This window comes from Magnolia sinica, chromosome 9 (genome assembly GCF_029962835.1).
Source record: "Magnolia sinica isolate HGM2019 chromosome 9, MsV1, whole genome shotgun sequence".
NCBI lineage: Eukaryota > Viridiplantae > Streptophyta > Magnoliopsida > Magnoliales > Magnoliaceae > Magnolia > Magnolia sinica.
The window spans coordinates 20,053,643-20,125,731 of NC_080581.1; the positions used below are offsets into that span (position 1 = coordinate 20,053,643).

At 39.6% G+C, this 72,089-nt stretch overlaps 1 protein-coding gene across 3 annotated transcripts; it reads left to right on the top strand.

Annotated features, from left to right (window-relative positions):
• The first annotated feature begins 12,372 nt into the window (after window positions 1–12,372).
• LOC131254703 (homeobox protein knotted-1-like 13) lies at window positions 12,373–34,689 on the top strand. 3 transcript variants are annotated; one of them, XM_058255397.1, is made up of 6 exons: window positions 12,373–13,417; window positions 26,285–26,405; window positions 30,873–31,066; window positions 31,478–31,609; window positions 33,379–33,515; window positions 34,162–34,689. In XM_058255397.1, exons 1-6 carry the CDS (start codon window positions 12,557–12,559, stop codon window positions 34,199–34,201), a joined length of 1,485 nt encoding a protein of 494 aa, XP_058111380.1. In that variant the 5' UTR covers window positions 12,373–12,556; the 3' UTR covers window positions 34,202–34,689. The 3 variants fall into 3 exon arrangements, with proteins under 3 accessions (XP_058111380.1, XP_058111382.1, XP_058111381.1); XM_058255399.1 differs by having other exon boundaries at window positions 34,173–34,689; XM_058255398.1 differs by having other exon boundaries at window positions 12,375–13,417; window positions 34,165–34,689.
• The last annotated feature ends 37,400 nt before the right edge of the window (window positions 34,690–72,089 follow it).

The window sequence follows — 72,089 nt, forward strand, 5'->3', positions numbered from 1 at the left end:
TGGTTTGTAAACGGATGGCTATGATGAATCTGGAAATTACGGACAGCTGCCATGCAGTGCTCTACAGGACTATCTTTTCTGAATGGGACTAACAGCAAATATACTCCACAATTCTCATAATCTGATTTTTCTCAAGGCAAGACTTTCTTGCCTGCTTGGAAGTCAAAATTGATATTTTCGGGCACTGATATGACTGAGCCGGGTGTCTGGTGGAATCTTGCCTAAGGTGGTGTTTTTATGGCAAGTGGAAATCCATGTGGGTGGTTCTTGGCCATGGGCCCACCTTAATATCTGCATTTATATCTATGCTGTCCATCAGCTTTGCCAACTCATTTTCTGATGTTAACTCAAAAATGAAAAAGATATAAATCTCAGGTGGACCACGCCACAAGAAATAATGGTCATTAAATGCCTATCGTTATAACTTCATACAACTTGGTGTAATTAATGTTTATTTTCCATCCAACCTATTGATAAGGTAACACCAACATGAGTGAAGTGAAAACGCTAATATCACGTTGATCCAAAACTTTTGTAGCCTTTAAAATGCTTTTTATGGCCATTCATCGGTATTTCAGGTTATGTGGACCACCTGAAATTTATATCTGCTTCATTTTTGGGCTCATGCTAACATTGAAGTGGGCCCCACTATCATGGTACCACTCATATCATCTAATCCGTCCAATCAGTAGACGACCTGAAAGTTAAGAGACCCACACCGTAGAAAACAGTCTGCACCATCCAAAAAACCTCCTAAACAGTGACCCAATAAAAAGGAGGGTGTAAATATCAGTTATCCTGACAAAACGTAGGTTTTCTTTACTTTTTTGTCCATCTTTGGAAACTGAGGGGTACTCCGTATCAATTGTATAAAGCTGGTTGATAAGAGAGGAAATGGAAATTGGACCCGTTGAAATAAATAAAGCGACAGCGTTATTTTTGGAAATGGCAGAATTACATGAGGTCTATTTTGTTGCACTGAAAAGAGAAATGGCGTATCAACATTAGCGAGTGCACTTTTTTTTTTGTACTCGCTTTTGACTTGAGAATACGTGGGAGAAGTGTGCGAGATCCTAACCGTTCATCGAGAAGAAATCATTTTTTAGATCTGTCATTTCATGAAGATCATGATTTTATTATTAGATGATTTGTGTACGTAGATTGGATTTGGACCGTTGGTTCGTTTCTCTTACTGTTATGAGCATGTGTGGGCCATTAATTATCGTATTGTCCTTATTTTCAATGTGTAAAATATAGAAGTGAGTTCTATTTGATGGGTGGATTAGATCTCGAACATGTTTTCTACTTTGGCACGTGTGAGTGGCAAGTGACCCGCATGTGTACTTATTTGAGTGCACCGATCATTTTTCTCTTCCGCCAGCGTTTGTCTTACTCGTGAATCATGCCTTGGTTAGGGCACTATGGTGTCTGTTTGCCACAATTAATGATGCTGTTGCACCTGTGCACTGAGCAGAGAAGTCATCGCTGTTGAAGACTGAGAATGAACCGATTGCTTGAATAACACTGATGAGATGATCATAACCGTCAGTTTTTGGTCAATGAATTTGTTTTCTAATCATTTCTTTTTAACAGCCGTTGGATAGTAGTAAATTGGACAGAGAAGATCATCTGATTTATATAATATGTGGGCCGTGCTCCATCAACATATAATTGCAATTTTGACGAACTGAACTGAAATGTACGAAATGCAATGTGCACTGCTATGGATGCATAATTTTCTTAAATGATGGCTTAACACACACCATAGTTTACACCATGACCTGCGTACGTGTGCTACCGTAAAGTATCATACACGTGTGAAAATCGAAACTATCCTTGGGAATGAAAGGAGGCCGATTGCCGGGTAAAAGCTTTTGCCATGCGAAGCTTACCTTGATATCTGTGATAAATCTATCTTTTGCACCGTTAAAAGACGTGATTAAGAGTAAATGCTTATCTAAAACTCGAGCCACGCTAAGGGAAAAGTAGGGAAAGAAATTCTCACCGTTGAAATCTTCCTAAAGTTTACTTGAACGGTGTTTCTCATTAGGATGAATTACAAATAAAAATAACTCAGGGGTTGTTTGGCAACATGGATTTGAGGGGATTTTAAATCCCCTCATTGTTTGGCAACATAAAGTAACCCGAGGTTTCAAATTCCTAAAAAAGGGAGTTTGAAATCCACTTTGAGAGCTTGGATTACACCCAAAACCCTTTCAATAGTTGCATGTGTAACATGTGTGTCACCATGCTATTATTCTATTGGGCACACGGCCCACAAATGATATAAAAAATAATTAGATTATCAATTGCATCACTATTAATTAATATAATATGATGATCAACATCATCCAAACATTGTCCATGTAAATCAACGATTAAAAATCATTGGTTGGTCACTCGGACATGATCTTGTGCTCGTGGCCTGTCACGCCCCAAACTTGGAAACTGGGCTTACAAAATTTTCGATCGCCGAATCCGACGCCGACAGCCTCCGTAGAATCCCATTCTCGGCTCCCAGCGCCCATTCGCCAAGTTCCGATCCTGGGATACTACGATGAGGATTTTCAACACTAGTTTGATTCGTAATAAGCATAACCAAAGGCATAACGCATAAACAACAACCAAAAACTCCATTACATTTCCACTATGATCAAAAACTTTAAAAGTACAATGAGCATAAAGGAAAATACAATGATAATAAACAAAAACTCCAAGCTGATCTGATATGCGCTTCTGCCTCAGCGCTGCTGCGATCTAACGTCACCTGCACACAACGGTCGTGTATAAGCTTATGGAAAGCTTAGAGAGTGGTGTAAGTGTGTGCGTAAGGTAGTATTACAATTATGCAGTATCAGAGTAATGCGGAATATGCTGATGAATCCATGAATGTCGTTAGCCGTACTAAGGCTATACGATGCAAGGCATGAATGATGTCGACCATAACAAGGTCATGTGGTACGAAATGTAACTCAAGCATGCGAATCCTCATCTAAGTCCACATATCAATACAGCTCAACTCTGCAATATCACCGCGCAATAAGGTGAGTGGAAGAGACTTCATTATCCGCCTGCCAATATCGGGTTCGGCTCGTCAATAGCGGACTCATTCCTCGAGCTGGTCAGACTCAACCTAGCTTTGCCCCCTCCTCTCGAGCGGGTAAGGCCGCACCCCCTTCCAACTGACCACGACACAGTGGAAAGCGCGACCGTCTGGTAATCGGCACTCGGCGCTCATGCACCCACTCGATCTAGACATTGGAGTAACCTCTTGGTACCATAAGAGTTTAGGGACTTTTACCCAGGGATATCTAAGCACCCCGTGTAGAATAAAATTTTCAGTATTCAATCCTGCCAACCACGATATGCCTGTGGAGGCTACGGCCCTGATGTCGCTAGGGCGTACAGTACCATATTACACAATGCGAATGCATAAATTACCCTATCCAGTCGTGCAACAATCCTGCGCGTATCGTGCGCTCATGTAGGGCAACACCGCCTATCCGGGAGTCCCTAAACAATCTACCCGAAGGCATGTGCTATGATCAGTCACTTCTCATATCAAGCATACATATGATGCATATGATCATGAATCATGGAACTATAATAAACCTGTTAGACGACCTACAAATATGGGCCTAACAATGGGCCCTAGCGAGAATTTTAATGCAAACATTTAACCAACATTATTCTTACAATGTGGACGTCAAACCAACATTGCTCCCAAGGCACGACCGTCATCAACACAAACCACGGTGGAATCACATTATAATGGGCCTTACGTACATCCCATTGGGCCTTGACCCATGGGCCTCCGGTACATCAAATGGGCCTCATAACATGGGCCTCATAACAATGGGTCTTATATATCAAAGTAGGCCTCAACAATTGGCCACAAATGCATCAAGATGGGCCTCCTCAAATGGGCCTTATAAAATCAAGGTGGGCCTCAACAATGGGTCTTGTATATGTCAAAGTGGGCCTCAACAATGGGCCGTAAATGCATCAAAATATATAATTTTTATATAAATGAATCATCTCAAAAGATTTACCGGATTGCACTCCCAGTGGTAACGATGATCCCCACCGTTAAAATCCTATAGGACCCACCATTATATATATATATATATATAGGGATCCGACCTATTTAGAGGTTAACATGGAGATATATGGAGTGAGAGCAAAAACATTAGCTCGATCGGAATTACCGTGGCCCTTAAGAAGTTTTGAACAGTAAATGTCACTGTCTCCACTATTTTTCAGCGGTGGGGATCCACTTGAACCATGGATCCAGCTCATTCTTTAGCTCATACCATGAAATGAGCTTTCAAAATAGTTGAACGGGTTGGATGCCACACATGCACCATGGTGGGTCCCATATAAATGGACGGCATGGAGAGAACACATACATCATTGTGTCCCCTCGTCCAGCACTGGATGGTGCCGTGAAAACACAAAAGAAACCATAGTGGTTTCCACCGTCCACGGCTGTGGACGGTGTGAGTGAAACACATGCATCAATGGTGGGTTCCACATGAGGCCCACCATAATGTTTGTTTGCAATCCAACCTGTTGATCAGGTCACACGGTCCCTGAATGCAGAGGGAAAATAAATTTTATAATGATCCAAAACTTCTGTGGCCCAGAAAAGGGCTTCAATGGCAAACGTTCATCATCACTGTTTCCTACGGTGTGGGCTACCTGAGCGCTGGATGTCGCTGAACTTTGGAGGGGGCCCATTTCAGGAAGTGGGCCACCTAATGAACGGCATGGATGGAAAACACGCATCATGGTGGGGCCCACGACTGGGACTGTGGGTCCCTGGCCCGTCCGCTCGCAGCACAGGGCGCCTGCGCGTCCTTCTTTGTCAGTAGCAGCAGCAACGCTGCTGTGGTTTTGTTATTATTATTATTTTTGAAAAACAAAAATATTCGAGGTTTTTCATATGTGGGGCCCACTCCAAGTGAATCCATTTCAGCCATTGGATTCCATATCTCAAGATAGGCTATATGAGTCCAATATTGAGTATTTTTCGGTGTATAAAAATATCAGGGAAGATTTCAACAGTGAAAACCACCATTTGCTATGGTATGGCCCGCTAGAACCTCGGATTGACTCCGTTTTTCGGTTCAACGCTTAAAATGAGGTTGGAAAAGGAATGGACGGCGTGGATTGAATACATACATCAAGGTGGGGCCTATATATGTGGGCCACCCCATAAGCTTGGAAACAGGCTAATATTTATGTCTTCCCTTTTTGTCCAACGTCTAGGGACGCTGGACGGTTTGGCATTGCACATGCATTGGGGTGGGCCCTGCTTAGGTGGGCCACCAAATAATAGATGGTGTGGGTACAATACATATAAGGTGGGCCCCACTTCTAAGTGTTTTGGATAAAATACATATCTCGTGGTGGGGACCATCCAGGTGGGCCACACAACCACATCATCGTCATATAAAAAAATAGAAAAAAAAAGAGGGAGAGAGAGAGAGAGAGGAAAAGAGAGTGGGACACGCGTGTGATGGAGGGACCCCGACACTATGGGCCCTCCGTTGCAATCAATCATACATCAAGTGGGTCCCATTATATGTGGACCTATTAATCCAAAAAAAGAATCCAACGGTGGAGATTCCTTCTCCACAAAAATAGACGGTCCAGATGACCCATTTTCAAACTAGAAAGCAACGTCATGATGGGGTCCATGGAGAATGGCCCCATCATGGAATGATATTGATAATCAAGGTGGGCCATCGGTCACATCTTAGGGTCCAAAGTGAGATCCATACCATCGATTGGTATGCCTCACTTGGCCCATCATGAAAACAAGAAAAACTAGCCTACAGAAGCACCCACCGTTCGATCTTTTTGCTCCCTTGGCTTCCTTTGCTCCTTAGCTTCAATCTTAACGAAGGAGATGATGTTTGGATGGTTGAGATGGGAGATGAAAGGGTAGGAAAGGTGGGCCACACTTGTGGCTCTCTTGGAGTGGCTTGGGAGGCTTGTACGTATGGTATTTTGGTTGCTTGAAAATAAGTTTGAAAAAGTGAGAGAAAGAGTGTTGTAAAGAGAGAGAGAGAGAGAGAGAGAGAGAGAGAGTGATGGATGGGAGAGAGAGGGATGAGTGTGTAAGAGACTTTTTGACTTTTGTTGTAAATAGTGTAGGAAAGGCATGAGTGGTGTAAGAGCTTTTTGACTTTGGGGTTGCTTGGGGAAGGGTGAGAGGTGATGGTGTACTTGACATTTACTTGACATAATGGGATGGATGGATTGATTGATTAAGGTGACATCTCGTAGAGATTCTCTTGAAATTCGCACGCGCGGTGTTTTTCTCTCACCGAACGCTGGCCCACATCTCCTGCCCAGAGTATCGCCTTGGCGCCCAAGACGCGGCATCGGAACCACGGCGACGGCACGGTGGCTAGGGTACAAGTCTCGGGTTGAGTCGACTCGGGTTGACGGCGTGTGAATCAGTGTCGTGCGCAAATACCGGTTAAGGGTCGAAGGTTACCGGAATTTGACCGAGAAGACTGCGGAAGTCCATGGAACGGTATAGTCTAGGATACAGGGCTTACATGGCCCATCCAAGACTTGGAATTTCATCATTTTCGAGCAAAACAGATATTTCAACGAGCTTGTTGTAACCATTGTGTCAAACATTACATATGTCACTAATTAGAAATATTAAAGTTGATTTAGTAATAAAATTGAAACCCCCGTGAACATACCATGCATACCTACTTTTTGAACTAAAGTTGATTCCCAATCCAAGGTGCCAAACACAACAGAAGGATTTCAAATCCAGGGGTTTCCAAATCCACGCCCCCAATAGGCCTTTACTCTAATAGAAAAGTTTTGTGGTAGCCTAAAAGTTTCAACGGTAATTGTTCAATCCCTATTATTTCCTCTCACGTGGATCATATGAGGTTTTGATCTTATACCATATTATAAAATTAAAATAGATGGATATAGTAAATTTCTCAGGAACAACATGAAAGGCCTGCTTAGCTTCCAAATACCTAGACCTCTTGCTGGAGCTTTTGATAGAAAATTCGCATGGGAAGAAAATATTGAGAAAATAGAATAAAGGAAAAAAATAAAATAAATCAACACCATGCAAAAGGTGGTGCGGTCATAATATGCCAAGCATGTTTGGTGCCTGGACTATGGAATCGAATTGTGCTATGTTGCACACAATACCAAACGTTCATGATGTGTGCTACTCAATAATCTTGGCGGGTTCCACAATGATGTATTTATGCATGTTGTCCATTTATTTTTCTCAACCTATTTTAGGGTATGACTTAAAAAAGTAGATCTAAATTTGAGGTAGACTGCACTATAAAAAATGTGGTGATTGAATGCCCATCATTAAAAGACTATGGTAAATAAACATTACATTCTGCTTTAGGAAGCTTTCAATGGTGGGCGTTTGATCACCACTTCATCTAGTGATGTGGTCTGTTTAAGAGTTAGATTTATTTTTAGGCACGTGCCGTAAAATGACCGTTTTTTTTTTTTTTTTGTTAGCTTGTTAGTACACACCCACGGTCAGTACATACTCCACTTGTTTTTAGGCTCATGCCGTAAAATGAACCTATGAAATGAATAGACTAAGGGCCTGTTTGGGAGCGTGGATTTGGAACCCCCTGGATTCGCAAACCCCAGGATTGGAAACACCCTGGATTGGCAATCCCCTCGGTGTGTTTGGCACCCTGGAGTGTGAATAAACTTTAATTCAAAAATACCTATACATGGTATATTTACGGGGGTTTGAATTTAATTACTAAATCAACTTTAATATCTCCAATTAGTGAGATATATAATTTTTGACACTATGGTTGTGATAAGCCCGCCAAAATATATACTTTGCCTAAAAATGATGAAATTCCAAGTCTCAGATGGACCGCATGCTTAAGATCATGTCCGAGTGACTAACCAACGATTTTTAATCGTTGATTAATATGGACAATGTTTGGATGGTGCTGGACTATATTTGGACGGTGCTGATCTACATGAACAATGTTTGGACGGTGCTGATCATCGTTAGTGGGCCATGTGCCCAGTAGAATGATAGTGTACAGTGACATACATTTATACCTGCAACTATTAAAATGATTTTAGGTGTAATCCAAGCTCTCACCTTGGATTACAAACCCCCTCAAAGAGGGGATTGGGAACCCCCTGGATTGGCAATTCCCAGTTGCTTTATGCAGCCAAACAACTAAGGGGATTTGAAACCCCCTCTAATCCCCTCCAATCCAAGGTGCCAAACGACCCCTAAGGATAAAACAGGGACATTATGGTGGGCCCACATAGAGCTTTTCCGGTAGCGCACACTCCCAAGCGGTGCTGTTTGATACACTGCGCCCTTACACGCCACCAAGTACTCACGCTTGAATAAGGGTGGCACTTCACACACCACATGCACAATATAGCACACGTATGAAAAATCAGTACCATCCATCAGTTTGATTGAAGCATGTAAATTCTCCGGTAAAAAAAAATCAGGTCTCTCTAATATTTGTGAGCCAAAAATGTGATAAATAAATGGACGCTTAAGAAAAACTTGGCCAAGTGTTTTTAAGCAAATACTCTTTTTGTATATTGATTCCCACCTTATAAGTGGAGTCGCCTGATTTTTTATTTTTATTTTTTATTTGTTAACAATGGAATCCTCCTGATCGATGGCCTGGATCTCACAAAAGCCTGCCAGATTTGTGCACGTGTTGCCAAGTGCACCTACACGTGGAAACTATGCACACGTGTGTTCCATTGTAGCCTGTCATGAAGAAATCCCCACTCCATCCTATTCATGTCTAGAAAACAGGTCCATCTAGTCAATCAGTTGGACTGCAAACATCAAATTTGGACTGTTGGTCAATTTTGGTCCGTTGATTTATCTTAGACCGCTGGATAATCCGATGATCAAGCACATGTGACAATGTGGTCTATGTGTTGCAGATCGCATAAGTTCAACAGGGACTTTGGGTCAACTATTCTAGATCGTCCATCTCTTTCTGACATGTGTGGCCCACCTGATCATCAATGCAACTTAGTCAGCCAGACCTCTCATGTGTAGTACACTGGGTTAAGTGTCCCGCGGGCTGTGTCTTGTAATCGCGGTTCTTTAACACCTTCGCTTTGGAGACCTGTACCTGTACGATCCCTGCGACCGTACTCGTATCGCTTGCACGCAGCACCGACGTCCTTACCCTGTCCTGCGGTGCTGAAAAAGCTGTGGGCCACCATGATTTATTTGTTTTATCACTGCCATTCATCCATTCAGCAGCATTCTAGGCCATGAGCCAGAAACGAGTCAGATCCAAATCTCAGGTAATCACAGCTTTGGTGGACCCCCGATCCACTCGGCGGGAGCCCTAGCTGTGAGGCTCATAGTAATATATTTTCCTTAAATCCACACCGTCCAACCATTTTGAAAGCCCATGTCAAGGCATAATCACAAAATCTTAAGTGGACAAGACTATTGGAAATAGTTGTGAGTGAATCCCCGCCATTAAAAACTTTATGGAGTTCACCTAATTTTTATTTTTCATCCAACCCGTGGATAAGGTCACAAATACCTAGATGAAGGGATCATATGCATATAATTTTGATCCAAAGCTTTTATGGCCCACAAGAAATTTTTAACTGTAAATTACTACCATTTTCTGTACTACGGTCCATCTGAGATTTTGGATCTGCTTCATTTTTTAACAATGCCTAAAATGGGCTTTCAATAAAAATGGATGGTCTGGATGTAGTCACATACATCACGGTAGGCTCCACAGTCTGGGTCCCACCCACTTCGTAGCATTGAGAAATTGCAAATCCTCCTCACCAAAAGAGGAAAGTTACGGGGTGTAAACTAAAAATATCGGGTGTGAAATGTCTCTGTTTCTCCTCTCAAATAAAAGCATCTTTTAAATGGGTGTAAGTCGCTGAATAATTGCCGTCCGCCCAAAGGTAGAGCCGGGGACCACTCTAGAGAGGGCCGAGGACGTCACGCCACGTACACTGTCGACCCTGAGCTGCTACAGCGCGTTTGGGGCCACACCATCAGTCGGCAGACCGGAATCATCAATAACACTTTTTACGCAGCGCCTAAAACACCCAAGCTCTGTGGACCCCACCATCTGTATATGTCAGATCCACTCCGTTAATAAAGTAAAAACCACCGTACAACAATGGATTAACCGAATGAAAACTCAGTACTATTTATTAATCTACGGTTGACATTTGTTCCTGATGGTGTGGTCCACCTGAGCTGTGGATCTGGTTATTATTTTAACCTAGCCTGGCATCAAGGAAAACACCTTACGGACGGTATGGATTTAAATATAAAACATGGGGTTGGAGCGGATTCTGATTGGGTAGGTGGGGCCCACTTGTTTTCGGCTTTACGTGCGGGGGACCACGAAGGCATAATTAAGCCGGCGGCGCACCAGACACGCGAGTGTGGGGAGACCCCTCGCCTGGCCGATGCCAACTTGCCAATCAGGACGGGCCCACAAGGCGATGCTCTTATCCACGTGGAGTGCTCTCATTGGCTCCTGAAGAGCGCGTGCTTTCCCTCCGGGCCCCACTTGTGGTCCTTGCTCTCACGGCATGCCGCGTGTCGAGCGGGACAGATTGGGGTCGTTGTCCGCGACGGGCGGAGTGGAAGGCAAGGAACTTAACCCTTCTCTCCGTCTTTCCTCATACCCTTTGTTTGTCGTTTTCACTGAGTTTCAGTTGAGCAACTCGCACGCGTAAGAACGAGGGATGAGGTACATACACGTGTGCCATATTCCACCTCGATATGTACCCGGTAATTACGTGTTCGCCATTAGAAAACAGATACATCCAGTCTCAGGTAGCTCAGATGAACATACCGAATTTGGAATGTAAAAAATTCTAAGGAAAAATCAATGGCTTATGTAACAGTAATTCTCTTGAATGTTTAATAATATAGTTAAAAATCTTAATTTACAACTTATCAATGGAACAGATCTTCCACACGTTTTCTATTTCGACACGTATGAAGAGATGAATATCTTCAAATATCATGCGAGAGAATGGTTTCCTTTTCTCACGTTGTGCCGATGGAGCCGGTCACAGCAACACGTGTCACGACCGGCAGTTTAACCCTCCAGCGACGATAATCCGCTGGCATTAACTCGTGTCTCTTAGCTGCGTCGGGTTTTTGTCGATATCTCGCGCCATTTCCTTATAAAACTCCGAACCTGAAAATCCACCACGTGTCATCATCGACGACGTCCGATCTATTTCTCGATCCTCGCATCGACGATGATCCGCTAAAAAAAGCTTTTGTAAGAACCTTTTATCGCTGAAATTAAATTCGGCGGCTTCAACTGCGGAAGCGGCACCGTCCCCGACATCTAGCAGGAGAAATGATCAGATGTAGTACCGTACAATAAGGTAGGATAAAGCCATTAATTTCCGCCCATATGTCTTACATACAGACTATCCTATCCGTAGAAAAGGTGGGCCACATCACGATCATTAGTCCATAGTAAGTAATCTGATAAAAACTTACGGTGGGACACATTTTTACTGCAAATCATTGATATCATTTCATGTGCTGATGTGGTGTACCCAATACATATATAATTCTGAGTTTCACAGAGGTAAATCATCATATTGTTTCTCATTTTTTGTACGGATTTGATATTTATATCAGTAATCAGATGAAGAAAGAAAGATGGATGTATCTTAAGTTAAGATACAGCCACTGTATCTTGATCGTTTCTCAATCTAGCATGTTTACAGTAATACCACCAGCATACGCGGTTTTCCCTTCAAAAGTGGTTTTTAGCCCAGGCCTTATATGCTTCTGGGGAGCACCGAAACCTACTATACGGATAGATAAAAAAGTACACGTGCAGATAGCCTACATACTTAGGCATGTGCACCAGCTCACATCCGCCGTAAAAAATTCATCGATTGGGTGGCTGTGATTATCCCAACAGATCAATATTCGTCCGATGCCCTGCACGCCGTATGGGCCACACGCGAAACCCGAGAGATATCAAGGAGTACAATTTCGATTGCTCCGCACGTCTATCTACTTTTCACGTTTTCATATAATACGAATACAAATAATCGGAGAGACTACAGTGTGCGTTCTTCACCATTTTTCAGTCGGCTTTGATCACCTGCCATGTACTGATCATGCACGTATTTGAATCCAAACCGTTAAATCCAAATATCATCTGTTGTACTGAAATTCTTCCGCTGTGCGTTAATCAGACGATCAGGACCGTCCAATTACCGTAATTTTTAGAAAGCAATGGATCTGCGATACACCGCCACGATTTGGACGGTCTATAACGAGGCAAAAAAGATCTACAAGGACATAAAACAAGACAACACCGTTCACAAGACCTGAAAAAAGCACACTGTAGTCTTTGCTATGTATTGCATATAACAACTCTCTCTCTCTCTCTCTCTCTCTACCATCGTTATGGTTTTGAAGAAGGCGATGAGAAGAACATCATCATCATCGTCACGACGGCCATCATCATCATCATAGCCGTTTAACTGCTTTCTCACGGAAATGGCGTACCACCATAACCATCTCTCCCACGAAATGGCGCTCCCGCATTTTACAGAGCACCAGCAGCTCTCAGAAAATGCTTCGGTGCTCCGCAGCATCATTCCAGACCAGTTCTCCCAACCTACATCTGATGCAGCGGCAGCAGCTGCTGCAGCTGCAGCTGCCGCTGGGAAAGAAGGGAAAGATCTCCACCGTCTGTTGATAGAAACGTCCGTAAAACCTCAACAGCAGCAGCTCAGCGGCAGTGGTCCGACGTGGCTGAACAGCGCAATTCTCCGCCAGCAGAGCCACCACTACGCCGACGGGAGCTTCCTTCATCTACAGACCACGTCGGATTCGGCCCCATCGGCAGCTTCCGTCGGTGGCGGCAGCAGCGGCGCGAGTCAATGGCTCCCCCGTCCAATCCTCCAGCGGAACGTGAGCGATGTCGTCAGCGGCGGGCCGGCTGATGATGTACCCGTCTCGAGCGACTCGATGATGGCCGCCGCGATGTCGCACGGGTCGGCCGACCTGAATAACGCTGGCGGCGGCGGGGGGGCCGGGACGGGTCCGGGCCAGGGTCAGGCGGCGAGCAGCGCCGAGCTGGTGGAGAGCGATGCTGCTGGTAGTGGGGAGCAGGCCGGGGACGGGGTCGCACCATGGCAGAGCGCGCGGTACAAGGCGGACATACTCTCGCACCCACTGTACGAGCAGCTGCTGTCGGCACACGTGGCGTGCCTGAGGATCGCGACACCGGTGGACCAACTTCCGCGGATCGATGCCCAGCTCGCTCAGTCGCAGCATATCGTCGCCAAGTACTCGGTGCTCGGCCATGGGAACCAGCTGATTGTTGGTGACGATAAGGAGCTCGATCAGTTCATGGTCAGATTTCTCTCTCTTTCTCCCTCTCTCTCTCTCTCTCTCTCTCTCTCTCTTTGCTTTTCTGTTATCAGTTTGCGCTTGTCGGTAGTTTTTATTTATCATTAAATCGATAATTCTGTTGCTAATTATTGTTAAATATGTATAAAATCATATGAATTAAGATCTTATTTACGCAAAATCAAAATAATTAGTGTATTCTTGGATTCTATTCTTTGTTCTCAATCTTTTATATTGAGAGAGAGAGAGAGAGAGAGAGAGAGTTTTCTCCCTTCTTTTTGGGTTTTGAGTATGCATTACTTGATTTCTGATAAATATGAAGACAAGGCCGAATTCATCAATCTGGATTTGTACTGTTAGTTGGTGAGCATCCAAATGTGCTACTTGTGTTGCTTATGCTACCATTTTTATTTTTTATTTTGGCAAGCAATGCCAAAACATCATAGATTTGGTCTATATTTCCAGTGTGCCCGAGATTGTGCGGGTTTGACAGGAGTTGAGTGAGTTACAGATAGGGTAAATGGTTCCAATGAAAATTATGAAAATCGGTAGCTTTTAAGAGATTCTGAAGTTGTTGTGAAAGTGGATGGATTGTTGGCAGTAGAATGCTTTCAGAAACTTATCTGTGTTTCATAGAAGGGTTTTTGTTGGTTTTTTTTTTTTTTTTTTGAAGAACGAATTTTGGAGCTCATTCTGTCTGGGTTTTGAAAACTTCACTCTCATAAGGATAATCTTCTCTTTGTTTGATTGTTGTGGGTGGATATCTTGTTTATTTCTTTCATGGGGCTGACGTGGTTCAGGACCGCCAAACCATCCAAATCTGGTTGCTTTTGCATCACCGTGAGAAGCCAAAATTTGGATTCCTTGCTTGGAATTGATATATTGGCAACTCAAAAAATAAACGTTCTAGCCAATCATCATGTGCCTAAATTCAAAACCATTTAAAAGCCCCACCTTGATAAGAGGACCCCTTTGAATACTTCAAATACTGGACACAAGTGCTGCCGTAGAACTGATATTCTTCTTCGTCTGGTGGGTCTGCTCAAGCACAAGACATAACTACAGACGGTGTAAAACAATTTTATTGATTTAGTTGGAGTTATGGAATGATATTCTGATGAATGCGTTGCAAACTCTGTCTGCTTTAATGATTGTAGGCCAGCTATGTATTTGAAATTTAAATTCTAAAGTTCCTTCCATAATGCAGGGAAGGAAAGCCATGCAGACACAAATTCATGGCACACAATTCAAGTAGACACCTTTCAAAGGGAAAAAAAGAACAATGCAAGAGAGGAGCACGACCTCCCACGTACATGCGAACAAATAAAGACAATCAAATAAAATTTACCCATTTCTATGACAAGTAACTTAATATGAAACCATGTAAATTAGAAAATACCTAAACCACCCATACATTCTTTACCCACTTTACAATATCCAAATTATCCTATCCAAAATGGGAAGATGCTGAGGGGAATCCTTGACAAATACAACATAAATTACCTTGCACTCTCAATACGTTCTCATTCAAATTAAAAGATAAAATAACAATAGTTGTTTCTTGCCTCAAGGCATTGGATTGATTGAGGTCTACTATTCTACGCTCCATTGGTCTTGTGATCAGTGACACTACTATTAAGCACTCCATTAGTCTTGTGATCGGTGACACCACTAGTATCTGGCATCCACAACTTTACGGCCATTACTATTTATTATTATTATTTTGAGAAAACCTATCTCAGCCCCTTAAGGATTGTTACGGGGCCATTACGACCATTATAGGATTGTTACGAGCCATTACAGGTCAAATTTTTTGTAATGGTCTGTTATGCGGCCTGTTGTGGCCTGTTACAGGCCGTTATGGGTCAATTTTTTTTTTTTTTACTTCATAATGCTCAACTGTTATACGACTATTACAACCCATAACACATAATAACTGCCACCATTACTATTTTGTAACCATTTTGTAACTATTTTGGAATACCTAGTTTCCACGTGCTTCTCTCAATCGGTGAAGAATTAGGCTCAAATTGATTTGTGGCATGCCCAACTTGTTCGTACTCCTTTGTCTCAAATTCATTGTCTTTATCAAAATTTGCTTAAGTGTAATGGTAGAATAGTGTAGTGTGATACCCTCATTTTTCTAAACACAATCATTCTTCGTTTCCAGAGAGAAATCAAATATGTTTATCCCCATTTAAAATTGTGCACTCTAATGTTTGGGGACCATCTCTCGTTACTTCTTTTGTTGGATTTGCTATTTTGTTTCATTTATTGATGATTGCTCATGTAATACGTGGATCTCTTGATATCCAAATATGATGTTTTCCCCAGATTTTGAATATTTCATACCATCATCCAAACTAAATTTGGTTGCCAAAAAAAAAAAAAGGTTTCTCACTCAGATAATGGGTGAATACATGAGTAATGAAATACAACATTTCCTTCAAGAACATGGGATTGAGGCTCGATATAGCTATGCACAACGCAACAGAAGAGTGTCTTTCAAAGGAAAAATCATCATCTTCTGGAAGTTTCCAAATGTTTACTTGAAGGAATGAATGTTTTGAGGATTTAGTTGTTTTAACGACTTCATACCCATTGTTATTAAATAGTATAAGCAATCGTATGCGACCCAAGGGGGTTGTGCGCATATGTGATCTCCTATTTGCATATGCCATCACACAACCCCCAATTTTTATTTTTTTATTTTTAATGGCACAAGTGATGGCATAATTGCATAAGCCATTGCATATGCCATGACATAATCCCATAAGCCATCACATATGCCATGACATAATGCCTAATGGTCATAAAACTGCATATGCAACTATGCATGTGTTATATGCCTACAAAATGGCATATGTGATCACAAATGACAATGCTATTCATATCTAATAAATACTCCTGACCTCTATTCTTAATAGAAAAAGGTCGAAGTTCTACTCTTAAACTGGCAAAGATTTGTTCTCAATTCTCCCATGTGTTTTTGGGTGCGCACTTCTTACATCTCCTTGGCTTGTCACATGATAAGTTGAGTCCTTGGTCTATCAAATGTGTTTTCTTGGGATACACCAACACCAACAAAAGATATAAGTGTTATAGTCCTCATCTAAGAAAGTTGTATTTGTGGATATGTTTTCATGAGTCAATTTTTTCTTCTTCTTAATCATCTCACATTGGTTCAACTCAATGGCTTCCCACTTCATCCTTTACAATTGTTCCTCTTCCTGCTATTACTCCTAATGCTAGTTGGGATGCTTTAAAGGACACTAAGGAGTTAAAAGTGTATACTCAAAGGAAGAAGAGAATAGATGTAATGCTTGACTTTATAGACCAATCATCAGTCCCTTCCACTATTCCAGGTAATTATAATCCCCCTCGAGCTTATCTTGATCTTGATTTTCTCATTCTTCTTCTTGAATGGACTAATTTTTTGTCTTACTCGATATCCTTCATGTTTCAACCTCAAGTCCCATTATTAATTTTGTTTCTTATAAATCTCTATCTTCTTCTTTTTAGTCCTTTCCTAATTCGTTGTCTTCTGTACCACACCTTTCTAGTGTTGCAGATGCCCTTGCCCGTCCAAAGTGGAATGAGGCAATGCAAGATGTTATTACTCGAAAAAAAAATCAAACTTGGGTATTAACATATGTTACATATCTTCCCAAAGGAAATGGGTGGTTGGCTACAAGTGGGTATTCACTATTAAGTATCACTCAAATGGTTTAGTTGATCGGTATAAAGTTTGTCTTGTAATTAAGGGCTTCGCTTGAACATTGGGTCTTGACTATCTGGGGAGCTCTGCTCTCATTGCAAAGCATAAATCTATATGCATTCTTCTTTCTCTAGTTGCTCACAAATCTTGATTGTTATATTAGCTTGATGAAAAAAATGCATTCCCATATGATAAACTTCAGGAGGAAGTCTATGTTGCTTATCCTGATTTTAGCCTAAGTAGGATTGTGTGAGGGTTTTAGGCTAAAAAGGGCTCCCTCAATCTCCTAGGGCATGATTTGAGAGATTTGGTAGTGTTATCCTCAAGATAAGTAGCTATAAGAGAAGATCAACAGATCTTACTGTACGGACAAAAGGAATAGGAAACTACTATTCTGATTGTGTATGTTGATGATATAGTAGTTAAAAAGTGATGAAACCTATGAGATTGAGCGGTTGAAAACATATTTGCATCAAGAAATTGATATTAAGGATTTCGAGATACGAAAATACTCATTGAGAGTTGAAGTTGCTCATTTAAAACGAGGGATATTTGTACCCTAGGGAAAGTATACGATAAGTTTATTAAAGGATATAGGTATGTTGGGGGCCAGTTGATACACCAATAGAACAAAATCATGGGCTTCATTGCAATTAGGAAGATATCATTGTGGATCCAGGTTGCTACAAGTGGCTAATAGGGAGGCCTATTCATCTAACAAAAACCAATTGGATATTCCATATGCAATTAGCATTGTCAGTTAATTCATGCATGCTTCTAAATCATCTCATATATTTGTGGTTTATGGAATTCTAAAACACCTGAAATTAGCTCTGGGAAAAGGTATCTTATCATCAAGTCATGGGCAAATGAACATATAGAACGATGCATTGATGCAAATTGGGAAAAAATCAACTGCCCTGTTTCACTCCCGTATCGCGTAACAGTCATAGTTGTTACCTAATACGTATTGGCTTTTACGGGCATATCGTAATGGATATAGAAAACCTTGGCTTCAACACTTGATCTTGCCTTCATAGATGGGTACTGTACTTTTTTGGGCAGGGTTGAAAATCGACAAACAATCTACTATAGGGTATTGTACTTTTGTTGGTGGGAATCTTGTTACTTGGAAGAACAAGAAAAATATAGTACCCTATAATAGATTGTTTGTCATTCTTCAACCCTGCCTAAAAAAGTACAGTACCCATCTATGGTGGCAAGATCAAGTGTTGAAGCCAAGGTTTTCTGTATCCATTACGATACGTTCGTAAAGGCCGATACGTATTAGGTAACAACGATGACTGTTACGTGATACGGGAGTGAAACGGGGCGGTTGATTTTTTGGGACCGTATCGGCCATTATAGTGGCCGTAAAGGCCGTTATGAGACATAATGACCGTTACCCCCGTAATGGTAAAAAAAAAAAACCACCACTTTTTTTCCTATTTAAATTCATTTTTCTCCTTAATTTTTTTTTCACTTTTCTCATTTCAAGAACTCTTCTAGATCATTTTACAACAAATTTCAACTACTTACTATAGTATTTAAGTTAAAACTGTAGATTAGAGTAATTTGAGCGAATAGAAGCTTCAAGGGTTTTTTATTTTTCAAAAAAATGAAAAAGTAGTATTTATGCCTTTTTAATGATTTCTAGTTCTAATGCCTTGATTGTGATATGTAAACATTATAGGCATGTAATCATGTTCACAAATTCACTAAACAACCCGATACAACACTCTCACCAAAGAGTGGATTGTTACACTACCATAAACATGTTATAAACAAAAAATGAGTATATATTTGGAATATTTACATTATTCTGAATGTTCTACATATTTTTTCATCTTTTTTTTTTTTCGAGCAAAGGAAAATTTTCAACCGTTATGGGGGTCGTAAAGGTCTGCCCTTGTATCGGCTGTTACAACCAATTTCGTATCGGTAACAGTGGTGATCGTTATGGCCACCGTAACCGATATTGTATACCTTGGTTAAAGCAGAGTGTTGGGCTATGGCACGTAGCACTTGTGGATTGATGTGGCAAATGACGTTTATAATTAAATTGGGAATCGAAGTGAACCCTTCTACTGCTCTTTAATGTGATCAAGGTGTTCTGTATCCGTTACGATACACCCATAAAGGCTGATATGTATAGGTAACGGCCATGACCGTTACGCGATACAGGGGCGCAATGGGGCAGTTAGTTTTTTAGGACTGTATCAACCGTTACGGTAGCCATAAAGGCCGTTACGGGGCATAATGACCACTTTTTTTCTTTTTCTTCTATTTAAATCAAAATTTCTCCTCATTTTTTCACCTTTCTCATTCCAAGAACTCTCCTAGATCATTTCACAATAGATTTCGACCACTTTTACTATAGTTTTTAAGATTAAAACCGTAGATTGAAGTGATTTGAGTGAATAGAAGCTTTGAGTGCCAGTTTTTCAAAATCGAAGAAGTATAATTTATGCCTTTTTTTTTCCCCCTGATTTCTAGTTCAAGTGCTTGATCGTGATGTGTAAACATTAAAGACATATAATCACGTTCGCAAATTCACTAGACAACCTGATACAACACTCTCACCAAAGAGTGGACAGTTATACTACCATAAACATGTTCAAAACAAAAAAATGAATACATAGTTGGAATATTTACATTTTTCTGGTTTTTCTATATATTTTTTCAGATTTTTTTGGGCAAAAGAAAATTTTCAACGGTTACGGGGGTCGTAATGGTCGTTACTCCCCTGTGTCGGTAATGGTGGGGACCATTACGGCCACCATTACCAATACAGAATACCTTGAATGTGATAGCTAGGCTACTAGCGTTGTTAGTTAATTCATATCCAATTAGTGTTGTTAGTTAATTCATGCATGCTCCTAAACCATCTCACATAACTGTGGTTTGTAGAATTCTAAAATACCTTAAATTAGCTCTGGGAAAAGGTATCTTGTCTTGAAGCCATGGGCATATGAATATAGAAGGATCATTGATGCAAATTTGGCAAGGTTGAAAAACGACAAACAATTTACTATGGGATATTGCATCATTGTTGGTGGGAAATCTTGTTACTTGGAAGAGCAAGAAGCAATCTATGGTGGCAAAATTAAGTGTTGAAGTTGAGTGTTGGGATATGGCACGTTGCACTAATTGATGTGGCTAAGGACGTTTATAGTTGAATTGGGAATCGAAGTGAACTCTTCTATTGCTCTGTAATGTGATAACGAGGTTGCTATACACATCACCAATAATCCAGTCTATCATGAGAGAACGAAACAAATAAAAGTAGATTGTCACATCATCAAGGAAAAGGTTGTTGCAAAGCTCATTTCTATACCCTTTTTACTCTACCATGATTTGATCAATTTTTATGTATTAGAGTGGATATCTAGGGTTTTAAATTGAACTTTCAAATTGAGTTTGAATTAGGGTTCAAGGTTTAGTGTAATTTTTTTTTTAAAAATAAAATTTCTTTGAGCTTATAAACTGGATCTTGCTGTTTTATTTTGAAGACTTTAGAGGATCTTGCTTGTTTATTTTTCTTGTTATTCTATTTGACATTGTTGTTCTATGACGAATTATTATGTAATTTCTATTATTTAACACATTGTATTGATTATGCGGCTTTTGTAATATATTTGCCCCGTGGATGGTTGGCTTGATTGAGTATTATTTATTATTATTTTTCTATAAAGGCTTCATTCAGTTTTAAATTGAAGATTGTAAGTTATAGGGATGGTCAGATCCTCACTGAAACTAATCTACTTGGGAAATTTTTTAGTTCAAGCTTAACTTTTAAAGCATTTCACTCAACCATTGCCTTGTTTATCATTCTACATTGTAGTTTCTATCAACCTTCTATTGTTTGCATGTGTTGCAATATCATAACCTTCTTTAATTCAACAATGGGCATTAAAAACATGTTTTTGTTTTAAATCTGAGCTTGTTATTTCATGTTTTATAGTCCCCAATTTGGGAAATTCTGCACTGAGAAACTTATATTATAACCAATCTCGCCTCCCATCTTGCGCTAGATCTCATAATCCATTATATGACCCTGCTCTGCGAGACAATCTGGTAAATGCTCAAATCATTTTCCTTCATGGGTAGCAATTTCAACAAGAAGGCTACATATAAGAGCATGATTATCACAAAAAATTTCTCTGGTTCCAAGTCCCTCCTCTTCCATATCAAGTAACTCAACTCGTAACCAATCTTGTACGCCATCTTAGATCTTATCTCCTAATCCATTATGTGACCTACTCCATTAGACGATCTTGTTACTTGCTTTATAATGAATTTCTCATTATCATAATGGATTCCCAATCCTTTCTGCTTTAATGATAACTATTTGACTCACTCAGATAACATGCTTTCAGACCCATCTCTTGTTGTAACAGATCCCATCGCTTTTCACTTTAAGGCTATCTTGTGATGCCTCTCTCTCTAGATTTTTTCCCCTTATTTTGACTCGATTACTCTTCTACCTTTAGTGTAGGTTTAAGTTGTTAGTGAGTGCCTTTCCATTTAATTTCTCTTGTTTGCATTAATCATTGACGGAACCCTTCTATGAGCTTCAAATCTAAGAAACTGATGGGCAATTATCGTATCTATTACTAAGTTATGGACATTGTACTCATAGAAAGCAAACTTTATGCTAGTAGACATTTGGAGGGAATGGGGTTCTAGGATTTTCAACAAGAAAGCATGCATAACAGTCTAATTCTTTTGAGAATTAACAAACGAAGAGTTTTTGCTTAGAATCATAGAATGGGAAGCCCTGAGTTTGTAAACTACTCAATCTTGTAGAATTGGTAATGTGATCGTGAACAAACATCTAGTCTCTAGATGGTGCTGATGGGTTAAACTTGAGGGAGATTGGTGAAAACATAAAATATAGCTTGGATATTTTGATCAAGTTGAATTGCGAAAGTTTGTTGGTCTTGTTAGCGACTCAAATGGGGAAGGTATGGTTGCTTATTCTCAAAAGGCAAGAGACTAAGAATAAGCATGATTTTTCTGGTTGAGCTACTTGGATAATATGCCATTTAAAAGAAGATTCAGAATTTATGGATCAAATTTCACTTAAAGTTGGCCCTTGAGTGTGTCAGCAATCAAATTCCCCAACCATTAGATCATTTTTAATTTTCTATTATTGGCATTGCTCATTTTTCACTCTATTTTGAGGTAAATGTCCATTTGTGATCTACCAATTGGATCGATGCCATAATCCAATTACCCTGCCTTTTTTCATTCAATTTTCTCGCGGAAGAGACATACAAAGCTACACTAACGATCATGGGATTAAACTTATGAGTTATAGTATGAAACTTTGGGAGAGAGTGATTGAGCAAAGACTAAGGCATGAAACGACTGTATCAATAAAATCCGTTTGGTTTCATTCGCTGAAGCTATTTCCTACTTAGACGATTGATGAAGAGATATAGGGAGAGGAGGATCTACACTTGGTCTTTATTGACCTAGAGAAAGCATACAATATGATCCTTAGAGAGTTAATTGGTGAGTGTTGGGAAAGAAATGAGTTTCAAGAGGATATATTGGCATGATTTGTAAACAAAGAGAAGACAATCCTCCTTTGATTTCATTGTATTAGAGACAACCCTAAAGGGTTGAATATATAGATCTACAGTCATCTATGACCAGCATTAGTTTGAGGGGGGATCCAGATCTACAGTCATACTAATGTAAATAAGACTTCCTATGAGCTGTCTATACTGTATAGGATCATCCAGAGGGCTTCCCTCATCCTTCCAGAACAATTTCAAAGTCGGGGCTTTTGTTTGGATAGCCTCACAGCCTCACTTGATAAGAGCCTTACGATTAATCTGTTAGGGTTAGCTCTTAAAGTGGGTTACATGCAGCCCACAGATCTGGATGATGATGTTGATGGTTTGGATAGACAAAATGAGCATCCGGTGAGGCCCGTGATATTGGTGTCACACTCATTTGATATGCCTTAGGAATAAAAACTCTATCATATGAGGAGTTTTAAAGTAACAAGGACCTCTTTATCTTTATGAGAAGTGTGGAGACGTAAACGCGAGTGTTTGTAAATGGGTAGAAAATCTCACCTTCTTTTGTATAAAATTAAGCTTTTAGTCCCCAACTTCACATGCAGTTATGCATGAAAGCTTTCCAAATTGAGTGATGCATACGGAGGTGCAAGGAGGAAGAACCAGAAATTAGAAGAGTCTAATTGATATCTTCTTCCTTATGGAAACTAATGCTTATTAGTGTTGGATCACACAGTTTTTTTTTTTTTCACACGCACACACACCCCACACACTCACGCTGGTGGAATTTCACCACCTATGGGTACTCGAACCCTTGACCGGGAGTTGAAATTCCTGAGAGTCTACCACCCGGGCAAGAGTAAGATCATTTGAGTAAGATCATTTGGTAACTAATGGTTTTACACTAACATGAACATCTTAAAAATAGGGGAATGGTGATATTTAGCATGCGTGGGTTATGGTTCTGCATTGAGAAAGCTAATCATGTGCTTCTTCATACTCTTTCTCATTGCTCATTTTGGAATGTGAGTGTTTTTGCTGTCTACTCAGGAGGTGATAGAAAGCTGGATTGTTTTGTTCATAATGATGTTGTTGCTCTAGATCGAAAGAAGTGGGCGAATATTTAAAGGGACATTGATGTTTGTGAGCATGTTGGTTAAGAAACTCCACTTCAAGCCTGTTTCTTGGTCTAGGGTCCACTCTAATTTAAAAGAACACCCTCTGTGATGCTTTAAGCTCTAACCAGTGAATGACTGCTTTTGCAAGATCTTCATGCACCGATCACAGGGAAAGAGAGAACAAATGTACCTCTGTGTTTCGTAATTAATGGCCATCCAATTGCATGAAGAAGAAGATGACGAAGCTCTTGGTCTCAGATCTTCCTTCTCTTTCTCCTTCATATGCTGCTTAATGGGATAGCCTTCTGCATGAATCACAAGTGGAGTTGGGATCAATATCGTTTTATAATCGAGAGAAAGTTGAGTTTTTCCCACCAATTGACTCTATTTTCCACCATCTCCACACCTCTCACAGTAGGAAGAGGGAGTCCATGCAACTTCTACACACTCCACATGATGAGATTGTTGGGTACGTCAGCCCCCTACCTTCACTTGTATGACCACATTCTTATGGGGCCAACCAGAAGCTCATCACATCGTTCCAAACCTTCCAAACCCATCGTCTGGACACATGTTCTGCATGCGACTCTCCCTTAGGACCATTGCTAACACAAGCTTCCTGGTCTTGTTTTTCTTCACAGCTGCCTTTATTCTCCCACCTTTCATGCTAATTGGGATACCCCTCCCCCTAGACACGTCAAGATAAATTTTGATGCTTGCTCTTGGGGCAATCTCGGTCTAGCAGTTATTGGCAGGGTCCTTAGGGACACACACGATGGAACTCTATTGGAGTTTTTTCAACCCTGTGGAGATCAGAAATTCAAACTATGCTGAAGTTGTGGCCCTGCTTTAGTGTGCATGGTTTTGCTGTGTTTCTCTTCTAATTATATCATTATCGAAGGTGATTCAAGTAACAAAATTTTGTGGGCTAAAGCTAATATCTATGATAGGAGAATTGCGGACTTGATTGAAGACTATAAGGATCTGTTCTATGTTCTGTCCTTCTCCTCCTTGCTTGTCCCGGAAGAAGTGAATTCGCCAGTTGATTGTCATGCAAAGGCTGGGGCAAGCAGGGAGCTTTTGCAGCTACTCATTGTCTGTTGGTTGTCTTTCTTGTTTTCCCTGTAATGTTTGGGGTCCCTTTGCTGGGTTCTTTGATTTTTCTCTCCTTTTTCTCTAATAATTTTTTTTTTCATTATTTACAGAAAAGACTGTTGTCGGTCAGGTAAGCAATGGTTATGAGATCTTTATCTATTTTGCCTGATCAACAAGGATTCTTTTTGGTGAGATGGATACTTGATGCCCTAAGAAATAGGTCAGATGGCCGATATCCTTTTTCTTGAAAGAACTCATGAGATGGTTCTTTAATCAGTCATATGCTGAATCTAATCTCTTGTGATATGATGCCGTCAACATAGATGAGGAGAATAGCACGTCCTCTAGGGGTAAGTCAATGAAAAACTGAGGGATCATTAAACATTGCTTCCAAGATAACACATCAAAAAATTTCAAACCATGCACGTTGGAGCTTAAGGCAATATTAGGATTTGTTTGAGTGACCAAATTTTAATCAGTAGAGTATCTTGGTGGCTGGGAAATATAAACTAACGTGTAGTTCTTATGGAGAAAGACATCTTTTACGTCCATTTGTAATAAAGGTCAATGATGTAGTGTAACAATAACAAGAGTTTGAACCATAGTCAATCACATACTGCTACAATATATATCAATCCCCAAAACTGGAATTTGGTGAATGTGTTGTGAGAGTTGATATATCATAGTAAACAACATTGTGAAAGTTTCCTGCACTTGGATCAGCAATCTGTGATCACACTTGATTTTGTTCGAGCAATCCACATCAAACTTGATTGTAAGAACTACGCTTCTACTAGAAAGTCTGATGAAAACATGTCCGGTTGATCATGTTCCAAGTTTGCAGATGGTTTGGTTATTAAATGGTCATTAATGATGAAAAATAGTAAAGGGTAATGATAATTTTATCATAGGATTAGTGCAAGTTCTTTTATTATTTAATTTAGGTGCTTGGGCTAATTTGATCATTTTATTTGTATTTGAGTTGTATGTATTTGTAAAATATTTGTTGCTTGAAGGAAGATATAAATTGCAATTTTTAGGCTCTTGGAGCTCACACATTTAAGTTTTATCTTTAGTTCTCAGGTTCATGGTTGTCTCCATGTTTATATTCCTTTTAATTATTTATAATTTTATAGGATTTCAATTATAAACCTGTTTAATCTTCCATCAAATTATACTGTTTCAGGCTATCTAGTCGGAGATCAAACATATACAAAATTCTTTATTGGATTTACTATTACATGCATTGCGCACATTCACTACATTGATGAATTCATGCATCATCCCTTCTGAACTTCATTTTAAGAATATGAAAGTGTTCATGGAGATCTATTGAACCTTACATTCTTGTACAATTCAACCAAATTGTTCTCATTTGTCTGATCCTCAGTTTTCTTTTGTTTAGACGCATTATGTTCTATTGCTCTGTTCCTTTAAAGAACAACTACAACAGCATGTTCGGGTCCATGCAATGGAAGCAGTCATGGCTTGCTGGGAGCTTGAGCAATCTTTACAAAGCCTAACAGGTGACATCCGATTTTTGTTAATCCAATTGGGATCTGGTGTTTTCAACACCGGTTGCAAAATAGACTGAGAATAATGCAACAATCTCTAAAACCTATTCATTTAGAAAGCTTATCATTTGCATTAGTTATTTTAGGTCTAGTTGATTTTTGTTACCTCTTAGTTAATGCATATGATTCTAATCCGCTGTCAGCTTAGTCGTTAGACTTTCATGGTAGAATTTTGCAATGATGAGTATTAAGTCTTCTTGACCCGCATGACTGTTTTGAGATACTCAACCACAGCTCTGTACTATCTGCCCCGAAAACAAAAAAAAAAAAAAAAAAAAAGCTTCTCATATTGCAAGAGTACTCAACTGCAGCTTCAATACTTGACAAGAATTTTAGGTTTCACGTATTGTTTTGGATTCAAGAGTCATTAACAAATGAACTGAGGGTTTTACACAAGGGTAAGTTAATTGATTGTCTGTAGATTTAGTGTGACAAAAAAAGTACACGTTCATCCCATTCAAAAGTAGAACCAGTTTTGATGACCTGTTATGCGGCGCATGCAGATGCAATAATCTCTGAATCAGTAGTTTCTGGGAGTACTGCTAGCAATAAATGGTGGCTAGGTTAAAAGCAAGAGTAAATTTAGGTTATAACTGATATCGCATTATGATCTTTGGAGGGTGCATATATTGTGAAGCTTCAGTACACTCTTAGGCTCTTAATAACCATCCATCCAGATGATCTTTCACTCTATAGATTAATGATACCTGAACTTCATAGATTTAGGAAATCTTGGCAATGTTGACCATTTGGAGATTGTAGTTATTCTTCTACTTATTGTGTTAATTAACAAACACGGGTTTTGTGGAATCAACATTTCTAGTATTTATCATAGAGTTTCTTTGCGAGTTTCCATTCTTTGGTAAACAGAACCCCCTGCTCATATCTTTTTGCACTTTGGACCTCCATATTATACATGAATTAAGGCATTGTGGTCTTCATACTGATATCTGGATGACTTTTTCATTCCCCCTTTTCTTAAAGAGTTTCTAGTTGGTTCTAGAAACCAGCTAGTGCCAATGGCAATGCTGAATATATGCTACACCGTGTTGGTTAAAGAAAACAAATATATATATATATATATATATATATATATATATATATATATATATATATTTATATATTCTGAATTATGGAATTCCTGGGAATGGCTTTTTTCGTTCTGCTTTTTATTCTACGCAGTCACTTCTAATGTCTCTGGGTTAGCCATTGTTTATTGGCTAAAGTAATGGGGTTTCATTTCTAGCCATTACTGCTTTTGGAGTGAACCGTTTAACCACACTTTCTTGGTTCAGAGAATTACTGGAATTTAGGTAAAATGCAGCAAACTTAAAAGCAAATTTGCCTAACTACACAATGCCAATTTGCAAAATAATGGAAATTTGCAATTGAAAATATAAATGTAAAGTACTCAACTTATATTTATATAGGGAATCTTATCCTGGTAGACGTCACTCTGAGGATTCTACAGATTTATATTTCAAAGGGCTGTGCACCTTGAGATATCTATTAGTTTCCTTGTTATATTATGGTTTTATACCGAAATATGTCAATACTTCTGTGAATTCTAAGAGGTGCGTCTTTGGAAGAAACCCAATTTTGCTGGTTTGTCACTTTTGTCAATGTGGATATATGGTTCTGACAAAAAGTGATTATTCTATTATCTGGTGTTAACCCATGATTGTAAGTATACAAGAAAAGGAAAAAGACTATCCTATCCCCAGACAACCCAAGTACAATACACCCACTGCATGCTCTCACACCCCCCTCAAGCTCAACATGGTTAAACAGAGATCATTGAGAGTTTTCTTAAAAGATATTTAAAACGATGAACAACGTGAGACTTTGTAAAGAAATGAGCAAGTTGAAGATCAGAAGAGGGTGGGGCAAAGCTAATGTCCTAGCTTGATGGAAATACTGAACAAATTGACAATCAATCTCAATATGCTTTTTCCATTCATGAAAGACAGCATTGCAGGCTATTTAGATTGCATTCTTATTATCACAATTAGAGTGTTGTCGGAGACCATAGTTTTTTTTTTGAGAGGTAACAATTACTTTGTTAAAAACAGAAAGAGAGTCGGAGACCATAGTCGGCAGACCATATCAGCTAAAAGCCACCGTAGCCAAATCATTTCTTCTGCAGGGGTGGTTTAATTACCCAGTATACGATCATTTACAGTTGAGAGCCATATCCTGTATGTCCTGTGTTGCCAAGCACACCCTTTATTTGACCTTGAGCGAATGAATCTTTCTCATTCTCTGGATCAAAGGAGGTGTGGATCTACTGTAGCAGATCCACCAGAAAAGAAAAGAAGAAGATTTGAAGTAATTATGATTCTAACAGGAGTTGCCATGGAAATTGCTGGAAAAAAACAGAAGAGATCAGGTTCGGGTTCAGATCTGGTTTTGGCCTTTGGATTGATATTGTGGCCTGCGTCAGACTGTCGATTGGAAAATTCAGGTTCATAGGATGAGTGAGATGGATGAGTGGAAAGACAGATAAAATTAGAAATTAATGCATTCAAGGGAATTTAGGAGTAGCACCAATTTGTAATAAGATGAGGGAAAGTAGATTTGGATGGTTTGGTCATGTGCAATGTATTGGGGGATCGCCTAAGCACACAGAGATGAATCAAGCAAAGTATTCCAATCGCACAATCAAGCCCAATCACAAACACTCTGATTTTAAACTGGGGAAAAAAAAAACCACGGCACAAAGTGACGGATGTGCATTATGGAAGTAGAAAATTACAAGAGATAGAAATTACCCGATTCAAACAAGCCTCAAATAACCCAAGCTACACCCTTGAAACCTTAGAAATGAATTAGAAAGCTCTCGATACCCCCTATTCTGGATTACACCTATATATATAGTCTCTACGTAAATCACAATCAAATATAGGAAACAAATTCCACACTTATGCAATTCTGCATAACTATGCGTGATCATTTGATGACACCTTCAATGACACTTCAAACATCCTTTGATGGCATCGAACTTCTTCGATGTCATCAAACAAAACACCAAAACGTTCCAACGACTAAAAATCAAGTTTCTGTATTTTCTCGATGGCACTTTGATGGGACTTCGATGTCATTAACAGCTTGTCGATGGCATCAAACCCATTTCGATGGCATCAAGCAGGACACCAAAAATGTCCAACAACCAATTGTGAAATTCCCGGATTTTCTGATGGCATCAAGCAGCCTTCAAATGTATCGAGCTGTCATCGACAGACTTGTTGATTTACAGATTTAAGACATCAGTCAACACATGAAAACCAAGAACTGCATTGGTTAGAAGTGAGTTGGTACAAGTTGAAGTCTCCAAAAGGGCAAGTGGAAGGTGATGCATGACATTTAATCACATGCTCTAAAAGCTCGAACTGATAGAGTACGAATACCCTTTATCTCATAGCCTAGGCCTCACATCTCATGGGTTAGGTTCGCTGCCGAACCCCCCTTGTGGGCCCCACTTCACATGGGTTCCGCTTCACACGAGCCACCCGCTTTACATGGGTGGGGCTCGCCTCACGTGGGCCACCCCACTTGAGCCCATTGTGAAAATGCCCCTGCATTAGAAGGCCCAAAAGGATGTGTGTGGAGGTAGTAAGAAAATACTTGATGAGCTATGGTCTAACTGAAGTTACGGCCCTTGATTGAGGGAATGTCGGAAAGGATTCATGTAGCCAACCCTAATTAACTGGGATAAGGCATAGATGATGATGATGATGATTAAAACTATGATCAAATCTTGTTATTCAAAACTCGGCTGAGTATTCGACTTCTCTGACTTTAAAGTCAAGTCTTGTTTTTGAGTTTTTTGAAATGTTCTGCGGAGAGTTGAGCGTAGAGAACACCGATAAGATTCATGGATTTGGCAGCATATTTTAATAATATTTTGTATTTTAATATTTTCATATTATTACAAGGTTATAGTGGATTCTGTAGGGGGAGCTATAATGGGTTATGATTTTATGAATAAAAAATCTGTCTATTAAGAAGGGCAGAAATTGTTAAATTTTATTTAAGCAATGTTCTATCTAATTAAAAGCAAACAAAAATAACAAATTGAGAGCTGATGCATCTAAACTGGACTATTGAAATCCAGTACATATCCTTCATGAGTACTTCACAATTAGAAGAGTCCATTCAGTACAACTATGCACCCATTACCATGACACTTGCATTAGTTATTTTGCCATTTTCAATCCTTGAACTCGGTATTGAAAGTTTTGCTGTTTTAATAGCCCTAGAATGCACTTAAATGGTTTAATGTTTGTAACTAATTATGCTGCAAATTTCTGTGCATGATTTAAGATGATACATATACATTCATAATTAATGTGTGTTTGGCATGGGGAAGTTACAACCAAGGCTCATGATTACTTGTCTATGTTGTTCGTAATGGAACAGGTGTCTCTCCGGGCGAAGGCACAGGTGCAACTATGTCAGATGATGATGATGATCAGGTTGACAGTGACACCAATTTGTATGAGGGAAGCTTGGAAGGAGCTGACACCATGGGTTTTGGTCCTCTTGTGCCAACTGAGAGCGAGCGATCGTTGATGGAGCGCGTGCGGCAAGAGCTGAAGCATGAGCTCAAACAGGTAGGATAACAGTTCCTATCATTTGTCAATAGAGATGCTATGGCTACTTGTCAGAGTAGGATTTTGGATCCTACTGTTCACACACATGCCAATGCAGAATGCGTGTGGCCTGACACCAGTTTGGTTGGTCATCGAGTGGGTAACACATGTATGAAAGAATTGGACTTTGAAAGGATTGACCCAACATTCCACATTCAACATACATGTGTCCCATGTAGTGCCGGGCCATCTGATTTTCAGGCCATGGCACATTCATAGTGGACACACCTGATGAACTGACTGGATCTATTACTCAACACTCCTGGTTATTTGAGATTCTATGCTCCGGAGTAGCCATAGCAGGTCTCATTTGTAAGTTGATTTATCTACACATGGAAAGGATGTCAGCCACTTTTTTGTTGGTAATTGTAGGGTTACAAGGAGAAGATTGTGGACATACGGGAGGAGATTTTACGAAAGCGAAGAGCTGGTAAACTCCCTGGTGACACTACCTCCCTCCTTAAGGCTTGGTGGCAGTCACATTCCAAGTGGCCATACCCAACTGTAAGTGTTTACACCTCTCCCTCACGATTACCATTAAAACTACTGTACAAAGTTCTTGCAATTTTTGTTCAAATGACTGCATGCAGGGGCATCTTTTGTTGTTTTTCTGCAGAGGAATTGCATGCTACTTGATCGTTCAACCTGCGTATCACTTATGGTCCCATGGTTTATACATTCAGATTATTTATCTGATGGACTGCACCCTAGAGAGACCATGCCCAAAGCCTCTCTTATGGCTGAAGATTCTAGCCATGCATGCAATCTTTGGCCTTTTATCAGTTGAATCTGAATTCTTGCTGTATTTCTTTTCTTAAATGTTTACTTTCAGCTCACCAATTCATTGTTTAGGATTTGTCCAGTCCTTAGTTGCAAGATCCTTTTAACTAGGTGCCGTTCCTGCTTTGGGTCCTGCTTAGGAATCTTGCTCCCGCTCCTGCTTCCTATTTCCTTGTTAACATTTTGAAAGAGACGTTTCCCCGCTACCACCCAAAGTTGTTGCTGCTTCGCTTCAGTGTCATGCAACTCTAGTCCAATCAAGGACATTTTTCGGTGCACGGTCATCCACGGTGGGGACTATCATGTCATGTCTAGATCTCTGGACCATGGGCCCCACTTATACATACTGAAAACTGAGGCTATTATGCATGTCCTTGGTTCCCTTGTGTTGTGGCTTAAATATTCCTCTATTTTGCATCTCTTTAGAGTACTTCTCTTTTCCATGGGAATTATGGGATCCTTGACCAACGCTTATCATGCCATGCTCAAAAGTTTTCAGTTTTGACAAGTGTGGCTTATAGCGTTATCAAGTTGTCTGGTGCGTCCCACCAAGTTTAGACCATGCTCTAAAATTTCCTAAATAGGGTAATTCGAACCTTTCAGGTTGTAGCCAAAAAATAGATGGCTGAGAGAACAGTGGTTGTCCATGTTCAACTGAAAAATTACCAAAGGTTGGTGGCTAAGTTCTTCCTATCTGGGAGTTTGTCTTGTTGTCCTTTCACAGTAGGATGCAACTGGTCAATGGTCTGTATTACCAAATCATAGGTCTTATTTTTCATAACTGAAAAACCTGTGTATGCATGCAAAGTCTTGGGTCGAGAATCTCTCAGTGCAGGGGATGGGTACCTTGATCCGCATGTCACCCAACCTGATTTGAATGGGTCCGGAACTCCGGATCCCATTTCCTGGACCTGCTAAGAATCATGTTGGGCTTGGGTCTAGCCTTTTCAATGCTGTTAAAAATTAGGTCGAAGTGGGTTTGGGTCCAGTCCAACTTGGAACTAATCAAAATCAGGTTGGATCAGGTATGGGTCTGCTCTAGTTAGTTTTCATAGTTCTGTGATATATATATTAAATGCATACTAAAGACATATTTTTATTGTTTAACAACAATTATATTAGGTTTGCCTAAATCAGATGCAAGGCAGCCTGTTTACACACCATCCATGTATTAAAGTGACAATTGCATGCGATCTAATCCATCCATTGGGTGTTCCTTATTCCAAACCTTACCCAAAACCTAAATTCAAATTCGTGCCAGGTACTCAAACCCGATTGGATCTAGGTCCGTGGTCTTCAACTGAGGATCCAAAAGTACCTGGACCCAGCAAGAACTGAACCTGGTTAGCTTGGGGAGTTACTATAGGACCTGACCCAATCCCGACCTGTTGACAGCCATAGTGTGTGTGTGTGTGTGTGCATGCGCGTTCACACGTGCATGTGTGTGGTTGAGAGTTGAGAGTTGATATAAGTTAGTTTTGGGTCTTTTTCAGGAGGACGATAAAGCAAGGTTGGTGCAGGAAACAGGATTGCAATTAAAGCAGATCAATAACTGGTTCATCAACCAGCGGAAGAGGAACTGGCACAGTAACCCTTCGTCCTCTACTGTTCTGAAGAGCAAACGCAAGAGGTATGGTGAAATTTCTGGAGGGTAGAAGTTTGGAAGTAACCATTTATAGCTTATATAGAGGCTGCACTTTGTCCAGAGGAATTATTTGTACTGTTTCTCATTCTCAACAGTACAGTCTACTGACTGTCGATTGTTGGGCCCACCGTAGATTGGGGAAGCCTATAAAATCTCCCAGATTGGAAGCACTCTGCCCTTCAATTGTTGGACCACATTCTATTGAATGTGAGCTGTTTCTGTATTTTGTCCTTAACCAGGGCCAATTATTGAAGCATTAGCATCATCTGCTAAGAATTATTTTTAAGAAATTCCCTATCGACAGTGGGGCCAATTAGATCAATGGCTGGGATTGCCAAACCACCTGCACCACAAGCATCTGCAAGCTTATTGTTTGCTGATTGATGACTCTATAATGCCTCTGTGCAAACCTCATGTGAGATTGGCATTCAACCATCCTGTTCTTATGGGTCGGAGAAGGCAGGAAATGGAATCCTGCTCAATGTGATTTTTATTTTCTGCTCCACTCCGAACTCAAAATGGATGAGTTCTGCTGAAGTTGTGGAACCAATCCATATGTGATAGTGCTTTCCAACAGGCCTTAAACTTTCAGACACTCCAAGGGCATCCCACTAACTTCGATTCGGAAAAGAAGTAATGCAGGTGACAACAATGCTGAACGCTTCATGTAAGACAATGGCGATGGATTCAAGTCCGGACCACAAACAAAGCCTTGCTGATCCAGTGCTGCAAATTCAAGACAGTTAACTGCAGAGCAAATGCTATAGAAAAAGATGCATGCTAATCAGGTGGGGCCCACATAAAGGCCATGGATGGTGGGATAGCAAGGGCAGCAAGCGGTTGATTTATACCATGACGCAGCTTGTCAATGGGCCCAAGAACATCGATGCATTCGGTTGAAGTAGTGATAGAAGCATTAAATTTTTTATGAATATTAATGCCAGGACTGAGCGTTTGGCCTTTGTATTCTTCGCGGCATTGGGGAATTAGGTTCTCTTTTGGGCCCTATACATATCTGTGAATAAGAACATTTACAAGTTTTTGGGTGTACAGTGTAATAATTCCTTGCCTTAGTACTGCCAACAGTGCCTCTTGGTGAGCAGTGTATGTTAAAAGTGATGAAATTGTGGAATACAAAGAGATGGATGTTTATGTTCTATTTTCAAGAGGTCTTAGGGATGCATAGATACACTTCTAGTGACATTCGTGCTGTAAAGAAGCATGGAGTATTTATTTTTTTGAGGAATTACATGATACCGTTGTGGGGCCAACATCTCTGCACCGCATGCATGGGTTTTCATAAATGAGAAGTGGGGCCTGTGATGGGGCAATTCTGTTGTGAGTGAACACCTCTATATCACACCACAATGATGTAAACTCGACCCAACAACAAATCTGGATCAACCTTAGGTTGTGGGCCCAACATCTCTGCACCGCATGCATGGGTTTTTGTAAATGACAAGTGGGGCCTGTGATGGGGCAATCCTGTTGCGAGTGAACCTCTCTATATCACACCATAATGATGTAAACTTGAGCTAACAACAAACCTGGATCAACCTTAGGTGTTAGAAATTTGGATTTAACACCACCGCTAATCCGTGCACTTTGCGGAAGTATGATAAACAAAGATAGAATAATAGAATAATGCAGGATAAATAAACCAAAGCAAACAACTCACAAACACGATAATTTACGTGGGGAAACTCGTGGGAAACAAAAAAAAAAAAAAAAAAAACCCGTGATATAAAGCAATAAAAATCCATTATAATTAAAACTTTAAAGTTGTACAAACTTACCTTTTTTTATCACAGATGTTCCCGATCTCCCATTGTGATGCGCAGCTCTAGGAAACCCCTAAGATCTCCTGAGAAATTCTTCCAAAGTCCTTTACAAGTGTAGAAAAACCATTTTCCTTAATAAACTTTAGCCCCTTAAGAGAAAACACTTGTACACTTGTATTTTTCTTGTTAAATCCCTAATTAAAAAATCGGGCTTAAATACCCTATTTCGTGCAAAATCATGAAATTCGATAGTTGCACCATGGTCCACCAACGGTCGACTGTGAACATCACAGTGAATCACATCAACCGTGAAATTTTATGGTCAACCATGAACATCACAGTAAGTCACAATCAACTGTGGATTCTCATGGTCAGCTGTCCCCTACAGAATGCAAGGCATCTGCACAACAAATCCATGTATTGAATTGTAATTTATATATTTTTCCTTTCATGCATGTAGCCCAAATTCTATTGAAGGAAGATATTCTCTACAAAACCATCATTTTGAAAGACCTCAATATATCACACAACCTTTGATATAAATCTCTTTGAAGGGCATGGATGAGTAAGCCCATAAGATCTGATGGTGTATTTATATAATCTTAGAACATTCGCACGAGGTTAAAGATGAACAACCATTTGTCTAGTAATCTGCCTAACTACTACTAGAGTAGAAATGAGCTATTCACCTTTTTTATCCTATAGTTAGGATTGTCACCGGATGTGATCAATATTTTATATGGTTATTATTCTCGGTTCTCTTAAAGAATTTTATCATGTGTCTTTATATAAAGGAAAGCATTCCCTTTTTATAGAGGGATAAGCAAAGAAGATTATGAGTTTGGTTTTGATAGATCTTATTTCTATCGCATTCGAATTCTCTTCCTTATTATAATCCCTTCTCATTTAAACTTAAATTTGAATTTTGGCAAAAGAAGTGAATTGGGAAAAGGATATCCATATGAAGATATTCTGAGAAAGAACTATGTGGGATCAACATACAAGTGGTTGCCCACAAGTGGGCTATAGGTCAATATCTAACATGTCCTACCCAATCACATTGTGTGAGGGACACAATGTATATTATCTATCTAGCTCATCTTGTGGCAATTAAAACCAAATGATTATGATCAAAAGAATCAGAGATCATGATCAAAAGAATTAGAGACCTACATGATCAAAACCAAATGATCGTGATAAAAAAAAAAAATAGAGACTTAATCAAGATAACGTGAAAACGTCTTAACAACCATAACACCATTTAAATCCAAATATGAAGGAAGTGATTAAGCTGAGGTGTTAAAGCTATTGAATGTGTATATTATATACCCTATATCTAATAGTTAATGGGTGAGCTCAACTTAGGTGGTACCTAAGATGTTCGAGATTGCTATCGTAGCCAATGCGGATAATGAGCTCATGCCAACCAGAGTCACTACTGGTTGGAGAATGTGCATTAGCAATCAGAAATTGAATACCGTTACAAGGAAGGACCACTTTCCTTTGCATTTTGTTGATCAGATTTTAGAAAGTTTAGTGAGTCATTCCTACTATTGCTTTCTTGACGGGTATTCAGGCTATAAACAGATAGAGATAGCCCTTGAGGACTGAGAAAAGACTATATTCACATGTCCTTTTGGCACTTTCACCTACCGAAAGATGTCATTCGGATTATATAATGCCCCTGCCATATTTCAATGATGCATGTTGAGTATTTTTTTTTTTTTTTTGACATAGTATAGCAATTATTAGAGGTATTCATGGACGACTTCTCTGTCTTTGGTTCATTCTTCAACGAGTGCCTTGAGCACTTAAAATTGGTGTTGCAGAGATGTAAACAAAAGAACCTTGTGCTGAATTAGGAGAAATATCATTTCATGGTTCAAAAAGGAATAGTCCTTGGAAATATCATATCACTCAATGGAATTGAGGTAGATAAAGTGAAAATTGACTTAATCTCTAACCTACCATTGCCCAAGAGCATATGCTACATGCAATCCTTCTTAGGATACGTCGAATTCTATTGATGGGTCATAAATGACTTTAGTCTTATCTCTCATTCTTTATGTAACATTCTTTAAAAGGAAACTCCCTTCGAGTGGAGTGAGGAATGCTAAAAAGATTTCATCAAGCTCAAAGTCATGTTGACAAGTACTCCGGCCCATTACATAACCACTCAATTGGAGTGTACCTTTTGAAATAATGTGTGATGTAAGAGACTATACAATTAGGGCGGTGTTAGGTCAAAGAAAAGAGAAGCTATATGTTATCTTCTATGGGAGTGGAACTCTAGACTCTGCCCAAGTGAACTACTCTACTACGGAAAAGGAACTCCTAGCCGTAGTGTTTTCTTTGGATAAGTTTAGGTTCTACTTGATAGGATCTAAGATCATCATATTTACTGAACATGCGGTAGTGAAGTAGTACCTTCTTTCTAAGAAAGATGCTAAGCCTCATTTACTAAGATAGATCCTTCTACTTCAAGAGTTCGACCTTGAAATTCAAGACAATAAATGAGTAAAAAACATAGTGGTTGACCATCTCTCTCAGCCTGCCCTATCCGATTTGATTAAGATGACACCTATCAGTGACATGTTCCTTGATGAACAACGTTTTAAAGTCTCTCAATTAACTTAGTACGTTGACATTGCCAGTTATCTTGCCACAAGTACAATTCCTACTTATTGAACTGCGTAAGATAAGGAAAAAAATTCTCTACCGAAGTATGCAAGTTCTTTTGGGATAATCATTATCTTTTCAAATATTACCCAAATCAAATCATAAGGAGACATTCCTGATCACGAACAAAATAGTTTAATCTCCTTATGCCATTCATATGCATGTGGTGGTCACTTTTCGACTAAAAAGACCACTGCAAAAATTCTGCAATGTGGCTTTTATTGGTCCAATATGTTCAAAGATACAAGCGAACTCTTTAAAGTGTGTGAGAGATGTCAGAAATTGGGAAGGTTATCTCGTCGAAATATGATGATGTTGAACTCCATTTTAATTATTAAAGCATTCGATTGCTGGGACATCAATTTCATAGGACTATTTTCCTCCATCTTTTGGAAATCTCTATATTATTCTCGTCATAGATTATGTTTCCAAATGGGTTAAGAAAATTTCATGCCGGAATAATGACTATCGCATTGTCATTAAGTTTATGAAAGAAAATATTTTATCTAGGTTTGAAATACCTCGAGCCATCATATATGATGGAGGATCTTACTTTTGTAATAGACCATTTGAAACATTAATGAAGAAATACGATATTTCATAGAAAGTGAGAACCCCTTATCACCATCAGGCAAATGACTAAGCTGAAATATCAAATAGGGAGATTAAACAAATTTTTTGAGAAAACAATTAACCTGAATTACAAGGATTGGTCACTTGACTAACTGATGTGTTGTGGGCTTACGATATGGTGTACAAAACTCTTATTGGTTTGTCACCATATAGGCTTATCTATTGGAAGGCTTCCCACTTGCACATAGAGTTGGAACAAAAGGCATATTGAACTATAAAGAATTTCAACTTCAATCTTAACAAAGCTGGCTTGTTGCGCAAGTTACAACTTGAACTTAAAGAGATCTAGAATGAGGTTTCCGAGAACTCTCGAATATAAAGGACATCATGAAGATGTTCCATGACAAGAACATCATTCGAAAATCTTTTGAACAAAACCAAAAAGTCTTCTTGTATAACTCGAGAATTCATCTTTTCCCTAGAAAACTGAGATCTCGTTGGACTGGCCCTGTTAAAGTTAAAACGGTTTATTCTCAAGGGGATATCGAGATAGAAAATCTGGTGAATGGTAATATTTTCAAAGTAAATGGTCATCACCTCAAACCATTTTGTAAGTAGAGCTATTGATGTCTTAGGGGGGGGGGGGGGGGGGGTTGGGTTCACAATGACAACTAATGTTGAAATATTGATTTGTGTGCAACACTAATTTTTCTCTAATATCCATTTAATCTCCCTATTGGAAACTTCAACTTGGCCACTTGTCTGTGGATGATAGGGTGTAGCCACTTTGTGTTCAATACCATATTTCCTCATTAAATTTTCAAACAATTTATTACAAAAGTTTAAACTATTGTTACTAATTATAAATCTCAACATTCTAAACCTTGACAAGATATTTTCTTTTAAAACTATAGAACTACTTTGTGGTCATTAGTTCTACAAGGAATCGCCTTCACCTATTTGAAAATATAATCCATTGCAAGGAAGATATAAATGTGTCCAAAATTTGAGAAAAAGTTTCCATGAAATCGATACCCTAATAATAAAAAATTTCGACAATTAGGATTGAATTTTCAGGTATCATATTTCTGCGTGACGTTTTTCTTATTTTTTGACATTGTTTATATGTTTGGCAAAACTTATGGATAGCTTTAAACATCGTCAGCCAATAGAAACCACAGTGAAGAATCTTAACGGTAGTTTTCTTTGCCGAAAAATAGCCTCCACAAGCTTATGAGTGACAGAAGGAGATGATACTAGAGTGTTCATTATTCAGAACACATCTTCTAATGATTTTGTATAAGTAATATTTAAACAAATAAGGATCGTCCCAAAAAAATCTATGTACTGTAGATAAAAATATTCTCATATTGTGATAACCAATGAATCGACAATTTACCTGTCACTAGATAATTTACTATGTCAGCATACCAAGGTAATTGGAAGGCAGAAATTAAATGTTCATATGGAAAAGTGTCTTTGATTGACAAACTCTCAATGGAATCTGAAAGAATTAGTCAAGATTGGTGGTCCGCTGGTACGTTCTTTACTCTTTTCTTATCATGTAACTTTAAGTTGAATTCTTGGAGTATGAGGATCTATCTCAAAAAATTGGGCATAGCATCATTCTTCGAGAGAAGATACTTGAGAGTCGCATGTTCAATGAAAATTATAATTTTTTATCGAATCAAGTAAGATCTGAATTTGTCTAGAGCGAATACTAAGGCAATGACTTCCTTTCCATGGTAGGGTAATTTATCTAGGCACCATTCAACGTTCTACTTTCATAGTAGATAAATAACACACAATTTCTTATCCTTCCTTTGGTCTAACACATCCCTAATAATATAGTCACTAGCATCACACATGATTTCAAAAGGAATGCTCCAATCGGGTAGCTGCATGATTAGTGCGGTTGTCAACATACCCTTTAGCTTTGCATAAGCCTCTTAACATGAATTAGTCTACTCAAATGAGACATCCTTTTAAAGGAGGTTACTCAATAGTAAGGAGATTTAGCTAAAGTCCTTAATGAACCTTTTATAAAATCTTACGTGACTTAGAAAAGAATGAATGTCACATATGCCTTTCGGAACCGATGAATTAGTAATTAGATCTATTTTAGCCTTGTCCACTTTAATTTCATTGGACGAGATCACGTGTCGAAGGACAATTCCCTTCTGAACCATGAAGTGTCACTTTTTCCAATTCAAGACAAGGTTCTTCTCTTCACACCTTGTTAAAATTAAATTCAAATGCTCGAAGCACTTGTCAAATGTACTTCCAAAAAATGTCCAACCATGTCTGAAAAGATACTAAACATGTATATTTGGAATGACAGAAGAGCGTTACATAGCCCGAATGACATCCTTCGGTGAGCAAAGGTGCCAAAAGGGCATGTAAATGTGGTATTCTCCTGATCTTTAGGGACTATCTCAATCTGATTGGAGCCTGAGTACCCATCTAGGAAGCAATAATAGGAATGATCGACCAATTTTTCTAAATTTTGGTCAAGAAAAGATAAAGGAAAGTAGTCATTCCTTGCGACAGTATTCAGCTTTATATAGTTAATGCGCACCCTCCAACCAATAATAACTCTAGTTGGCATGAGTACATTGTTGGCATTGGGTACAATTGTGATTCTGAGCCTCTTAGGTACTACCTAAGTTGGGCTTACCCACTGACTATCGGATGGAGGGTAAATGATATGCACATCCAACAGTTTCAATACCTCCATCTTAACCATATCCCTTATGTTTGGATTTAATTGGCGTTGTGGTTGCTTTTATGTTTTGACGTTCTCCTATAAGGGTATTCGGTGAGTCCAAATCTGGGGGTCAATTCTCTTGAGATCCGCAATAGTCCATCGTATGACACTCTTGTAGTTATTAAGAGTAGTAATCTGCTTGCTCGCTTGCTCATTATCCAAGTGGGAAGAAATCACCACTGGATATGTGTCTCATTAATCTAAATAAATGTATTTAAGCTCAGATGGCAATGATTTTAGGTCAAGCATTGGTAGCTTGATGCTAGATGGTAGAGGCTTTAAGTCTATAAGGGACAAATTTTTAAAGCTTGGCCTCTACCGGTTAGTTTCAAGTACTAGCTTAGAATTTAACAAAGCGCTCACTATATCTAAAATTATGTGATCATCAGAATCCATAAAGTGAGCAATACATGCTTTGAAGGGGTCGAAAAGTGTAATCAATATGAGCTCCTCCTCCACGAGTATGTCAATCATGTTTACCTCGTGGACCTCATTTACATCACCAAGTTGTATGCAAAGAGTGAAAGCATTCACCTCCAATGTCATGTTCCTAAATGACAATTTCATCAGTCAATTCCAGCAATTGATAATTGCATTTGAAGTAGCTAGCAATGGGCATCCTAGGATGACCGAAATCTGATTGCTAGCATTTATAACTAGTTGTGTGTCTAAGATAACAAAGTCTATTGGATAGTAGAACTTATCAACCCGGACTAACACATCCTCAACTACCCCCCTTGGTATACAAATAGATTGGTCAGCAAGTTGTATGGTCGTCTTGGTAGGTTTTAATTCCTAAAGCCCCAATTGTTCATATACTGAGTAGGTTATGTGGTTAACGCTTGCCCCCAAGTCTAGTAAGGCTTGTTCAATCCAGAATTTTCCTATGATACATGAGATCGTAGGGCTACCCGGGTCTTTGTATTTTGGGGGAGTGTTCTACTTGATAATCGCGCTTACTTGTTTCGTTAAAAGTGCATTCTTTTTCACATTTAATTTGTGTTTAATTGTGCAAAGGTCCTTAAGAAACTTGTCATAAAATGGAATTTGCTTAATCGCATCCAACCAGGGAATATTGATTTTTACTTGTTGAAAAATCTCTAAGATGTCATGATTCTGTGATGGGCATTTAGATGAGATAAGACGTTTGGGAAATGGAGCCACGGGCTTGTGTTCATGCACCAGCTCTATCATGTAGGGTAGGGCTTGATCCATTATTACTATCAGATTTATCCGTATCCTTAGGCGTGTTAGCCTTCATCGGTACTATCTCATTTATTTCCTTACGTCTAAGAGTGGTGATGGACTTCCCTTATTCCACATGTGGGTTAAGATGATTCGAATCACTTACTTCGTGATGTCCTTTTAGGTTAGGATAAGGTTGGGCTAGAAAGGTCCCTTTCTCCCTAACAGTCAAGTGTGATTCAATCATTGAAACTGACATTTTAAGATCACTTATAGCTTGCATGGTAGTTTGATTGAATTGCATCTACCCTTGCATGAATGCTTATAGTGTGTCCTTAAGATTCCTCTTTTATCATTGCACTTATGGTATATTTTGTGATGCAGGGGGAGATCCTTGAGGAGTGCTTACATTAACAGTTGGACCATTTCTCTAACTAAAGTTGGGATGATTATGCCAATTAGGACTGTACATGTTAGAGTTCGACGGATAGAATGAGAGTTGGTAAGCATTCATAGCATTCACTTGAGCTTACAACACATCCTGAAAAGCTGAGATTGTAGGATAATCCTTTGTACGGTGTGCATCACTCTCGCGTATGCCATATACACTTTTTACAGTTACATTGGTGGGTTGGATCACTTCCACCTTAGTTCTATGTCCTCAACTTTTCGAGTGAGGCCTACAATCTGTGCATTTACATCGTCTTCCTCCTTGAGGACGTATATTCCCCCTTTTTACTTAAGGTTTCGACTTAAAATTACTCGATTTGTTGATGGCGTCTCATGATTTTGCATTTTCAGCTAACCTATCAATGTACTTTAATGCCTCCTCTAGGTCTTTTGTTATGAACTCGCCATTGCATATCATCTCAACATATTGACATATATTTGAATTCAGTCCATCATAGAAGAAACTGATTACTCGCCAAATTTCATAACCATGATGTGGTCATGCGAGTAACAGGTCCTTGAATCTCTCCCAACATTGGAAGAATGTCCCGTCTTTCTTTTGGGAGAAATTCATAATGGTGTGCCTTAAGATATTGGTTTTGTGAGCTTCAAAGAACTTTTTAAGGAACTCTCGAGCCATCTCAGCCCATGTACCTATTAAGCGTGGTTTTAGCAAATGAATCCATGACTTGGCCCTCTCCTTAAAAAAAAAAGGAAAATAGCTTGAGTCTAATCATGTCTTGAGAGACGTTGTAATGTGAAGTCACTACAATCTTATCAAATTCCTTGAAATGTAGATATAGGCTTTCTGAGTCAAATCTGTGAAATTTAGGAAGAAGTTGGATCACTCCCGGTTTGAAATACAGGTTAACTAAATTGACAAAAAAAAATAATCATACAAGATGGTGTGGTTGTTCTTGTTGGTTGTAGGTAATCTCTTAAAGTTTTGACTGAGGAAATATAGCGTGCCCCGTTCTCATCATGCACAGACTTAGTCGGTGTCACATTCCACAAAAGAATCTCATTAAAATTTTATCAAGTTTCAGCCATATTATCCTCAAAGTATGGCTCCTGCTTAAGCATGTTTGGAGCGTTCCTAGCCATGATTTGAGATAATTCAGGCGTATTTAGATATTTTCTAGCCCGATGGTGGAGAGAAAGCCTGTCGATTAGACCTCCTTCAATTAGAAGTCGCTTTGTATGGTCCCTTACCCACTTGGGCATGAACCAAGCACAAGAAACTAAGTTCTAAACCAAAACCTATAAAATAAAATACTACAACAAAAATTTAAAATCCTAAAGCAATTAGAATCAACTAAAAAGCAATAAGATGGGGGAACAAAGTTACCAGTTGAGGCGAATTAGGATTAAAGATGCTACAAAATGAAAAACTAAACGATATTACTTTCAAAATTTTGTAAAAACACCTAATTAGAACTAAACTTCCTAGATTTAAATCCTAAAAGCAAATCCCTTAGTTAGAACTAGAATCAAAGCTTAACCTAAATATTCTCAGTGCAAAGCTCCTCGGCAACGATGCCAAAAACTTGATCGAACCTAAGGGTTGACAACCCAAAGTATAGGGTTACGATGCTGTAATAACTATATGAGACCTAGTGTTCACACCCCAAGTATAGGGTTGTGATGTAGTAATAATCTCGGTAAGACCGAGGTTGAATCCATAGGGACTGAACCTTGTACGTAATCTGAAAGTAACCAGAACTAGAATTAGAAGAAGATGTAATCTAAATCAGGAAAATTTAAGAGAGTAATGGTGAAATATTAAACTACAACTTGTAAAATTCAAAGGTGGAAAACTAGGGTGCCAAGGATCCACTTGTAGAGATCAGGGAGATCTATGCTTGATTCATAAACACAATTGAATTTAGAGTCCCATCTTTATCCAATTGGTAAGAAGATCAGATTTGCCAGATCTCTGAACTTCTCATAGATCTAATCATCAACAGATAAGAGTGGTGAAGATTTGGAAGTGATTACGTCACCTAACTATGCCCAGGAGACGATGACAAACAACAACAATTTACCAATCTCATAGCCAATTGTTGAGGGTCAAATATTGCATATCAGACCCTGTTATTGCCTGGATTTTCAAATATGATACTGTTTAACGGCCTGATTTAAATCATGTTTGTGTTGCAGGGCGTATTTACAAGCCTAGACTAGGAAAAAGTATTAAAAGCATGGATTTAACGCTCTGAAGTCACCAAAGCAAAGAACGGACTCCAGGGGACCAAGATTGACGAAATTATACGCCAGGGATCCGCGAAAATCGAGAAACTGAAGCTCAAGCGGCCTGAAAGTCAGCCAGAATCCAAGATCACTGGGTTTCCATCATCTGTTCAGCTCAAAACTTTATACATGGCTCGAGGACCAACAACTAACCGTACACGTCAAATTTTAGCCATTGGATCCCTCTGGAAGTGGCCCAACGGACAGATCATCCCCTTTAATCGTTATGTGGGGCCCGCCTGATATCTGGATATGCTTCAAAATTGGTCTGGACGGTCTAACTGATATGACAGAATGGATGGATAGAACGAATTTCTCACGAACATCACGATGAACCCATATGTACATTACATGTACATAGGGTACATGTGCACGAGAAGTGCATCGGACGGAGAGTCCGGTCAAACAACGGGCTGACCCGAAGTCCGTTTTTAACAAGGAAACAGCGTTCGACGCTGTTTCGATGGGTGATCGATGTGGGCCCCACTCGCTCCTCAGTTCGATGATCCGCTCCGTTCATTGAAATCAGGAGGTCAAACTGACCGTACCCTAATCGGTTTTCTGATTTTTTTCAGATGATGCATGTACGTGAAGGTTTCGTTGCAGGATGGACGGCGCCAAGAAAACTTCCGTGAGTCACCACGAACCTGGCCCAAAACCGATTATGATCTACCGATTTTTCACGAAAAACTCGATGGACGGAATGAATTTCTCAAAAATAACATCAAAGTGGGCCCCATCAATTCGACAGCGATCATCTCGTGCGCAGGCCCTGTTTCCGCATCTGGTCGAGTCCAGGATTTGCGGGGGGTAGTGGGTCACGATCATTAACATTTTGAGTGATCCAGACCGTCCAATGTGTCCACAGGGAGGCCAATACCCTAGCCAAGATTTCAGAATTGTCAGGTAGGTCGATATCATGCCGCAAATACACTCCAAACGCAAGACGTTTTGCGCTTTTGCTGTGCATACGAACTCAGTTGCGTAAAGAGATTGCGAAAGCTCTCTTGGTGCGGATGGAAACTTCGACTGAAGTTGTACAGGGGGGTTTTCTATAAAACAGGGGAGAGAAAGCATTGAAGGAGATTTGGGCTTGGTTGGAAGGAGGAAAGGAGAAGCTGGAACGTGAGAGAGAGAGAGAAGCAGCCGTGGGTTTTTCTTCTTTTCCTTTATATTTCTTTTATTTTTTTTATTTACTTTGTTAAAGGTTCAGCCCATTCATGTGTGGCTAAACCTCTTAGCTAGGGCTAAGAGGTGAAGCCTGTAACGAGATGGGAGATACTATTTCATGCTTTTAATTTAAATTTCTGAACTGAATTTGATTTTAGTTGATTATTAAAGGAATATTTTCTTAGTCTTTAATGGTCTGTTGTGACTGAAATTACAATGGGTTTGCAATGGCTTTGAATATTTCTTTTTCCCTTTTGATGTTTATGACGTCAGGAAGCTCTGTTGTTCACCATGGTCTCCTGGGCATGGTTGGATGATGGTACCCTTTCTAACTTTCATGCACTGTTGATTGGTCGGTAATTAGTTTAATCCTGTTGTTTGCTTTGTCTCCTGGGCATGCTTAAATGATGGAATCCATTCTAATTCATATACCTTTCATCTTGTGAAGACTAGATCAAGTAAGTTCAGTTTGATTTCCATGATTCTTGATGCAGGCATAAGATCTCCCTGATCCCTGCAAGTGGATCCTCTGAATCCCTAGTTTCCTTCCTCTGAATTCCTTAAGTTTTCGATAATTATTCCACAATTATTCATTAAATTCTATTTGATTTAGATTACGTCTTAGTCCAATTCTAGTTCTACTTAGTTTCAAATAACATACAGGTATCAGTCCTTTGGGATTTAACCTCGGTCTTACCAAGTTTATTACTACATCACAACCCTATACTTGGGGAGTGAACACCAATCATAAGAGAATTGTGAAAGTTAGGAAGGATTCCGTCACCCTACCATGCCCATGGGACGATGATGAACAACAAGACTGCTTAATTTCACAATCTCAATTCAGGAAGAAGATATTTAAAGCAATCACAGATCCATTGTAATTTGAGTCACAACAGACCATTAAAAACTAAACATATTCCATCATAATCAAACTAGAATCCAAGAGAGTTCAATAAAGCATGAATTAAAATAAAGAAAACATCCCAATCACGCCACAAGCTTCACCTCTTAGCCCTAGCTAAGAGGTTTAGCTAACCATAGGCATGATTAAACTAATCTCTTAAAGAAAGGACATAAACAGAACAGTGAAAGAAGAAAAGAAAGAAGGAACCCAAGCCGTCCCACGCCCTCTCTTTCTTCATCTCTCTTGTGCTTCACTCGTTCTCACCACTCCTCCATGACTGCACCTAGCTGATCCCCTGTCCCCAAGATATCTCTCCACGTTCTCTCTTTCTTTCTTTTTATAGCCATCCGCAGCCAGTAAGGGCGGTGGAGAAAACACTTACGGAATGCGGAGCGCGAAAGACGCAACTGACTTACGTTTTACTTAGTTTTTCTGCCCATGGACCCTTCACGTGCAAGATCTGAGCCGTTTAGGCTTCTTGGCCCTAGTCAGCCCCACCTTGGTGATGTTTTAGACAGTTTTGATCATCAAACCAATTATAATCTTGGCCACCAAATGGCCGTGAAGATTCGATTTTCCCGGACGCGCGTAAACTTTACCCAGGTTGCGCTGACGTGTTCGGTGGGCCCCATAGTGATGTTTTCAGATAAATTCACCCCATTAATTGGATTCTTGGTGAAAAATCAGTCGGGAAGGAGTGATTTTGGTCAAGTTTTGTGCGGCCCACTGTATCAACTCTCCCCCCCGTTCATCTTGCGTTTTCCGACGATCCACATGTGTACATGTGCATGGGACCAAACAGACTTCATGGCTAAGGTTGTGCCCCCCCCTCTGGATCGAATGGACAGTTCAAATCAAGCATATGAGTGATGGGTGAGGCCCACTGAGCTTTATTCGTTGGATAGCGTGTGTCCACTGGCTCTTATGGGAGAAGGAGACGGGTCAACGTCTTGTTAACCGGACCGGCTGTCTAGTGCGGCGTGAGTGCACATACCCCCTATGCACGTGCTCCTTAGGTGTGGTCCACTCTTGGTGTTCATGATGAATCCATTCCGTCCATCTGTTTGTCCACCTCTTTTAAGAGGTTCATACCAAAATCAAAGCATATCCAGATATCAGGTGGGCCCCAAATAAGAGATTTATGGGCTGATCTGTCCGTTGGGCCACTTACATAAGGATTCAATGGCTGAAATTCGACGTTCACAGTTAATTTATGGTCTTCAGGCCATATATAAAGTTTCGAGCTGAACGGATGGTGGGAACCCTGTGATCTTGTATTCTAGATGCTTTTCAAGCTTATTTATCATTAATCACTTGATTTTCTCGGATCTCTGACGTGTAAATTCTTCGATCTCGGTCTCCTGGGATCCGTCCCTTGCCTTGGTGATTTCTAAGCATTAAATCCATGCTTTTAGTACCCTTTTCAGTCCAGGCTCCTAAATTCACCTTGCAATATAAACACGATTAAAATAGGACATTAAACAATATCATATTCGTAAAATCAGGAATAACTAGAGTCTAATATGAAATATTTGACCCTCAATATAATCCCCAACCAGCATTTTGCTAGTCCCGAGCAAAGTATACGAAAAAACAAGTTGAGAACCACAGGATAATTTCTATCAACTTGAGTGATTTTTGAAAAACAATCTAGTTAATATAATTTCAAGATACATCAATGTTGGGCATTTCCTTCTCCTAAACTCAAGCGCATAGTAAACTTCATGGTCAAGTTCAAAGTATTAATCCATCGATTAGAACAATTCTAAACATTGAGTTCCATGGGTGCAAAGTGTAACATTGACTTATCACAATTAAAGATTCAATTTTCAATTTTCATGATAACATTGATAATCACAAGAGCATTCAGGATATCCATAACTGAAACCAAAACTTACCTTATAGTTTAACTTTTCATTCTTTCAGCTTTGATTTTTCCATCGATAGCTTTCACACTATGTCAATCTTTTTAAAGATCTTTAATAGGTAGCCCTTTTCGACAACAACTATTTTTAGCTGGGAATTCTTTTTCCTTTTTTTTTTCTTTTTTTTTTGTTCAATTCTTCTTATTGAACATATTGGACAAATTCCTAGGCTGGTTCCTTCTATACTTAATGATCACCAAGTTAACAATTTAATATCATGCTGAAACCGTAATGTGTAAGCGAGATGTGACATGTGAAATCATGACTCAATCAATGTTTAAAACTTCGAATCATGAATTAATAATTTGAACTTAATTGTGAAATCTAACAGGTAGCTGAATCCAAGAGTCGTAAATCACCAACATTATGTATATTATACTTCTGAATAAAAAATATTCTTCAAAATCACTTCAAATTCACAAGAATTTTCAGAAAAAATTTAAAAAAATTTCACAAAATTTTTGCTCAAGACTAAGAAAATACTGATTAGGTAAACTAATTCCCATCCCCAACCTAAAATCTACATTGTCCTCAATGTAAAAGATATAAGCATGCAATACACATGAGACAACGAAATTGAAGTAGCAGTGATGGAAAGATAGTACCTGATGAAAGAATTAAGAGGCTTTTTCCAAAGAGATCTCAGCGAGAAAGTGGGTAAGTACAAGAGTGAAACCAACAAAAAGAAAACTAGCCTAACGGCATAAAGCCGACTATCCTAGAACAATATAAAGAAAACTACCCTAGTCCTATGAAAGCAGGGAAAAAGCTACTCAGTCATGCCACAAGGTTCTTCTTTTTACCAATATCTTGATAAATTTCTCAGTAGGTTTTTCAACAAGATCATCCAAAAGCAATTTTTGTAAAAGGCTTGGATGCCCTAGAGCATGAATTTCCAGAGAAACTTATGGACCTCATCAAAAAATTGTTGTTGCATCGCCTGAGGTATCCAAAGTATATATGATTCACCTATGACAGAAAAAGTTTTAATGTTAGTACTCCATGGTGAATCAGAGACTACAAGTAGATAAAATTTAGAAAAATTTTCAGTGGATGATGTAGCCTCAACACATTCCGAAGTTCCAGACTTTGGTTCAATTGTCAGCTCCTTCTCCGTTAATGGTAAACTTTTAAGATCTGAGGAAGGAAGGGCTTCAGAATAAAGGTTCTCTCGGTCAGTGACAACTACCGAGGTATTGTCTTGTAAGGCATACACTATTTCTTTTATCATAGGATCGTTTGAATCTACAAAGTATGCCAAGCAATCATCTAAAGAGTTGAGAAATTTAGCTAAAAGTGACTCATTTTTCACATTGAAATCTGTAATGAGATGCTCAAGGACTCCATCGTCTCTAAAAGTGGATGGATGCATGCTCTCTTGCTCTTGCCCTGCACAGACAGATTGAAAATTAATAGGGGAAGCATTGATGTGAACACTTTGTTCATTAAAACTACCTAATAGAGGCATTGAATCGTCAAAGTGTATAACTCAAATGGTGGCCTCAACTGAGTGGTTTCAACTTCTAGAGTCATATCAAGTGGCTCGTCTATCTCCCAAATTATATCATCATTCAATTCAGGGGAGTGGTCTAAACATGCATCACAAAGGTTGGAAGGTTTAGGTGAAAGTGGTTCATCCTCCACGTTTAAATTGCCCATGTTAGATAGGTGGAGTAGATCACTATGGTTGACAACTTCCTAAACCTCTTGATTATTGATATAGGTCAAACTTGAGATCGGATCTCAATAATCATCATTTTCTAATTAATTGTAGTACACACTTGGGATGAGATCACATTCCTCACATTCTATTCCTAGATTGGGTTGAGGTTCGAATAAACTAACCTCCTCATCATTGAAATCAGGTGTGTCATGTGAGTGAAGTGTGTCAATATCATTATATTTGAAAACCAACAATGTCTCTTGATTATTCCTTTGGACCGTCATCGAGATCGACTCATCGAAAAATTGAGCCAGATGCTCATTAATGGATTCCAACTCCTTATTCCAAATTTAAGAGTTCTTCATAAGCAAGTTAGGATCACTTTCCTCATGTTGTGTTTCTGGATGGAGTTGTGGCTGGGATGAACTAGCCTATATTATCTCATCATAAGTAGGGAATCCAAAGGAGTAGTCAACAAAATCAATTGGCGGTTCATCTCTCCAATGTGTCGGGTTGAAATCACTTTCCTTGCACTATATTTGTAATTTGGGTTGCGGTTGGGATGAATTAATCTCCATTAGCCTATCGAGCCATGATTCAAGTATTTCTAATAATTTCCTCATGTCAGTAACATAGTTTGTGTAATTCTGAGGTGACTCCTATTGGATCATTTCTGGTAGATATTCAAAAGTGGCTAATCCAAGAGGGTTTTCACCATGATATTTTACTAACTCCATTTCGAAATATTTCTGTTTCCACTAATTATAATCATACGGGTCATAGGTCGGGAGTTGATATGTGTCATCATTTTAATAATCACGTACTATTTTCTTAACTCGTGGAGTGTAATTATTTTCCAGCAGATAATCATCGAAGGACTTCTTAATCGGTGGAGCATAATAATTTGATTGAATGAAGAAATTTTCAGAAAATATTTGAGGCATAGGCTGTTTCCCATCATAATTATCATACATCCTTTCTCAAGATTTCTTAGCTATCTCAGCATACTGACGTTCCCACTCTTACATGGTGAAGCCTTAACTCTAAATCTAATATAGAAGAAAATAAAAGAAAAATCCTATAGCAATAAGAGATCTAGATAGAGGAGAAGTTAGAAAGAAGTTACCAAATTGGAGGTTCCTATATTAAGATCCAATTTAGAAAGTCTATGTCAGGGTCCTACAAAATAAGAAAGTTAGGTTAGTTTTTAGAAATCAAATAGAAAAACCTAAACCTAGAATTAAAAACTAGAAAAATCCTAATCTTAACCTAATTCTAAAACTAGTTAATCTCAGAAAAATGTAACCGTCAATCCCCGTCAACGGTGCCAAAAACTTGTTCACACCCTAAGTATAGGGTTGTGATGTAGTAATAATCTCGGTAAGATCAAGGTCAAATCCACAGGGACTGAACCTTGTACGTAATCTAAAAGTAACTAGAACTAGAACTAGAAGAAGATGTAATCTAAATCAGGAAAACTTAATAGAGTAATGGTGAAATATTAAACTAAAACTTGTAAAATTCAAAGGTGGAAAACTAGGGTGCCAAGGATCCACTTGCAGAGATTAGGGAGATCTATGCTTGATTCATGAACACAACTAGATTTAGAGTCTCATCTTCATCCAGTTGGTAAGAAGATATTTGTCAGATTTCTGAACTTCTCATTGATCTAATCATCAACAGATAAGAGTGGTGAAGATTTGGAAGTGATTCCGTCACCTAACCATGCTCAGGAGACGATGGCAAACAACAGTAATTTACCAATCTCACAGCCAATCATTAAAGAATTGTGATAGTTAGGAAGGATTTCGTCACCCTACCATGCCCATTGGATGATGGTGAACAATAGGAGTGCCTAATTTCACAATCTCAATTTAATAAGAAGATATTCAAAGCAATCGCAGATCCATTGTAATTTGTGAGGGAAGGAGTGGTTTTGGTCGAGTTTTGTGCAGCCCACTATATCAACTCTCCCCACCATTCATCCTATGTTTTCCTGTGATCCATGTGTGTACGTGTGCATGAGACCAGACAGACCCCATGGCTAGGGTCATGCCCCCTCTCTGGATCGAATGGACAGTTCAAATCAAGCATATGGGTGATGGGTAGGGCCCATTGAGCTTCGTCTGTCGGACAGCGTGCGTTCGCTGGCTCTTGTGGGAGAAGGAGATGAGTCAACATCTTGTTGACCGGACCGGCTGTCCAGTGTGAGTGCGCATACCCCCTGTGCACGTGCTCCCTAGGTGGGGTCCACTCCTGGTGTTCATGATGAATCCATTCCGTCCATCTATTTTACCACCTCTTTTAAGAGGTTCATACCAAAATTGAAGCATATCCAGATATTAGGTGGGCCCGAAATCAGAGATTTATGGGATGATCTGTCCATTGGGCCACTTTCACAAGGATCCAATGGCTGAAATTCGATATGTATGGTTAATTTATGGTCCTCAGATCAGATATAAAGTTTCGAGCCAAACGGATAGTAGGAACCCTGTGATCTTGCATTCTGGATGATTTTCAGACTTCTTTATCATTGATCACTTGATTTTCTCAGATTTATGGCGTGTAAATTCTTCGATATCGGTCTCCTGGGATCCGTCCCTTGCCTTGGTAATTTTTGAGTGTTAAATCCATGCTTTTAGTACCCTTTTTCAGTCCAGGCTCCGAAATTCACCTTGCAATACAAACACAATTAAAATAGGACGTTAAACAGTATCATGTTCATAAAATCAGGTAATAACTGGGGTCTAATATGCAATATTTGACCCTCAACACCAAGGTCGATCCATAGGAAATTTGGCGAGAATATATTAAGAACTAATTTTATGAAAACGGTTGGTCTGGATTTTTAATCTAACGGAATAAAAGAATTGTTGAAATTATTCTAAAAATGACTGAGGATCAATGAATCTCCAATCAATAGACTTTGAATTTAATTTGTCTTTAGTTGATATCTCAATTAGAATTAGATTCCAATTAGTTGTAATCGGAAGATAACACAGTAATATCAATAAAAAACATCCAACATATATTTGAATCATGATAAGTTTAATCTCTCATGAAGATGTAAGTAATCACATCGTAGGGAATTGAAAACATCTTATGGGATCCCGGTCCTTTGCAACACTTCTCATGTATACACGTGTCCCAACCCGCACCGTTGATAGACCATTCATTGCACCCCAGTGTACCGAACAACTCCACCCAAGTGATTTGTGTTGGATGCCTTTGAAACCCTTATCATGTCGACCGTGTCATCCCTATTATCACAACGGTGAAAACTGTGCCTTAATCTGTCAATCTAATGCTCCATTAGTGAGATACGACTTATCGAATCCATGGTCTAAATTGCGTATCTTATAACACCAGAAACCTTTATTGTGCTAGGCCCATTGGATTTGAGTCCATGCAGGCCTAAAGCCTACTTTCAATGCACTATGAGATAAAAATGAGTTCTACCCCAAAATCCATAATTAGCCCTCTCCCCATGCCTTAGAAACTAATCATGGCCCATGTTTACCTCATCCTACACATGCATCCAATGCATACTGTAACGCCCTAAAAATCGGGGGTCGAGCAAAAGCTCAACTCCCGAGTTCCAACGCATCACTTATGCAACATAGATAATGATGATTGAATGTTGTTCATATTAGTGCATTAAACATGAGTGTGATTATACCAAAAAGAGCATATTATACTCCAGAGACAGTTAACTTTCGCAAGCGGAAGACTGTAATAAATATATAAAATATATAAATTGTTGTAAGTCTCCAGAGTGTGAACATGATTCCAGGTTAAATATATACATGTATACTCCAAAAATGAACAAAATGAAGATATATGGGTGTTTCAAAGTTGCAAATAACAAGTGTAATGACATCTAATCAGCATCCCTGTAACCCTGTCGATCAGAACATGGTCTACATAGACCCGCCTGATAGCTGTATATATGAGAAACTCTCCTCATCATCATAAAAGTCCGGCTCCGCTTCGCAAACATCGCCATCATCTGAAACTAAAACAAGGTCTAGATGGTGTTTAAAACACCATCCCGTAACGTGGGAGTGAGTGATCAACTCAATGGAACAATAAAGCAAAGGTTAACATGTTATCAATTCAGTCAAGCAGTAATGATAACGCAATACAACAATCAGGTCCTAAGTACTCTTATTAATGCAAGAATGATATGAAATAATGATGCATGCCCTCACCTGTGCTCTCTCAGCGACTTCATCTCATGATTGCGGCATGCAACCCTTCTTTAGTGCTTAACCTGCTACGCCAAAGGCACACGTAATGCGGTGCATGCACATGATTAGTCAGGTTCTTACTTAGGTTTATTCATACAACAGGATTTGGGAAGCTAAGGTACCACCCTTTATATTATTTACCCAATATTGATCCATCTAGGGTCGTCAATCCTAGTTAATTACATACGATAGGCAAGTTCAGGTCACTACCACCAACGCCCTACCAACTGGTAGTCTATTTTTGAAGGCTCGTCACCAACCCGACTGGGGACCACAACCAGGCTGCGCCGGGGTAGGCCTATTTCATACTTGAGGTCACTCCACTAACGCCCTACCAACTGGCAGTCTATTTTCGAAGGCTCGTCACCAACCCGACTGAGGACCACGGCCAGGCTGCGCCAGCGTAGGCCGACAGCTCGAATACAGTGTCCCATACTATCGTATTCGTTTCACGAGTTTGGGTTGCTCATTGGTCACTACAGGGAGGCTCGACGCCCCAGCATAGGTCGACAGTTCGACTATGGTATCCCATACCACCATGCCTGGCTCATGAGTCTTAGCAGATCGAGGTACCAAGATTAAACAGGCTTTTCACTGGTAAGTTTGGTACCTTAGGTTCAAGTAGTAGCGTCCATACATGGTGAACACATAGTAGGTAAATCGGGTTACTTGACAAGTTCGATTGGTATGAGCATACGCTGAATTAATCGACATGGAGCGCTAACCATTGTCGACAATCATCGTACGACTAGGATTCACCAAACGCATCAAATGTGGTGAGACTAGCTCGGCCACTCAAACAGGAATTGTTATCGATTGCCTGGACTACGTAGTAGTCTCAATCATATTTAAATGCAGCATATGGAGACATGTGATAATCATATAGACATTTAACAAACATTCCCAACACGAATCTCATTTGAGCATTTCATTAAACACATTACACATATTACCATATATCGCATTTCATCCATAAATTTCATACTCAGAATTTAGGTCACATGAAGGAAACTATACATATAGATAAGGTAGCTGAGAATTCTATCTCAACACCCTTATTAAATACAATTCTCATCAAACATTTTCTCATTCAGACATATTATCAAACACTTAGACTACGTGTATCAACATGCATATAATAAATTAGTTATAACATATATTATAGCAAATCCTTTCACGAGGAGTTGCCACAAGTACAACAATCACATACTGTAACTCAGGTAATCATAGCAAGAACAAATCCTAATTCCATATTCATCCAAACATTTCAACAAACACATGGAATGCATTATATTCAACATAGTTCACAATATATGTAATAAAAGGAAATCATTGCATCTAAGCACATGCGACAACAATCAAGTCAGTCATAAATCATTAACTGACATTGAAAGCCTTGAAAACCATAACCTAAATGTTTATAGTCCGCACCTTTCGCTGGTAGACTCGAAACGAACTCAGTTTAAAAGCTAAGTCTTTGTCTACGGCACAACAACAACCTATAACAGGGAATAGGTTAGTTATTCCACCATTTACACTAGTGGAAACCTTAAAACAGATTAGGGTTAGGTTTTCTTACCTAAGAACGGAATTGGAATTGCTAAAATAGCGACACGAGAAGGGTGGTTAAGCATGTGGAGCGGCGGGATTGAATCCGCGGAACAAATGCCAACTCCCTCTCTCACTTTCCTTCTCTTTTTTTTCTCTTCTCTCACCTAGGGTTAGAAATTCATATGTAAAGGGAGAGAGAGGGTTTAAGACCCTTATATAGGCTCAGGACTGATGCAAATGGCCCCAGGGCCAAGGTATACTTAGGTTATATCCAAAGGGCGTCTGTTTTAGTCCAACGGAGCTACTTTGGAGGCCCCTTTTCTTCGTGCGGTCAGACTTAAGCTCCCTGACATTGGATCTAGGTTAAGCTAAGTTTTCGGTCCGATTGGATTAGTGGATCAGCCGCGGGGGACCAGTTTCAGTTCAACGGTCACCGGTACTCGATCAGGGCCACAAGTGAATTGACATGTGTTGGAAATTTTTCCTGATCCGAGGGTATAATTGGGTCAGATTTCGACGGTCAGAATCCTTAGATTTAGCCTGCAAGTGAACGACTCAATTCACTTAAGTTTCAGTTCATTTTTTAAAGGTATTCGCGTTTCTCACACACTTCACTCCGGGCTCAAGTTGTGCGTTTCTCGGTACTATTAAGACTTGATTTCTGAGCTGGTTGTCAAGTCCAGTAATGCGGTCATAACCGTCTAGTTTTGCAGTAATCGGACTTTCGACGTGCGATTCAGGTTCGATACGGAGTTTCAAAGTGCTCCCAAGAGCAACTGGGTTTTGAGATGGATCCTAAGTTTTAAGATAATGTAGCGTTAACGATTCTACACTTTTTGAGTCTTATAGATCATATTTAAAGTGATTAGTGTTAATTTTACAGGTACTCTAGTGTAGCACTAGCTAATTCTCGTCTAATTTCTAAAGGATTTGGTCCTGAGTGATTTCTGCCTGAGGGGGTACTCGGGTCTTTGTACGAATTTTTTCGGGACGTTACACATACTTTGTTTTATGTCACATCACTTCAAACAAATAATTGAAACACTATACTTCATCATCCACCATGCATCACCAATAACCCACAATCCTTATCAATCCACTAGCTAATGCATGCCTAGATTTTATCTACCTTAGGTAATGCATGATTAGCACCATTCACCTCATTCATCCACTACCCATAGCATACACCACATTCCACCTCACTTTTAGCACCAATAAGACTCCCTAAATTTGCCACCTCAACTCTCATTCTCTATAAAAGAGTAGGGTCTGTCTTACACTTATACTTTTGCTACATTTATAATTTTTTTGAAAATTAGAGAGAGAGAGAGAGAGAGAGAGAGAGAGAATGGAGGAAAGGTGTGGCCCACCATTAAACCTGGAGGGAGTGGACCACTCATCATCATCCAATCGTCCATCCATTTGAGATGAATCTATACCCCCTCCTTCCATCCTTCTCTTCCTCCTGTTTTCTTCTTCCTTCTATATTCTATTGATGTATGTGGGGCCATATATGGTTGTCCACAGTAGTCAACAAGGTACCTCACGTCGGTATGGTCCACCAAGATGAATATTATATCCACATCTTTCACATATAATCCATTTTTCCTATCTGAAAAATAACTTGTAAAAGTTGTATAAAATCAACAGTATTAAGATTAGAAGTAAAACTTTAAGTAAAGATAAATAATGAATTATTATGTGTGATCCAAATGGATCCAAGAAGCTGTATGGTTGGAAGCCTATATGTACACTGAATGATATATTCTAAAACAATCCATTAGCTCAGATTTTCCAATAAAAAATCTGATTATAGAGATTTGATCAATACATTTCATATGCTACTTGATGTGTATGTTGTATGTTGTCCATAACATTCATCCTCTTATTGTGGACCCACTTGGGAGTGGAAGCACTTGTGATTTATGTATTTTATTAGTTCATCCAATCTTGAAATCCATGTGCATTGATGTGTGTCTTATCTATGCTTTGCTAGCATGTGGGCCCCACTTGCCATTGGATTTATTTTCCTTCTTTTACACTTTTTCCGTTTTATAAAATTTTTTCAAGTACTTAACTGTATTGCATGTAGGCCTCTTTGACACCTTGTGGTTGACCCCATCTTTATCGCAAAGGGTCCGACCATGGAGGATATCTATTTGACATGTCTGACTATTAGTATGTCCCACCACCTCATCAGGAATAGCCCCCAAGTTTTTGATAAGTTGGCCCAAAGTTGGGATAGATCCACTTCTGAAATTGCATATATGATTTTCTAGGTTTTGGACCAACTTTGGTCCTCTATGGTGGACCCCACGTAAAAGATAAGAATGCGACTCGACCTGGAACTCCTAACATATACTTACGGATGAAGAAATAATATTTTACTTGGGTAATAGAGGACCCCACATGATTGGAGAGCGGATCTCAAAATAGGGCCAGGCATAGTTGTGCAGAAAATTCTGTGCAGAGAATTGAAATACCAATGTTTGGCCTTGTGCCAAAAATTATATGTGCATTAAATGCTCATCGCACATTGTGAGTTTTGAATTCCATATATAGGATTAACAAGGCAACCTGAAGGGATGCCGAAAGGTGGCTCCATGTAATCGTGGGATGTACTTAAAATTGGGCCAAAACTATTTCTGCATTGTATTTCCTGCACATTTTCTCCATGTACCCATGTTTGGGCCATCATTATAAATTGTACACACCTAGCCAATGAGACCCACCTTATGATTTTTAAAGAAAATACATGGAGCTACCAGATGGATCTTTCCTTTAACTATATGTGGACCCCACATGATCATGAATCTGAATCGAAGATGGCCAGAAACCAACCTTGTACCAAAAGTCTGTTTCAAATAAAATTCATGTGGGGCCACATCAGTGGGGTCCACCACCTTCCCAAGGAATTTAATGCAGCATCTAAATCCTGTAAATGAACTTCCAGGTGATGGTGGGCCCAAAACCTTAAGTGGGCCATTTGGTGTGGGTTGTCTTGTATGGACCTTACCATTGCCTATTGAGGCCCACCTTGCATACTATGTAAGTTTATCATTTTCCGATAGTGTGGGACATGAGATGGACAACCTTATTGCACATTGTTTCTCAAAAGTTATATGAGGCCTTGGACCCATCCAAATAAAGCAAATCTAAGGTCTAGTTGGGCCAAATGGTAAGGGAAACACTTGGGAATAGAAAGCTCATCATGGCAACCCTTCTTAGGCCCATTTGGCAATCCAATTGCCTAGTGGGTAGTGTGCCCTGCACACTACCGCTAGTTAGTTGAGCCACACTTAATGGGGCCCATTTGGATTATATAAGTTGTAATAGATGAGCCTTCTTATTTCACTTGTGCATGAGGTTTGTGGGCCCAACCTGATGTGGAATATGTACAATGTTGTCATGTGGGTCTTAGGTTTGGGATTATAATTTTATCTTCTAATTGATATTGGATATATAGCATCCAGTTTGTTATGGGATCCACCTTAGATGTATGAATCTTATGTATGCCTCCTTTGGTGTGGGAATGTTATTCACTACCCAACCAAACTTAAACCTAAGTGGTTTGTACAACAAGAAAAATAAATCAATGAAAAGCCCATTACCCATACTTGTTGTAAAATATGGGGCACAATCTTGTGTTGAACATGCAACCTTCAGCTAGTGGGGCCCACTTAGTTGTGAAATTAGATCTACATCATTGAAACGTCTGGTGGTTAGATGTTTATCCTATATAGAATTTGCTTATTGGTCCACCAAGTGGGACCTACACTCGACTTATAGGACCGTGTACCTTACATGTAGTCCAAGGTCAATGTGCATGTCACACTTGGGTGGGACCCACCGATTGATGGTTGATATGATGATACATGTGTGGTAACATAATGATGGTGGCTAGGTAGTATTAATGATAAGCATGATGTTGTTTATGTTTAACATAATATGGTTGCAGATGGACTAATCATAATAGCATGCATACAAAAGATAATATGATAACGAACGCATGTGGTGATGGTCATGGTAGTGACATACATATGACCACCATGCTCTTCTTGATATTTGTTACCTAGTAGATGATGTTGATATCCAAGTGATAATAACACACAAATTGATGGTCATGATGATAATGCGGATAAGATGACCATGTTTTACTTGATGCTTGGATGATGATAAATAAATGATATCGATAATGCATATGAATCCTTGTATGTTATGCACTCCATGCATATGCACATTAAAAACGCACATGCTTGCATGATACAGGTTATGACAATGAATTTGATGTTGAAATATGGCTATGATAATGATGATACATGCGAACACTTATTTGCTACCAGAACCTATGGTCCTTTTGTGTGTGCATGCTATGTGAGCCTTGGCGGCCCATTTATTAAGTAATCACAAGAGGTGTAGGGCCTAAGTGTGTTACCGATGACATTTTTTTTTGTTAGCTTGTTAGTACACCCACTGTCAATTCACACGTCACTGTTAGCCACCCCCACTAGGGAATTGATACTAAGACCTCAATGTTGAAATGAGGTATCTTTCACTTAATCTACCACTTGAGCTATGGATTAGGGTGTTACCGATGACACTTAAATGTATGTGCCTTCGCGTCACAATGGATATTCTTAAGTTGGGCCTAGTGCCTTGAGCTTATGAAAGCCCACTTGCCCATGGAACTTAGGATGTAAGCTGGTTACAAATAACTGTTGCATGAGATGTCAAGTGAACCCACTTCTATGGTCAAGGTAATGGTGTTTGATTATTATTAGTTTGCTAATCTACTTGGCCAATTGGCACTATTATTAAGTAAAGCCCATGAGGGCATGAGATGTATGTTTGATATGTGATGGTATGTGATGTGATGTATTGTGAAGGCATAGTGGCATATAATGAGTAATAAAAATATGATGTGTTGTAATATGTGGTGAAGAATAATGGCGTATGATGTGTAGCTCACACACAATGATTACGGATGTATTATGTAGCTAACATGTGATGGATATGGCATAAAATGTGTAGCCTATACATAATGTTGGGTCTCAAAAGAGCAAATTATAAATTGATGATTAAATCTTATATGGGCCCAAGCTAAGGCCCATTGCTTATGGGTATTAGGGCCATGATCAGGCCCATATTAAGAAAAGATTAAGGGTCCAAATGGACATCTCCATGGACAATGGGCTATGACCCGAGGGTATATTATTTAACATCCATGCCATAACTTGACAGTTTGATCTATTTTGCCTTTGTTTATGTTAGCACCAGCTTGATAGTTTGATATACATAGTTGATTCATAAGCATCCATTTTATGCATGCATGCCACATCATGAAATTGGGGCTCTCATGTTGGTCCATATACTTGGATGAGATCCAAAGATCTACTATGTTTGGGCCCCCGTGTTGGTCCGTATGTGTAACACCATGTCTCCCTAATACTCGACTGTCGAATATCCCAAGTTAACACCATAAAGTTTTTCCTAAGTAATTACATAAGGCTGATAATACACACTGGTTAAAGATTCAAACAATGAGGAGATGATATAAAAAGATGTAGGCTAGGTAACCTAAGATTTAGTAAACTCCACTATTCAGCTGGATATGTGAAACATGATCGTATATCAGGGCCCGAACTATCAAATCCGTCGAGCAATAAGTATTCCTGACCCCATCGAACAAATCCACCCTAAACTTGGCTGCAAACCAATTAATGGTAAATTTAACAATTAGGCAACCCTAGGAACCATTAAGACCCTTTGACGATGACTGTGGAAGATCCTAACCATGGACCATTTTAAAAATTGGGCCAATTTAACAAATCCACCGTTTGTCAGGCCAATCACCACTTGATCATTGACTTCTGGTAACAAAAAAATACCGTCGGTATTCACTCAATAGGCACTAGGGACCCTTACAACCGTTGATGCCCAAGATCAGAGGGATCTGACCGTCAAATCGATGGGAATCTTGAGAGTTAGGAAAAAGTCACTTGGTGTGGCCCACCTAGGCCCTACCTTATTTATGGTCAAGGGCCTGGACTAGGACCTCGCAAATGAATGGATGATGTGGATTTTAAATCCCATCATGATGGATCCACACGAGGACTGAGCGTGCACAGATGTGCATATGCCCATGGAACATCGGACCAATAAGGCGGGTCAAATGCCGCTAACCCAATAAAATTCGAAGGAGAGGTTGTTTTTCCCACCCGAACGTTGTTCGAATGGACAACGTTCGTCTGATCTGGACAGTGGCCACCTCTACCACCTGGATGGGCAATCTAAGCCGTCCATCAGGAGCGGGGGTGGAAACTGATCAAAACCGACCCTCCTCCGCACACAGAGCAGCCTGAACGTGCGTGCAATCAAGCTTGCAAATGTGTGGTAAGCCTCTAAAGATGGAAGGACCGTTGCATTGCCTCGTTGGTGATCCAAGGCAGCGGCCTGCCTTTAATCTTAGTCGCGCGATGGTCTTTATTGTAGCCCTTCATTCAGTATCACGAAAGGAAAACTTTCTTTTCTGCGACTTGACGAAAGGAGGAGAGATGCATTCCTCTTCGTGAAGTATGAGCTGACGTGATCTGAGCTATTGCAGGGGCTTCATTGAACCAATCGTGGACGCCCGATCTAGGACGGCAACGGCCCTGGTCGTTAGGGCAGCGACATTGCGAGAAGTCTTCCCTCCACACGAGAAAAAGACGTGGTGGAGTTTCTCACTAGTGTCTGTATTCGGGTGAGTTGCGATGGGATTAGTCCCACAATGATCAAAAGACCCAACCAGTCCATCTAAATGATTTGGATTAAAAATTTGGACCGTCGATGAAAATCTACCATGGCCGATAAACCCATCTTCCCCGTCCATCCAAGAAACCCACCATGATGATGTGGGCCCCATTTTCCAATCAAAGACACTCATTCGGTGGGCCATGGGGGTGGAAGTCCATCCCACATAATGGATTAACACCATGCAAATGGGGATTGTCCCCCCCCCCCCCCCAATCCAGCTTCTAAGAGCATTTGAAGCCCAAAGATGGAAATGGTTAAGGCAGCCATGAGCAAATCCTAGCCCTATAAAAGGGTTCCTTGCATCTTGGAAAAAGAGCCACATAACTCTAGAATTCAGGGAGAGTGAAAGAAAGTGCATGAGAATCGGAGGCTTCGGGAGCACGTGTCGCACTGCTGAGTCAGGCCGAGTAACAGCGGCAGTTCAGACTTAAAGTGGAGTCCCTCCGAGTCATCTGGGAAGGACTAGGCTCCGTCAGGAGACAGATACGAGAGCTTAAGCTCAGTACCTCAGATCGAGTGGAGCCAGTTCAACCGCTCAACGATTTTCCACCACTGAGTTGCAACAGATGAGTCGACTCAGTTGACTTCTGAGTCCACCTTGACCAGCTGGGTTTGGATTCCACTGAGTTTGGTCAACTCGGAACCTTCCTAGGCACCAGTAGGAGCCAGAGATCAGGCCCATCTGTCCATTTGACCAGAACCGCGGAGGGTCGAGGCACGAGTCGGTCTAGCGATTTCAACGTGCTGCAACTCTTCGGAGTCATTGGGATAGTCCGCGTCATGCTCTTCCCCGAGCAATAAAAATAATCTGGTACGTAAAACATAACTGACTGGCCATGCTATGGCAGTGCCTTGGGTGGATTGGACTGAGTCGTTCCAACCTCAAAGGCTGACTCAGTAGCTCCCCAGTTTGGATGAGTTCAGGGGTTGTGTTGGCGTCGAGTCATCTGGAGGCAGCGCCCTCCCAATCGAGCAGGAAGACCCGATGACTCGAACTCCGCTCCATCATCCAAAATTCCAAACAGGTTGAGTTATTGAGTCAGCTCGACTCTAAATGAACTCAGGGAGTCATGACTAAGAGAATGATCATCCCATCACTCAACTCGCAACACTAAATCAGCAGTGATAATAGTGCTGATGTGGGTAGCCCATTAAAGGATTATGGGATCACTGAACACACCGCGAGCCGAGCTAATCTTGTGCTCCTTATTAAGTTCCTTTTTGAAAAGAGGGTCCACTTAAGAAGGGTTATCTTGCTCCGAGATAAAATATAGGCTAAAGAAGTTGTCAAATGATGTTTATAAGTGCATCACCACCTAGCCACGTTGATAATCAAGCAAGGCAACTTATCCCTTTAACGTTTAGAAGAAACCTAAAAAGTTGACTAATTCAGTGGGAATGGGATATCCTAGATTCCATTTAGTCTTATCATATATAGTGAACATACATGATCAATCGGCTGTTAGACTAATTTGATTAACCTGGGAGAATCCTGGCGCAACCGGTATTGAGTGTAAGCATCCCACGTAATCCAACTATTGTCGGTCGTCTATGTTCGACCTAGGTCGATTGAACAAGCCTAGGGTGGTTGACCTAACTCAGGCCACCCCCTATTTCAGGTGGTTAGCTGACTCTCATACCATTGTAAGACATTTTAAACATCAATACAAACTAGCCATTCATTATGCAGTCATAGAGATGTTGCATATGAAGCATAAATTCAATGACACTACTACATAGGCATTTCATCGAACATATGAGCATCAATAGAACAACATACTCATTTGAGCATTTCATCAAACATGTGAACATTAATAAAATCACAAATTCACCTAAGCATTTTATCAAACATGTGAGCATTAATAGAACAACATATTCAATCACTTAAGCATTTTATCAAATATGTGAGCATCCATAAACAAGTAATAACACATGTTGCGATGAAATCGAAATGTGAACATATTAGCATACACCAAGCTATCTACCAATAACAAAACATTTATTGAGACCCTTAAGGGTTGATAAATGACAATCTATGAATAATGGTCTGCACCTTAAGAACGGATTTTCAATCTTTGAGCACCTAGAGTTATGATTTTGGAGAAAAAGATACATACACCAATTTTGAAGGAATTAGGTGAAATTCATGCAATTCAGCCTAGAAAAATCTAGGTTGGAAAGTATGGTTCATTACTTACCTCTCAATCACAGTTAGGGTAGATTCGACAGAGGAGAACGGTCGAGGCTAGGGCTTCGATTGAAAGGATTTGGTGAAGGAGACACCGATCTCTATCACTTGCTCTCCCTCTACTCTTTTCTCCCATTCTCTCTTTCTTTCTAGGAAACAATTCATATGGGAGGAAGGGTTGCTATCAAATACACTATTTATAGCACTGGAAAATGTGCAAATGGCCCTGAGGGCTAGGTTTTCATTATACTAGCCCTATGGGAGGGTGTTTCTAAACTTCGGGGTCCATTATGGTATTTAGGTGTCGATATACACCATAGGATAGTTAGCCCTAGTAATGATCTATAAATGGATATGATCGGCCCAACATTTGGATGCATCAATCAACTTTTATGATCAAAAGTCAGTTCAACGGTTACCGACAGTTAATTGAAGCCGCACTATATAGATATGTGCAGGTTATTAGCTTAGGTTGTTGCCCTAAATTTGGTCACAATTTAATAGTCCAAAAGCCACAACTTAAGCTGAGAGTGATTCAAGATCTAATCTCGGGTCGATGTTCTATTATGGACGATAAGTCCGCTAAGACGAAAGTCTTGCTATTGTCTCAGGTTTAGTGGCCCAATAATGAGCGGACTAAAGCTTATTCGGATAATTAGAGCATTTCTTAAATGAATTAGATAGGAAGATTTCATGTGTCTGATGATGAGGGTGTAGATTAGCTAAGTTTATAGAATGGCTTATTCGCAATTAGCAAAAATAGCAATTCGATCTGAATCACTCTAAACCATTAGTTCTTAGGGTAAAGGAGTAACTAGGTCAGTTTGGTTTGATCTGAACCCTAGTTGTCTCAACCTTTGGCAGGTCTTTATTTAGTTGTGATTGTCTTGATTAATTAGTGATAGGTTAGTTAGATGTGAGTCCTAAATGAACAAATCACAATGATAGACTTGAGGTTTAAGTGATCAGACGGATTCATTGGCTTCAAACGGTTGATTAATTGGATTTATGCAGTTCTTTATTGGTACCACCTGTGTGTAGGCTTACCTTGAACTTTAAGGGTCAGTAAGTGACAACGTAAGCTAATTATATCAAAAATTTTCAAGAGTTTTTGAAAATCCAAAATAAAAAAATAAATTCGGGACGCCTGGAGCCTTAAGTCAACTCGCCAAGTCAACTCGTCTGGTCAACCTACCAGTCCAACAAACCAATCGACTCACCTAGCCAAGTCCAACCCTAAACCAGGCCTGAACCAAGCCCAACCGAAGTTCAAGACAGACAATAAATTGACACCCTAGAAGGCAGATCCTCAACACGAGTACGAGAAACCCCCTGCCCAAACAGGAGGTCCCGCGTGTGACCGGTGGCTCCCTGGGAGCCGCCAACCATGTGGCATTCCTCCTGTTTAGGTAGGACAGCTCCATGCATGCGGTTTCTCCCTTTTGCAACTCCCAAGTGTGCGGTAATGTGCATTAACTCTAGTGCCCCTATCCTAGACTTGTATTTACCATTTTACCACCTAATCCAACTATTGAGATGTTGCTACGTGACAATCTTAAATCTAGACTTTTTAAGCCCCTTTCACCCCTGAACTTCACAAAAATCACCAGAAAACCAAGCTTGGGGGCTATAAATAGCCCCTCGCCTTCTCATTTCAGGCATCCATTAGCCATCAGAGCATCCATCACTCATTAAGAGTCACTTAGCCACCCATTTCTATCCCTCCACTGAGGAGAGGAAAGAGCAATAGGAAGAGAGCCTAGCCCTGGTCTAGCCTAACATAGTTAGATCATAGCCTCTTAAGCAATTTAGGTCTTGATCTAAGTCACTTAATACTGTCCTTGCAACACAACCATCCATCCAACCATTCAATGTTTAATCAGCTTCATCCAACCCAGCATTAACAATGTAATACTCATTCCCCTCTCAACCCCCATGCTCATCGAATTCACATCTTCATATTATATTACATCACCTCTCACACTTAATTGGCTTAGGCGTATGCTTTACGGCTTGCCGATATAACGAATCTTGCCCATTAAAAACCTAGCCAATTAACTTAGGTTTTGTCATAAGCATTGTATATAACACAACATCACAATTCTAGGTACATCGCATCGTATACACCCAGTCAGTTCAAATGCATGCTTTGTGGCTGCCGACATAACCGAATCATGCCTATCAGAAACTTGGACTGATTAGTTTCATGCACATCCATAACATTATATTTAACACTACACTGCATACACACCATCGCATCATAAGTGCACAAGAACTAATCCCAACCCTCAGAAGTTAGTCAGATCTTGTGAAGTATAGATCGTATATTTATACGGGCAGAGTGGGTGTCTAACACATTCTCTCTCGTAATCGTGGTCTCCTACCTAAAATCTTTAGCGTAGATCAAGGAGTCATGTTAGGGTTGAGAATCTTCGGGTTCTCCTTCGTAAGTGTCTCTACAAGGTCTAGCCGACTATAGAATTGAAATAATTGGCTAGTGACGACTCCAGTCATATATAAAACCCGTTCACACGTACAAACGCAAAAGCCCTTTAAAAAGGCAACCTGTGGAAGCCGCAAGTCGATTACGTTCGAGATCCAGCTTCTACATTACGTTGGATATTATCGCTGAAAATTTTCAAAATTCGTTAGAGTGGAGGGAATGACGCCGAATGCACGCCTGAAGCTCACCGAATTGGGTCCCACGGAGGTGGCAATGGTCTTAACGGTCAAATGGTTCCCTCGCATGAAAAAAAAAAAAAAAAAAAAAAAAAAAGAAGAAAAGAAGAAAGTGCCAAATGACCTTCTTATGACCAAGGGCCCCACCATAAGAACCCATCCCATATCTTATGTGCTGCTCATTGAGTTATTGTGAAGCAAATCCAAACTCATTTACATGAAAGGAGTTTTAATTTCGTGTCATCGGCATCTATTTGAGGGAAAAACTCAGCACAAATGAATCACACTAGAGAAAATGGTTTAGAATTAACGAACACCATTAATGCCATTATGGGCCACAAAAAGCTTCTATTTAAAAACTGAAAAACACCCTTTTTGGTTAACGGTTGTTCGATTAGAATGAACGGCTTAGATTGGGTGAGAGGAGCCCATTCACGATTTAGTGGGACCCACAATCCCTCTTGAAAAGCAATTTCTCTTTCCAAGACAAGAACCCGCCGTACGAGGTGCAAGCGGCTAGCATGACACTTTTGTCCTGCGAACAATCTATTAGGGCCTTAAGGCAAAAAATATAAGGTGAAAAGAGAAAAGTCTAAAGCCTTAGCAACCTCATACCCAGAGGCTATTTTCACCAAAACCTCAATTGTTTCTGCCGAAACTCCCCTACAACCTACCCACATCACTCAACTGCAGGGGTGACATCCATCTAATGGACCTCACTACGGTGGGCCACGTCAAGTGGGACAATGGGGGACCAGATGGAATGTGGGGTCCACTGTGTTGTGTATACATCATCCAAACTAGTTATCAGCTGTGCCCTAACAGTATAAAGGGCCAAATTAAGATAAACTGTACCAAAATCTAGGTGGGATACAACAAGTGAATATATATGTTGTACGCATGATTGTACACTGCTCCTTTTAGTGTGTCAAGCACGAGTGTCTGATAGAGATGATTTTTGGACTGTACAGTGTCCATGAGGAGTCTCACCAGATGAACCGTTTGGATTGCACATAAATGTCACAGGTGGGCCTAACGCAGCTCAAAAGCATGGTAATTACCATACACTCACGTGATCATTCTCCTTGTCGCTACTGTATGAAATGTGTGCGAACATGACCAAGCATGTAAGACATCTGATTCGTTCAAAAGATGGGTCACACAAGGAAGATCGCTTGCTGCTGGTTCACACTGGTACATTGACTTACACAACGAGCCATCCATTGATTTTGACAGCGATGCAGGCCCAATGACTGGGCCAGCTTGATTTTCACTTAGGTGATCTCCATGTTATGGCCCACCCTGTAAGACTCCTATCAGGTGGGCCACATATGATCATCGGTTCAGATCTGACCATTGGATTATTTAGATTGAGCGATTCAATGGGCCCCATTTCAGTTATGATCGTTGTAAATAGGTTTGGGGCGGGATGCTTGAACTGCAATCTATATACTTGATTATTAAGCTAGATATGAAAAACTACTGTATGGAGACCCTAGGGAGAAGAAGTGTCATGGGTAAGTTTCTAGCCCTCTTTTCTATAAATAGATGTCTTGGTCCCCTTACCAACACAACTAAAAAAACCCTAGTCCCATTGAGAAGTTCTCTTAAAGAAATGAGGTATGGAATATCGAGATTCTTGTCGGCAATATCGAAGCCTTGGGATGTCTTCACAGTCAAGTAGGCCCTTTAGTTTATGGTATTGAATCTCGTTATTGATGCATAGATAATCCCTCAATTTCACAATAAAGATCTAACACACCTTTCACACGGTTTATATATCCTACACAAGTGGAATGTTGGTAGAAAAGATAGGGCTATATATGAAAGTTCACAACAACACGTGTATGTGATCATGGCTCATCTCAAATAGGCCCAAACCAGACCGGACTTGGGCCAGGCCAGGGCAAAACCCAACCTAATTCTCACCATGCTAGTGATAAATCCGGTTCCTGGCAATTTCTCGGCGATTTATCAATTTTTGGTTTTTCTCATGATATTGTTAGTTAAATATCACCGAAAATACATATATTTAATAATATTTAATTCTAAATTAGTCTAAATATATTTAAAATTGCATAAATATTTAAATAACAAAGTTCCTTAACCATTTTAGTAATTTTTCATTAATATCACGATATTATCACGAAAAAACATGATATTTTAAATTTGCTCATATTTCGAAGATATCATGATAATATTGCTACGATATTGTTTAGTTCATTTTTAACGATACTATTGTGATATTTTCAAAATCTCGATGATATTTGTAACACTGCTCACTGTAGCCACGAACGGGCAGTTTTGTGGGCGGGCCCACTGTGATTTATCTGTTTATCTAGGCCGTCCATCCCTTCTCTCAGATAATTTTAAGGTATATACACAAAAATGAGGCAGATCCAACGCTCAAATAAGCCACACCAAGTAATAATCTTGGTTGCTTTAGATGCACATACCATGAAATGCAAGTTGCATTAAATTCCAGAGTTATCTCTGGTGTGGTCCACTTGAGTGTTGGATATGCCTCATTTTTGTGCTCATACCTTAAAATAATATCAGAGAAGGGATGGACGGCGTAGATAAACAGATAAATCACAGTGGGCCCGCCCACAGAACTGCCCGTTCGTGGCCGAGACGATCGGGGTAGTACGCAATCCGCGTCCAGCGTAATGGTACAGATGATTTGGATAATTAAACCACACATATCGTGAACACCATAGTCCAAGATAATCCAATGGTGGTCCACCAACGTAGCATATTTTTGAAAGATCAGAGCCACTCAATCTGTGATCCAAACAGTGTAGATGCTATAACTAGCTAGAAACATATGTTTATAAAATCATTATTTAGGCCACACCAATACAAAATCAATGAAGGATTGAGAAAGCTTTACAACGCAGTTCAAATTCTATATACATTTTTAGGCCACCCGATCATATTTTCCAATTTCATATTCATGTGACCTACACAGTGAGGACGTCCTGATGAGTGGCTCTGATTTCATGCACATGCAACTCATTCACACGTGCATGCGCGAGTACAGATTCTAAGGCCAAGGTGCAAACCCTGCATTTCTCCGGGTTTGGCTAATGATTGGAATGAATAAGATTGGTAGCCATGTTTATAATAATAATAATAATAATGGTCGGTTGGACCAGGTTGGCCCACTAAACCATTGGAGAAAAGCTTATGATACTCTGACATTGTGTGATGGATGATACACGCACTTGGAATTACTTGAAAATCGTATACGTATCATATAATTAAGTCAAAGTAAACTGTTCAATTGGGGTCTATATTTAGATGTATTAATAATTGAAGATTATACCTATTTGATTATCTAAAAATGAAAATATCCAATGGTATGTAGCAACAAACACGGATACTTGCAAACCGTTAACTGATTCAAGCAAGCCTATAAACACCTTATATGCACAACTTATAATCATCAACCCCACCTAGAATTATGTGCAATAAAATAAGATAAAATAAATTTGAAAAGAAAAATGCACCAACATCCAATTTCAATCCACCAGAGGCAAGACGATTGTAGTTCATTAGAATAGCCTATATTCACAGGCAAAACGATAAGCAAATGTATCCATTATTATTTGAGAAAAAAATTAAAAATTAAAACTTAGTGTAGCAATTGTTGTATTTTGTTTTAAAATAGCATTAAAATTTGAATTTTCAAATTTTCGGTAATTTCCCTCCAATTTTGAAAAGTTGAAGTACTTTTGTGTTGT

Coding starts and splice junctions, on each gene's coding strand:
- LOC131254703 (XM_058255397.1), top strand. CDS start 12,557: ATGGCGTACCACCATAACCATCTCTCCCACGAAATGGCGCTCCCGCAT. Junction 26,406..30,872: donor ATCTTTACAAAGCCTAACAG/GTGACATCCGAT, acceptor GTAATGGAACAG/GTGTCTCTCCGGGCGAAGGC. Junction 31,067..31,477: donor TGAAGCATGAGCTCAAACAG/GTAGGATAACAG, acceptor TGGTAATTGTAG/GGTTACAAGGAGAAGATTGT.